The following is a 72089-nucleotide window of genomic DNA, read 5'->3' on the forward strand; positions in this document are numbered from 1 at the left end:
GGGGCTCTTTAGCTTGGAGGAGACTGAGGGGTGACCTCATTAATGTTTACAAACAAAAAAAGGACAAATGTCAGGAGGACGGAGCCAGACTGTTCTCAGTGATGTCCAGTGATAGGACAAGGGGCAATGTGTATAAGCTGAAATGGAAGAGGTTCCAAAGAAACATAAGGAAAAACTTTTTCTCTGTGAGGGTGATGGGGCACTGGAAGGGGCTGCTCAGATGGGTTGTGGAGTCTCCTTCTCTGGAGACATTCAAACGCATCTGGATGAGTTCCTGTGTGACCTACTCCAGGTGGTCCTGCTCTGGCAGGGGAATTGGAACTAGATGATCAAATTCTGTGATTCTGTGATTAAACATCTCACATGCAAGGTGATATCTATGCCAGGTGCTAGCATAGGCAAGTCAGGCTGCTCAGGCTTCCAACCTAGCAAGAGTCAGGTGCAAAATCCTTGGCCTTAGAGCCACAGGACTCCATGAGGCACCAAGGAAAGAGGCATCAGAGAAGTGTGAGGAAGACATACACAGCTCTCCCAGCCCTGCAGTTTTTGGCATGGGTGGATCCAAATGTATAAGGAGAAAAATGCCTAAATATGCATTATAAATCTTAAAACAGAGTTTTGGGTATCCAAAAAGAAAAAGTCTCTGATTTTCCAGATCACTTTACTAACTCTCTGCAGATTTTTAACAGGCAATATGAAAGATATAACTGCACCATCTGCAGCAGACTTTCCTTTAGAAAAGAAGCCTGAGCAGAAAATATTTTCTTATAGTCTTCCTGTTCTCTGCTCACAGGTCATCTGGTGGGGCCACAGGTCAGAGTAAGGGCTTCAGTGGAAGAAGAGTGACAGGGAAGGTCTTTCATCTTTCATACCCATTGCACACATGAACATTTCCTTTCTGTCAACAATTCCGACACCCAGTCAGAACAGTTATTTTCAAATTGTTTGTCATTGTCTGAGCAGGTTAGGTCTCTTTACAAAATGTGATTTTTCATATGTGTCACAAGCAGGACCAGACATTTGTGCAAGTGGTTGTGTTGCTGAGGGAAATTGTTTGAGCTCAGAAACATCTACTAGGACACAGTGCAAGCTCCTGTCATCTGGACATCTCTCTGTGACAGGTCAGTAGAATCATTCTGTTCAGCAATCTGTTAATATTATAGTCTAATAATACACTTGTGAAATTAAGTCATAGATTATTGAAAGGGTGGCTGAGCCATGCCAGTATAACATTGCTACATCACGACAGTCAGGTCTCAGGTGAAAAAATTCTTTGTTACTCATTGGCAAGCACTCAGACTGAAGAGAGACAAAGGATTTTCGAGGACGTATTTTCTGTGCAGTTTTTTGCCATCATCACACAGATATGAATAATAAGATCAGAGAAAAGAAATCTATAAGGGACATTAAGGTATCTGGCTGATTCATTTCCACCATGTTAGGGCATACAACTATATGACACCATTCCTGTCATTTGCTTCTAACCTGTTCTTGAGTACCTTTGACAATTTGGCCTCATAGTTTCTCACAGACTATCTATTTCAATATTTACTTTCATATTACAATGGGGAGAATATCCTTACTGTTCTGTTACTTAAGGTTATTCCTTGTTTAAATTACTTCCTTTTTATGCAAAAACAGTAGAGGAAAATAATACTTTTCATTCTTTTAGTCACTACTCTCATGTGTCCAAAGGCTATCGTCACAATTCCCTTTTATTCTTACACAGAAGAAACAATCTAAATGCCTTCAGCCATTACTTGGAAGATGTCATTTTGGACCTTGGACCACACTTGGTGTCCTCCTCTGATCTCCATCCATCACTTCTTTTTGGTGTGAAATTCCCTGGGTTTACCCACACTGAATAGAAAGAATACATCTTCATTTTCACAGATGATATCCCTCTGCAACTGCCTTCTCTATCCCTCTACAACTGACTCTGGGAATGGAAGGCAGAGACGAAGTGGGAATCTTTCACATTGTAACCACTTCTGTGATCATTAACCAATAAAGCCATTTTCATCTTAAAGTTCATTTATTTTCATGAACATTTTTTTGAATACTCATAGCAGGTGAATGCAACTGAAGAAACAAAGGCAGCTGTTACATGTTCAGACAAATATTTCTAAAATCATTGTAAATGTAATCTCATTCTGATTTAATTGAAATACCCTTCCTTAGGATAATCCAAGATGATATATTATTTTGCAAGTTTGACAAACATAATTGTAGATACTCATTAAACTGGTAATAGAAGCACATCATGCTATAGCTTTACTGTTTTAATAAAAAAGAGACAACACTTTTAAAGAAGATACAATATCTCTAATGCTCTAACTGGAAAAAAAAACAAAACAAAAAACCCCAACAAACAAATAAAAAAGCCCCAACAACAAACAAGCTCTCATCTACACAATCTGTCTTCAAGACATGCTTCTATCTTGGACCTGAAAAAGGGATTTTGACCCAAATGCTTGTATCTTTTTTCCAACTATATTAGTCAGCCTAATAAAAGAGACTACTTCTGTCCATAAATCATGTTTTTCTGGTGATTATCACTACAATATTTGCTGCCATAAGCCCCTAGGAATTCACAGATCAGTCTCTCTCTCAAAAAGACAAAAGAAAAAGGTCAGATGAAACCCTATCCCGCTGCAGGGCCATACTCCCCTGCAAAACAGTAGTGTCAGGGATTGACACTTTAGCTTTGAAAGAGCTGATGGGTTGGTGCAGCAGAATGCAGTGCCATGAAGAAATGCCACCCTTCATCCCAAAACAACATAGCCACCCAAATTGTCACTGCATTGGTATGGTTAAACCCGTGCTGGTTTGAAGGGGTCTCCCAGTGCTCCCCTTGCCCTGTTGCAAGCTATAGACACGTCCTAAACCCCTGGTGAGATTTCAGTTCCTTGGGTGCATGGTGGCTTTGGAAAAACACAGTCTCTATTCATAGGCAGAAGAAAATCACCAAGTGATTTGTTACAAATTATTTGCCATGCTCTAAGAATAACCAACTTATTTCATTTAAAAAGAGGGCAGAGAGGTTCTCTGCAAGCACGTGAGCATTTTTCCCCAAGGAAAATTTCATAATGGTTAATATAAGCAGGACTACAGTAGTGCATATGGTTAACAGCTGCTTCAACATGATACGGCGTAACAACTGTCTGGAAATCATTAGCCTAACTTTTCTGTAGTATTTGGATAATTAACCAACAGACAGAGCTATTTCAGCTTATCAGATAATACATAGATATGGGTTTTTTTCTGTATTATTTACAGTACATATAGTCCTGTTTCTCAAAGTAATATGTGAAACAATTGCTGAGTAGATGGGTGGGGGGGAATCCTAGCTCTCAATAGATATTTGACAGATTTTTAGATCTTTCCAAAACACTGAAATATTTCATGGGCTCCAATGAAGACTTTCCTTTAAGGAAATTAAAACATAAAACTCTATTACTGTTAAGGTTGTGTAGAGACTAACAAAACCTTGGAATATAACCATTTTATATGTATATATATATATATAAATTTTGTTAAATATATTAAGCCATAAAGCAGAGTTCTCAGGGACTTTGATAATGTAGATCACCTTTGGTGCAAAAATTTTGTAGCAGACCTTTATTGCTCTTCATAATTGCCGCCTTCTTCCTCTTTTCATAGAATCATAGAATCATAGAATGGAAGGGTTTGAAGAGACCTTTAGAGATCATCCAGTCCAATCCCCCTGCAGAAGCAGGTTCACCTAGATCAGGTCACATAGGAACATGTCCAGGTGGGTCTTGAAGACCTCCAAGGAAGGAGCCTCCACAACCCCTCTGGGCAGCCTGTGCCAGGGCTCCCTCACCTCACAGTGAAATAGTTTTTTCTTATGCTTAAATGGAACTTTTTGTGTTCCAGCTTCATCCCATGACCCCTTGTCCTGTTGCTACAATAGAAAAAAGTGCTGCCCCAACCTCCTGACACCCACCCTTTAGATATTTGTAAATATTAATGAGATTCTCCCTCAGTCTCCTCTTTCTAAACTAAACAGCCCCAGTTCCTGCAGCTTTTCCTCGTATGAAAGATCCACCTATAATAGTTTTTATCTACCTATAATAGTTTTGTTGGAAATATGACCATTTCTTATCTCTAACACTGATATCAGGAAAAGTTTTAACTGTTGTAGTACTAAGCAGTGCCAAAATTGAAGAGGAAAGTAGATCAGCACCACATATGAAGGGCAAAATGATCTTCCTGGATTTGTGTTACCTACAGAAAGCCAGAAGCCATTGCCTTGCATAAAAACATTTGTAAATACATACAGAGTCAAGCAATTATAGGAAGGCAGCTCAAAAAACAGGAGAGTTTAACCAGTCAATAACTCTGTCATTTGTTAAAATTCCTGTTCCAGAAGTCTTGTTGCATTTTCAAACTTCACTAATTCTGCAAAATATTTAGATTATAATAATGTCACTTCCAAAAGCTTCTTGAAGCAAATATGGTCAAATGGATGACTTAAAATTTAGACTGTACATATGCAACAGAGAGAAATACTTGATATTATAAAAGTTGAATTCTCATCAACTTCCCATGAGTTCAGGTAGCAAGGCAGAAAGGAATAGTGATTTACAGTTTTCCTTTCTGCTCCCCATGGTGTTCGCACATGTGTATTTGTTCACATGTCCTTCCTTGAGGACAGCTCAGAATTCATGTTTAATATCCATAGAAAGCTAAACCTGTCTCATGCAGGTGCATCCATGTTCTTCTGAATGGAGAAGTGAAATGCTCTTAATAGTTTGATTATAATGAAGCTTTAGGAGGACAGAGAGAGAAGGAACAGGACTAAATTGCAAATTGTCACTCAGCTGCCTAAGAAAGAGAGTAGTTTGACCCAACTGACTTTTCTTTTGCATATCACTAACTGCAACCTTCACTCTAGCTGCTCTACTGAACAGAGCTTATTTTCCCCTTTCAGACCTCACAAGCAGCAAAGTCTTTTTACAGCACACATCTGAAAACACAGTGATGAATGTTAATCCTGTAATGGACTGGGAAGCATAGGTGTGTTCTCACTTGATAAAGATATCTATCTTTTCAGTAGCCATTTAGTAAGAAATATGTGTAATGCATTGCTGCTTGAATCTGATATATTGTGATTCTGCCAATACACAATGTCATAGAAATCACAGACAAAAGACTTATTAAACATCAATATATTTTCCACAAACTCACCACTACTATTAATTAACTGCGTGTTAATAGAATCATAGAATCGTTTCAGCTGGAAGAGACTTTGAAGTGTGCTATGTTTTCTAAAGTCCAAATCTAGTGATTTGGATGGAGTTGAACAATAATTTCACCATACTGATTGGCTTTGACAAACTACCAAAATACCTGTTTGTAGTCTTCATGGGATGCTATGTTCAGTAAAGATACCTGATGGTATTTCCACATGTATGTGATTCCTATATGAGTCATGGCCCAACAGGAGTAATGACTGAAATTCTTGTAAGGTCAAGAATTTCATGGAGTAGATATGACTGGTAGATCACTCTTTATCTATGGAAGTTGTCATAAGATAGATCAAAAGCTCATTTACCTGAGAGCTAAATGCTGGGAGCAGGCACAACGTTGGATCTGCTCCTAGTTTTGGTTCCATGGGAGACAAATAAGTATAAAATTCACATTTCCTCAGAACTGTCATGAGTTGAGCTGTGTCTCCCACATGTCCATATAGCAGAGAATGCTTCTGGGATGACAGCCTTGCACAATATTTAATATATATCACTCAAATCTCAGAAGAACAGTTAATTGCATCTTGTCTTCCTCAAGATTGACACAGAATCCTGCTGAAGGCGGAAGAAAGCCACTCCATGGCTGATAGAGACTTTTTGAGGTGTAGGAGTGGAACTCTCACCATCTTCCAGCTGAACATTCCCTTCCTTGCAGAGTGCACCAGGATACTTTTGGCTTACCTACTACAAACTGTCATGTACAAGCACATTTTGACAACAGCACCTGAGCCAGATTCCCAGCCTCCCCGAGGAGTTTACAGGAGTGTGGTGTGCACTATGAATATGATGTTATTGCTACCATCTTTGTGCAAATGAAGGCATACAGCCTTTCATGTATGACAGGTCACTGGAATAAACAGCATGTAGGGGCCTTGTGAGCATGGATGAAAAGAGATTTTACCTCACTTGTCCTTTGTCACTCTTACAGGACAATAGCTAGAGTAAATCTGCACAACAATAGAGTCAGATTTTTAAGCACAAACTAATGTTTCCATTCTCAGCACATCAGATGAGGAAAAAAAATCTGTTCCCTTTCCCATTGTTGGCCTCCAACCAAGTTCCATGTGGGTCTAATACTGCAATCTTCATTCAAATAAGAAGAGATTTATCAAAGTGAGGATCAGGACTTTTGTCTATAAAATCAGCTGGTTCCTGTTAGAAGATTCATTCAATCATGATGACATTTGTGATATCTCCACCAAAATCAGCAGAACTCATTCCTTTTTGCTTTGCAAGATTCATCTCATTGTATCTTATCAAAGCTTTTTGTTACTCAGATCAGTGACTGTAAAGAATTATCAGGAAAAAATTTCTGGAACTGCTTAAGACTACTGATTTCATGAGAGAGATGGGATGAGTACATAGAAATACCCTTCCAAGATAATAGCATTTTAATCCCACAACAAATGTAACACAATAAAATTGTCTTCAATATTACAATAAATTTAATGAGCCTTAGAGCAATTCGGTCACAATAATAAAACAAGGAATGGTGCAAATAACACTAATAGTAACAGACAAACTCTAAGGAAAAGTATTGCATCTATCTGACAATAATAGTGGTAAGAAGATAGGAAATGAAATCAAATGAGAAATCAAACTTTAAATGGAAAGCTTGCTATCCAGGATTTTTATCATTTAAAATATGTCAAAAAAAAGAGGCAGGAATAAAATGTTAAATATTCTACCACATTATTCATTTTTTGTGGGGTTTTTTTCAGTTTTATGTCTTCCATCTTTGTTTTCAATATTAAGCAAAGCTTCTTGGGAATGCTTTCCATAGTCAGCTTCCTATTTATAATTTCTTTTCCATTATCAGGTCCTAGGAGGTAAGAAAGGAGATGAAAGGAAAAATGATAGGTCAGTGAAAGAAAAAGAAAGAAAAATTCCTCTGGCTTTAGTCCTATTTTATGTGATATTATAGGTACACTTCATGAAAAATAGGAAATCATATGTTGTAGTTCCTACATGCTGTTAAAGCCTGCATTTACCAGTCTACACTCAAAAAGTGCCAGCAACATTGTTGAAAGGAGTGTTGCCAAAGAACAAGTAATATCTACACTTCAAGAAACAGAATTTGTGTCCTAAAACTTACTCCAAGAAAAGGGAGAACATTACTCCTCATCTTTACGGGTTTCTGAAGACACATGTAATCCATGAGCTAACTGATTTATTTTGGCAGGAGAGCTGTCCTTTTCTCTTTTTCCCTTTTTTTTTTCTCTCCCTGTGAAGCAAGCAAGCTATAAGGATTGCTTTTTAAAATGTGAAGATCTGCTTAATAAACTCCTTGGAGAGTATTTGGGACACATATGTTTCTTATCATTATTAGTTATAGCTTAAGATAAAATGATGATGGGAAATTAGAAGCCTGAGTTTTATACTGTGTACCTATTAAATCTCTAGTAATGACCTTATCCAGCAGTATGCAACAAATGTATTACTGCAAGGCATGCATTAAATACACCACATGTATGTAGCCAGACAGGTGAGTGACGTATAAATAATGCAATTGCGCTCTTCTATGGCTGAAGCATTCACTTGTGTAATGTAGACCATTCCACCGTTTAATAGCCCAAAGTTCATCTGATATGATAGATGATGTTTCTCCTTTTTTTTCTTTTTTTTTTGATGGCAAATACATAAAACTTTCCCTGTGGCAGCTTTCCTGTGATGCATAGAATTCCTGTAAGGCCAAAACATTATGTCTGTTGCCCAGTCCTCTCGCTGTAGGAACAGGACAGCACTTGCTTGCTGTCAACCAGCACAACTTCCCATGTTAGGCCTTGCCCTTTGGAAGTGGGTCTTCAGCATTAGCCATCTTGCTAGCACTTAGAGATCTCAGGACTTGCCTTTGCTAGGCACCTCACACACGAAGAACAAATGTTTTGCATCCCTGAAGAGTTCATGGGCTCAACAAAGTAATTTTCTCCTCAGTCAGCCAGTGGTGGCTGGTGCAAGCTCCTCACCAAAGGCAAGCAGACGTCTCCCAGCTGTGAGTGAGAGCACACAGCCTTTGGTTCTCATCCAGGCTGTATTCTTAACTGCTGCCCACAAATAAGTCACATTTTCTCCATTTTTGCCATGTTAGAGCTCTGTTGCTGTTTCTCCCTGTTTTTCCTTTTTCTTTTCTTTTTTTTTCCTCCTTCTCTTCCAAACCCTTTGCTTTTCCCCCACAGAACTTTTTTAAGAGATTAGAGTTTTAAATTTAGCTCTAGCAGAAATCAGAGGGTAGGTTTCTGCATCCACCTCTGTAAATGTAAGGCTAACCTTGGGGTCTGCGCTTCCAGCTGGGCCTGGCGCTCAGCAGGAGACAGCTGAGAGTGCCCGTTTTCCCATGCCCTCAGATTTTGCCTGCTGAGCTGCCTGCAAAGCCTCTCTGGGCTGCCTGGTGGTAACGGCTGTAGTAAACAAAACAAGAATTTCAGCATAGTTGGTTCTTGTTTTATCTTTATCCATCCAGCCCGAGACAGGGTAACCCGGTCGATTGAAGCGGGGCTATGCCAGGTTATGTCACTGAAGACCTAGCTACTGGTCTCAGGAGCCTCTCTTGAAGTTCACCAGGATATTTTCAGCCAAAAAGCTTCAAGTTCCCTTTCCAATAGTGACTGCTTTTCCCAGTGCTATGAGAACTCCCAGAGTTCTCATAAAAATGTGTACTCTTGTTATTATTATTATGGGACGGTAACACTAATATTGTAGTAGTACCCAAAGGCCTGGAAAAAGGTCTCATCACATTCTATGTTGCCCAAACACAGCTGTGGGTTTTGGCAGAGGCATCAGCCCTGCCACAGCAGCAATCACTGCCATATGTGTCCACAGAGGTGCTGGAGGCACTGAGGAGGAGGAGAAGCCCCTGTCAAGTAGGCTGTCAAGTAGATGTGCACCAGCTGTGTCTATCTTCAAATATCCATTCTCTCAAGCCCTGAAGGTGGGTTTTCACCTTCTTTTCACAACCCAAAGAAAACTGACAAAAAGAAAATTTCTAAAACACAAGGTAAGGCAGAGGGTAAGATAGGAAGGTCATCCTGACTCTCGCAGAAGAAGTAAGAAAATATCTGATCTGTGTACCACCCTGGGTTTAAACAATTTGTTTTTCAAGAGAAACATTCCAGTCATGAGCTGATCATTCCAGAGAGGCTTCTAATGGCTTACGATAAACAATAACTTGCTTATGCTCCCTCCTGGGGTTCTGAGATCACCCTTTCACATCCAGAAGAGAGAGAAAAGATGAAAAAGGAGAAAAGCTCCCAGCTTCTGTCTCTGGGACGTGCCATTAAAAATTATACGGTGCCCTGCAAGCAGAAGGGTTGCAGGGGAGACGTCGTCAAACAGAACTTGTCAGAAGGAAGCTTTCCATGGTTCAGATATGATCTACTGGAGAGACACAAGAGCCCACAGTTTGTTTATGTCAAGGATTAAAAAAAAACGTAGATTTCATTAGCTTTAGCATATTTAGTTAATTAACTGTGTTAGCATGAGAAAACTTCAGTTACTGTCCCAGTTGGTTGACTGGAGAAGTAATTATTGATTGACACATGCTGCATATACTCTCTAAGAACTACATATTACCCAATGACAAGTTCCCCAAGCAAAATTTCAATCCTAGTACTGCTGTTTGCTCTCTGTCCTGGAGGCTGTCCCCACGTTCTGCCATTCTGCAAGGTGCTCTACAGATGCATGATGTTTTGCAGACCCTGTTCCAAAGACTTTTAAAGTAACGTTCATGGTTTCTGGATCGGATTCCCTGTTAGTTTAGCTTGGCAACCCTGCATTGACTTCAGTGGAAGTCTGGTAATTTACACCAACTGCGAATTTGGATCTTTATTTCTTCTTCTTTTTATTTCTGAGGACAGATTGGTTTATTTTAAAAGCTGGCTGCTGACTAGAAATGTGTAAAATAACTTTTTTTTTTTACTGCATAAATATTTTTAAACAGTATTTTCAAGGATTTTGCAATGAGCTACATGAAGCTGGCAAAGCCCTGGTACCCCCTTCATCTTGTGCAAACAGAATTATGTAAAGGACAGACCTTTGGGACATTAACATGTTCAAGCAAAAAGAGCATCAAAAAACAACTGTTTTTTTTTTTTTCCCAGAGACCCTTAACATTTTCCCATCTTGGCCCTTGGAGTGACATTCCACCATCGAGAGATGTTACCTGATTTATCCTGACCACCTCCACTAGATTCTTTTAATGCCCCAGATAGGACCAACTGGACAGTGTACTCCTTATGTTTGCCATCACTGCAATGAATAACTAATCTCATGCTGTGAGTCTCTTGGTCTATAAAGCCTATTCCAAATTCAATTAAATTTCTAAGTGTAGGCACAAGTCCACCTAAAAGGTTTTTTTTTCCCTTGAATTTAATAGGTTTTGGCCTACAAAGCTGGTCCTTTGGGCTGGTAGTTTCTCCCACATAAGGAAGGTCTTTCTCTTTCTTCATTATTCAGAATTACTCTGAGATCTTAGCAGTAAGCACTCACTTAGCCATATACCTCCCCAAAACATTTTAATGTGGTGAAGCCATTGAGTGTTTCTGAGTGTGGACATAAACCTTTGTGATCATACTGTAAATGGTTTCTGCACCCCTTTGAGCATTGTCTAAGGCCAAAACTCATAGAAAAGGAATCAAGTTTAAAACCTTGATGTGAAAATTAGGACTTGGAATGTAGTCTTCAAAGGCAGGGATGCTTTGTCTTTTCCAGAATTACCTCTCACTCAGCTCTCTGTACAAGTCTCAGCATCCTCTCTCCCATCCAAGATTTTCATTCCCATCTCACCAGTGTTTTGGGAAAGCCAGTCCTACTTTGTGCAACACCCAGTTTCTCTCCTGTTGGTAAAGCAATTTGCCTCTTCAGCTCTAACCATCCTAATTCCAGGCTCACGTTTAGTTGCACACTAGTATTACTGAAGTGTAAAGGTAATGATTTAGGCAACAGGAAGACACAGCCACCACCAGAGACATACATGTATGTGAGACATCTTCGATTCCTCCTTTGAGCTTGTACTCCTTTCACCTTCCCATCTCCAAAGGCTGCAGTGGCATCGTGGTGCAAGGCTGCATGTGGGTGGGTGAAAGCTGCTCAGTCTGCTCCAGTCCCAGTCCTGCCACAGAGAGCTGTTCCAGTCACAGAATCACACAATTACAGAAAGGCAGGGATTGAAAGAGATCCCTAGACATCATTCAGTCCAATCCCTTTCTAACCTCTACCACGGGGCACAGGAACATGCCCAGATGGGTTTAGAAAAACCTCCAGAGAAGGAGCCTCCACAACCTCTCTGGGCAGCCTGTGCCAGGGCTCCCTCACCTCAACACTGAAATAGATTTTCCTTGTGCTTAAGTGGAATTTTTTGTGTACCAATTTATTTCCATTACCCCTTGTCCTGTCACTGGTAGACTACAGAAAAAAATTGTCGCCCCGTCCTCCTGATATACATCCTTTAAGTATTTGGAAGTGTTAACAAGGTCCGCCCTTAGTCTTCTCCAGACTAAACAGCCCCAGTTCCCGCAGCCTTTCCTCATAAGGAAGATACTTCAGTCCCCTGATCATCTTGGTGGCCCTGTGCTGGCCTCTCTCCAGCACTTCCCTGTCCCTCTTGAGCTGGGGAGCCCAGAACTGGACACAGGACTCCAGATGAGGCCTCAGCAGGGCAGAGGAGAGGGGGAGCAGAACCTCTCTCAATATGTCCTTTGAGTCTTAGGGTGTGGTGGCTCTTCCTGACCTTTGATTCATTTGACATCCTTCCATCTGACAGCAATGGATGCTACTGTTTAATGCTTCCCACCCACTCTAGATCTGCCTCCACCTGCTTCTGCTGCTCAACTCTGTCTCATTTTGCACTCCCAGCTCCAAGGGGCTGCTTCCCTGGTTGCACACTGATTTCTTGCTCTTGCACTCCCATCACACACACACTTCTGCAGGGATTTCTGCAGCCCTCTGCCCACCCTCCTGCTCCCAGTTCCCTCGGTCTCAGCCTGGCAGCTAGGGATAGGCAGGAAGAGGGATACAGAAAGCCTGGAATGTGTATCCACCTGAACTGCTGCCTTCTCTGGGAAGTGGAGGGCAAGGCACAAGGGGCCAGGCAAGGAAGGCTTTCTCCCAGAGGCAGAGCAGAAATTTGTAAGAGGGCCAGAGTTCTGCCTTTAGATCTTTCCTGGCTTGGCTCCCAAGAAGAGCTGGCAGCACCACTGGCTCCCCCCAGCTCCTCAGGCCTGGATGACCTGCTCAGCACTCGGCTCTGCAGCTTCTGAATCGTGGCTGAGCTGCACATGGAGCTGGCCATCGCTCCCAGCTTTCACTCTACCCCTCCGTGCGCTGCTTCTATGAATCACAGGTGTTGTGCATTTCCCTCGAAGGACTGAAAGGAGTTTTCAAGAGCTCCAAAATCACTCAAAGTTAATGGGAGCTGGGAGCCCAAAGGGCCTCTAAGGAACTGTGCTGCCCCAGCACTGCTCAAGCCCTGATGTGCACTGGAACTGGGATTCCTAAGTCACAGGATGCTTTTAAAAACGTGTTTCACTCTCTCACACAAGTAGGAGCCAAGAGCTTGCGAGTTCTGGTCTTGTTTCTGCAATTAAGCTGTTGTGAGGCTTTTAGACAAGTCACAATCCTACAGAGCCTCTTTCACCATCTGTAAAATGGAGATAACAATATTTAACACCCTTCCAAAGTAAATGTTAATAAGACTTCATCAGCTTATGTCTGCATAGGGTCTCGAAGATACGAGGCGCTGGGAGAGCATTATGTGTTGTTGCTACTAATTGTGAATATCCTTTGCTTCAGTTTGTTGTCAATTATTATTAAAAGTGAGAATTTGTGATCCAATGTAACATTACTCTGAAAAGATTTAGTATCTTTCACAGCCTGTAAATAACTTGGTTGTATTTGTCTGATGCAGAGATGGTAATAGGAAACAGATTTCAAAAGTGGTGCAAAAAGGAATGTGTGGTTATTCTGACAATATAGTTTTCTTAAATTTAAACCTGATAAATTGGCTTTGGGCTCATATTTTCTCTGAGAATAATATTTTTAAGTGAGGCAACATAAATGAATTCCTTAATTGGAACATAAACATTTACACTATGTTTCTACTCTTCTGCTCATTCTAATGGATAAACAGGCACATGTCGGGGCTGTAAATGACATTTGGCAAGTCACTAGAAGGAATATGTTCACGAATTGCAGAAGGAATCTGATGGAAGTCTTCCCACTACCAACTTTGTGACCCCAACAAGTGAGATGTGACCCATGACTTGCAAGGCTAGACACATTGGTGTCACAGAGAGCATCATAATGTATCAACTGTTTACCAAAAGTGTTTGTCTTCATTACCATGAAATACCTATCTGGAACCATTTAAAGTTTGGCAAATAAAAGTTAATTGTGTTCCAGTAAAGATATTAGAACAATTGACCCCCTCACATGGGGAGTTACTCAGGCACAGGACAGCTCTGCTCAGTTTCCTTCATCTTATTCCTTGTTTGTTTTCTCCTCAGGAACTGTAGGACACTAGATGCATCCACTCAGGCTCTGAATCTCCAGCATGAATATTGTTTTTCATCTCCTCTCCTGCTCTTTTCTATGGATTCCCACTATCATGGGCTTCCCTCTAGTGGGGGCTAAACCTAAAAAATCAACCTTAAAGGGTGAAGTAGCTCTTGCTGTTGTTCTCTAAAGTCAGTTTAGGAAACGCAGAAGTTTTCTCAGGGATGGGGAATTGCTGGTTTGGGTTTCCATCCCCAGTTGATTGAATCTCCATGCCCTAATGCCAAAACTCTCCTAGTCCTTCTGGCTCATGGTACACCAGCTGAAGGATTGTTGATGTTGCTATTCCTCTCCTTTTTATAGGAGTAAGCACATGAGTATGGGACACTGATGTGAAGCAGCCAACTTGCCTGAAGAAAACAAAGTCTGGACTTTTTCTTCCATGGCTGAGGTTTCTTTTATGCTCTCAAGCCTCGTAAAGCCACTGTGTAGCTCCAGGTGTATGTATGGTTTTATCTGGTTTTAATGTAGTTTTTTAGATCCTTGAGATTAAAATTCATAATATTTTTCTAATGTAATAGCAGTTTTGGAAGGGGCAGTTCTAATGAGTTTTATTACAGTTGGTAGTGGCTCTTGGCATATATGGCTCTTAAATGGAATCTCAACTTCCATGGAGCTGAAGCAGATAGAAATTTCTCAAAAGAATAGGAAAGAGTGAGAATGCTAGTCTTTTCCATATTTCTAAGCAGCCAGTTATTTTGGAATCTATTGCAGATGTATCCTATTAACTGTCAAGTTACTTAGTAAACCCACCAAATTACTGCACACTCACTCAATAAAAGTGCTAGATACATAAAAGAGCAAGGAAGTTCTCAAGGTCTTTCTTAAACCTCACCAGGAAAAAAAAAGAGAAGAATTGTTTGTTCTTTCTTTTTGGGTTTTTTTTTTTTTCTTAAACAAGGAGTAGAGCCAGGGAAAATGAATGTTAAAAAACAAGCAGCACAAAATGAGGGCTTACATTTCCAAGCCTCGACATACCACATGTGCCTATAAAATACAGGAAATGGGTACAAATGTGAAGCTGCACACAGGATTAGAGGCACATGAACACATTTAAAGCAGGTGGAAATAATGTCAGCTGGAGCTGTAATGTTAGGTTTGTACCAGAGGGCAAGGAGTAGATGGGGCTATACTCCTATTGAAGTATTCTTGATACAATTTTCTGAAAAGAAATCATAAACACAATTTCTGGCATCCTTAAACAAACATACAGATGTTAGTTGCATCTCTTCCCATTGCTTTTAAAACAGGAAAGCCTCCAGGCCTTCAGCTCAACTGCAAAGCCTTCCAAATCCAGAGAGCTACTTTGTCAACAAAAGGAGCCTTGGGGAACATCACTAAAGGGACTTTTTTGTCAACTGGCATTACAATACCATGCAAAGTCAACACATGACATCAAATCTGTTGCTTGGTGCTAAGTTATCCTCGAATTAAGTGTCATGCAGTAAAGCAATGATGGGATGCACACGGGACAAGTAATAAGATGGCCTCTACTGCCCCCACAGACTCATCCCTGCAAGATCAGCATGGGCGGGCGTAATCCTTCGCATCTCTGTTTTCTCCTAACAGATCCCAGTTGGGACACTTGTGGGTATGGTGTATCAGGAAGAGCCTGGCAGCATCAATGTGAAGTCTACAGAGGAAACAAACTTTTAATCTCTTTTTGGATAATCATATGAGCAGTGAGTGCAAAAGCAACTTGTGTTTAGTTATGCCCAAGGCTACAATCTGCTCTCTGAAGATCCCAGGGGCAGCTGAAGCTGACAGCGTGGCAGCCAGGGGAAAGGGCTTAGAACTGGCACAGAAGCATGGCATGGGATGGTCCCAACCCTGTCTGCATCCTCTGGGATCTAACTTGCTCTGTGTGCACAGTTTGTAAAGTTTACTGCATCCTGTGCCTCTCCTGCCAAACTCTTGCTCACAGTGAGGATCCAAATCAAAGGCTCTCCTGCCTCTGCAGCCCTGCCTCCTCATAGCAGCTTAGATTACACATTTTCCACAGAGTACAGGAGCACCCATATCCTGCAGCTTAAAAGCAGAAACTAAAGAATTGCCTAGATCCAAAGAAATTTGTGTTTCCAAAAAAGACAAAATGTGAATTATTTCAGAGTTTGGAATCCCTTCAATCAACACCTTCCAAGAGCAACCCTAGACCTGCATCCAAAATTTACTGAGGGAGAGAAAACAAGCAAACCTTTCCCACTTCTGAAGACATGGCATACTTGCTTCAGTGCCCATTGAATGAGATAGTAAGTTTTCCTTTGCCAGGTCAAACTACAGATATTCCTTCCCATTCTCTTGTACTATCTTCCAGAGCACAAATAAAGCACCATCTGGCTCTTCATTAACTCTATTTTATTTCCTTTCATCTCATGTAAATGATGAGAAAAAGATCTAAGACTCTGTTCTCCTCTTTAGACATGTGCATAACTCACACCAGTGTCAATGGGAGTTAAACCCCACTACAGAGAGGAAGAAATAGAAACCACTGTGTGTTTCGCTGTAGCATCTTTGCATTTTCAAAATGGAAACAAAATGGTCCAAAAACTAATTCCCAGATCACATTTCTACAAGCCTGAAAGTGGATCTTAGAGAGGATGTAGAAATACCAGGATACTGTGACAGGACACAATAGAGTAGTTGATGTTCTTATTCATGAAGGAAACCATCTCTGTTGTCATGAATTCAAGTGTCTGTAGCTCAAAGGAAGAGCACAAGAATAAAATGTAAAATGTATTTTGAAGTTTTCCACACGTTACTTTATCTTCTCTTTATACACAAGACAAAAAATGTTGACAATTAAAACCTGAGGTTACAGAGCTTTACCAAACCCTTCTTTTACCTATCCCCTTCCCAAACAGCAGCATCATTCCTCAGCTGAAGTCCAGTGTTAGATGGTAATGTTTCTAAGGGTGTTCTATTTTGCGCTGGCAAAACAAGCAGTGAATCTGGCGAGCTGGCAGTTGCCAGTTAATACCTCACACATCCTAAGGCATGTGGGGAAGTTTGTGCCTATATAACAACACTGGTGATGAAGGTACATGCATCCCCGGGAGAACTATAGCCACTTAGGCAGTCACAGACAGGCTAAGGATGCTGCATACTCCCTCACATTCCCTGGAGTGGGATGCTTGGGGCAGATGCTGACTGAAGCCTTCACTATGTCCTTCACTGAGCCCTGTCAGGGAGATTCCTGCTCTGCCCTGCTGCCAGTAGGTTTCTTAGAGCCTGTCCAATCCCTCTGCATCCCCTGCTGCCCCTTTAGCAAAGCTTTTCGTGGATCAACGGATGGATTTAGGGCTACGTGAACATGGCGAGAGCTGCCCACAAGCCATCCTTATCTAATAGTTGAAGTCCTATATATCTATGTGTATATTTGTATGTACACACTTACACATATATATGTAAAAGGTCAGTTTTTGCGGTCCGTCCCACCCAGGTGTTCCCAACTTGAGCACTGGCCATACAGTCCAGGCACTACTGCAGAACGCGCCGTGCTCTTTGCTACCGTATCACGGCGAGAGAAAACTGCATGAGAGGGGTTGGGGAGCGAGGAGACTCCGCGGGAGCGCAGGTGGGCACGGCCCCAGCCAGCAGAGCTTCAAAGCTGTTTGGCAGCACGGCTGCGGGAGACTCATCCCGCCATCCGCGGGAAGCTCATCCCAGCGGGCACTGGGGAGGAGCGGGGACCCGAGGTGGAGAGCCGGGACTCCCCTGGACTGTCCGTTTCGTTTCCCGGGCGTTTAATTCGGGCTCTGCTCTAGTGTAATAATCAATAACCATCCCTCAGCCTTTGAACACCAGGGGGCTGAGAGGACTTTTCAAGACAAATTCCTCGGGTGATGATGTATACTTCACACTTACTGTGCACTTTCCACTGAGGAGAGAGAAAGAGAAAGAAAAGAGGAAAAGAAGAAAAAGAAAGGGAAAAAAAGGGGAAGGGGAAGAAGGGGGGGAAACGGGGGGGGGGGGGGGGGAAAACCACCTCAAAACTACAACGCAAAGGAAAGAGATGCATTTACCTACAGAGATCAACGAGTGACAGAATCCCGAGCGCAGGGCATGCCCATGCTTAATGCGAAGGCTTCAATCGATGTACATGTGTGTTCGTGCGTGTGTCTATGTATGTTTATACATCTATGGAGATTTTTATTGTTATATGTGTGCGTATGCATATGCACACATGCATTTGTTTATTTTCAGCAAGGCGCCAACGGGGCTTTAACATAGGCAAACCTTAAAGGAGGGTGACTTTAAAGCCCCGCTTTGCGACGCGGAGTTGGAGTCGCCACAAACGCCTCGCCCTCGCCCCGCTCCCCGGGTAATTACAAGCAGAATGCTCGCACAGTTTTTAATAACTGTCTCCCTTTCAGCACATCGAAAAAAGCAATATATTTAAAAGATATATTATGTATGCAGCGCTTGATAGCGAGCTCGGGGGAAATGATCTTCTGGATGTTACTCTGAAAGTATTTCGGTCTGGCTGATTGCATAGGAATTTAATTTCGACGAGCCAAATCCCTTCATCGTTTCAGGTGATGGAGGGACTGGGGCTGTGCTCAGGGGAGCGGCTGGCACCCTCGCTGCAGCCGGAGGGGCCGTGGTCGGCGTGGGGAGCCGGCGCGCGTGGGCTGAGCGACAGAGAAGCCTGTTTGATGGCTTCTTCAAAAATCACTGCCCAGATGGAGCTCAGCTTTCTCATCAGTAAATGCCTGTCGACCACCCCTAAAGCCTGTCCGCCTTTCTCCCACAGCTCCCCGCAAACCCTCTCTCCCGCCGCTGTGTCCCGGCCGGGGGCTGGGGCGAGATGGCCCCGTTCCCAAGAGCGAACGTCCCCAAACGGGAGCGGTGTTGGTGCCAGGCACAGCGGCGGGCCTGCGGCAGCCCCGGCGGCGGGCAGCCCACGGGGCGCGATGCCCCATCGCCGTCCCCCGGCTTGGGCCGCCGCCGCTCTCCTGGACTTCGGGGATGTTTATGGGGGGAAAGAAAAGGAAACAAAGCCCCCAAAAGTCAGCCCCGGGGCTGATCCGAAAATGGGGGCGTGAGGCTTCGAGGAGAAGCCTTCGGGCTCCTGGCCCCGCGTTCAGCTGCCGGGGTAAAAAACAGTCGGTGAAGGTGTGTTTCAGTCAGCGAGACGCTTCAATTCCCCTTGCGTATAAACACAGGAATGGCCTTTCAAGAAATTCAGACGACTTTGTAAAACACCATCTACTTACACGTTCACACCGAGAAGAGCAGTAAAAAGAGCATGAGTGTAGGGTCTGGATTTTATATTTTCCTGTCCTCTGGGGTCTGGTTTTAGACGGAGGGAATTGGGGGTTTATTTTAGGGATTTTTTCTTTTTTCCTTTTTCTGTGTGGGGAAAGAGAAACTTTTGGAGCTGAGAAATACAGGTGCTCCCAGGAATTCCGTGTCGGCCCCCCCCTACTCTCTCACATCTAGTCGAGAACCGCAGAGCTCTGTTCTGCGGGGCAGCGAACGGGAGATTTCCACGCTGAAAGTTAAAACAAAGGACTCTCGTATTTCCCGCTGAGCAGTACCGGGCTAGTCATGGCAGGGGAAAAGCCAAGTCCTTAGCAAGTGAGAGAAGAAGGAAGAAAGCCAGTTCAAGGCGGAGAGGCTGTGACTTTGGTTCAGAAATCGATTTGCGCTTGGAACAGGAAAAAATTACTCTTCCCTTCACATCTGTCCGATTATTACGGTTTATTTATAGCTAATGGGGAAATCTCATCTTTTCCTTCCCCTCCCTGGAAACGGGGGGAAAAAAAAGCACTAGTAGCTCTCTGCTACGGGCTAAGCTTTCCTGCGGCTGAGAAGAAGCGCTGCGTTGCGAGACCCTGCCGGGGCCGGTCGGGGCGTCCCCGCTCACCTCCCGCCCCGGGCTGCTCTCGCCACCGCCCGTCCCACAGCAGCGTCGGTCCTCTGCGTCTCCCGCCCGTATCGTTCCAACAAAGCTTTATATCCCTTTGCAGATCAGGGCAATGTTTCAGGGAAAACTCTGCGAGGGGCTGGAAGAGGAGGCCCGATCCTGCGGTCAGACTCGCGTAACGTTCAGGGGCAGTCTGAACAAAGCAAGGTCAGCTTCTAAAGCGGCCCACTGGGTTGTTTTGTGGCCACAAAGTCCTTAAATAACCTTGTATTAAAAAAGAAAAACCAAGAAGACAAAAAAAGAAGCTCCGAAAAAAGGCGCCTTCTTTGATATGGTTCAGTACCAAAACAATCGAAAAAGTTAAACGTCTCTCACTCCGGCGCAATTAGCTGCAAAATCCCCCTGTGAGTTAATGACCTAATTTGTGAGGTATAAATTTACGAACTGTCTTTGCTTTCTTCTCTTATTCTTTCTTTTTCTTTCTTCTCCGTCCTCTCTCCCCGTCCCCCGGACCTCCATGGAAATGTATTTATTTGTTTGTAATGGACCAAAACTATGACTGTGACACTTTGCTGCGCAGGATCCAGAGGAAGGGAAAATACTCACTTGGGTACCTTTGGCTTTGTAAATAACTACTTTGCCAATAGATGGCATAGTGTCCTTTCCATTGTGAGGAAGCTCCACTTCCCCGTTTATTTACCTTGCTTGTTTGTTTTGCTCTCAGCATTTTTATTTTGTTTTACGCATAAATGTCTCTTTGCATTTCCTTCCCCAGAGTACAGAAAACATAGGTATCTTTAAAAAGGTATATTGCAAAAATTAAAATTACAGATGTAATACATACTGTGAAACCTATAAAAATGCGTTTACAATGGTTACTTAAAAAAGAAATTTATAACTTTCATATGTACCTTACTCGTGCAATATGCAACTGCCATATGTTTCCTAGTTCCATAATTCAGTTTTTCCTGGACAGCTGGAGCAGGTAGTACTTCTTAAAGTACATTTCGTGTAATATGAGAACGAGCCCTGAGTAAAGACCGAGGGTTACCATAAAAAGATGCAAGCCTTGCTTAAAAAAATGTTGTTTAACTACACATCATTTCTTACAATGGTACGATATAAATGTGCCCTTAGACTCGCTTTATGATAAAACGGGGATACACGGTATCTTTTTTACCGCTCAAATTCCAACCTCTCAAACATAAATATTTCCATTTAGTGACTCTACCCTAAACTCTGGTGATTTAAGGCTGCCTAATTTTATTTAATTCCATACATGTTTTCATATTTTTACTGAGACAATAGTGAAAATATCAGTTAAATTTATAGGAAAGCAATAAAAAAGTAAAGCCAGAGGTTTCTTCAACCCTCATTTAGCGTTTGTAAATGTTGCTTTTCTGACTGCAGTAATGAAAAGGCTATTTTGAAAAATCGTTTGTCTGAAACGAACAATAAATGTAAGTGGGAGAGTCGTATTAAAAACTGGAGATTTCCTTTAAAATCATTCATATTCGTGGCTGCAAAATTCCGAATTAAGGTAATAATTTAGGCGCTATAAACCGCAGTCACTAGAATCTTTATAATTTTAACACGGGTGCCTTTAAAACCGTGTTTTCAATTCTTTAATGCAATTCCTCGGCATTTTCACCCGTCTGGAAAGCCGGACGGTTGGCTGCGCATTTATTTCCTTACGCTGATCTTATACTCCGCAGTGGGGAAGTGAGTATTTTTTTTCCGCAGTATTTGAAGGATACCTGAGGCTGCGGGGACACCGGCCAGTAAAGACGGCCGGGCCAAGGGACTCGGTGGAGTGCGCGGGGAAAGGCCGGCAGCAGCCCCGCGGGGAACGACGCGCTCCTGCCAGTGGAGCGGGCGCCCCGTCAGCGGGCACGGCAGGTCGCCCCCGACCCGTTCACCTCCTCGATATGCGGCCGCAGAGCTACGCGGTACTGAAGTGGGAACAAAACCGATGCCATGCAGCACCGATAACCCTTCCTCTAATTCTGCTCACGGCGGCTATTTGAGGGCCGCCGTCGCGCTGCCGTGGTCGTGCTCCTGGCAGGTTGGACTTAGCTTCGGGGCGACCCGCGACGGCTGCAGCGACGCTCCCTGTGGTCCAGGTTAATTGGGTCACTGCAGCCGACAAACAGCTCCGTGACCAGCGAGGGCGCGGAGGTTCCCCTCGCCGTCCCCGGCCCGGTTCACGTTTCTCGGCTCCTGAACTTGGAGCCCTAAGTGGGATGCTACAGCATTCTGGTGGTCCTGGAGGCCGAGGTCAGGTCGGCTTCACCGTCCCCTTCCAGTCCAGTTAGAACCCGGACAGCCTCAGGTGTCGGGGAAGCCGTCCCTGCTCCTTCCCGCCTCAGCCCGGCCGAGGAGTCGAGTCCGTCGGGCGGACGAAGGGGGTGGAATGTTCAAGCAGGCCGTGGGACGAGTACCGGGGGCTGAGCTCAGGGTCTCCGGGGCATCATGGGCCTGGGCCCGGCTCAGGGTGAGCCGAGGCCGCCTTCTCCCCTCGCTGCGAGCCGCGCTCGTTGCGCGCCAAGCGAGGGTAGGGGCCGGACCGCTCTCATCGAAAACCGAAGGAGAGCCGTTCTTTCTGGCTCCTCGATGACCCCTTCTCTGCCGGGCTGCAGAGCTGCAAGCAGCAAGAGCAGCCCGGACAGAGGGTCTCCGGTAGAGCTGGACTGGTGGACTGTAATAACCCGACGCGCTAAGGGGATTGAGGGGGCACTTTCGTGTCTCTTTTAAATTTAAACCACGCTTAATCTTCTCTCAAGCCTGTTCTGAGGGTGATCCGTATCTCGGAGACAGTAGCTACAGGCTTGCCGTGCCCCATGTTAGAGGAAAGGTGCGTGCTCGTTCGTCCCCAACATCCCCAGTGCGCCTGCTCAGCTGCAACCGTGGAGAGGCAGGGACGAAGGTGTACGTGGGATGTACAGAAACAGGGTTTGCATGAGATGTTCTCACCGGCGTCTATAATTTTACTCCGATTGATAATGTTTAACTGACTAGGTCCCGTCAGCTACCTGTTGTCAGTTTTAGACTCCATGTCTCCTTAGGGGGAAGTGATCATGCTCACTGGAGGGAAAAAGTGGATAATGATATAAATATGTTTTCCCTTAGTGACCGCTTCTACGGTCGCCTGCTGGGAAGTTGCAGAAAAGTTTGTCTTTAAAGAGAAAAAGACGCTGTAGATATTTCACTATCTGATGGCACCCAGCTTTAATGTTCGAACAGATTTGCAGAAATCACACTGTGAATGGCAATAACCATCCCCTAAATGTCACTCGAGATTTTAGAAGGCATTGGAGGAAAATACCTTTCTGGTGGAAAAATAGTTTATGTTTTGGGGCTTTTTTCCCCTCAGAAAGTCTAAAGATGAGGTTTTCCTATATCAAATCAGCAGCGCCTCACCCAACTGCCTAAAAACTCGGATTGCATTTTAAAGTTCGGGGGAAAAAAAATAACCCCCCAGAAAGATGTTTTGACTATATACATTATTCCGTTAGCAGACCACTATATATAGAGATTCTACTCTATTTCTTCATCCCATAAAACAATTAATCGACAGACACATGGATCACAGGTTGTTCGATAAATTTAAATCCACTCAGTTATATTAAAAAGTCAAGAAATGAAAGCAACATGCCACAGATCAACCTACAGAAATCTGGAAAGGGAAAAATAATAATCAACAACAACAATCAATAATCAAGCGCCCACCCTTCCTGGGAAAGAAAAAAAAGAGTTATCCAGGCGGTTTGTCCATCCGCCGTAGGACTCGGAGGCTGCGCGCACCCCGCGGAGCGGCGCGGAGCAAGAGGTCAGGGTCTCCTCTGCGGGAAAGCGCGGCGGTGGGCTCAGGGGGGAGGGAAAAGAATAAAAACTGGGCAGGACCAGAAACCTTCCGCCCGTGGGCTCGTCCGAGACCTCCGCGGCACCCCCGCCGCTCCGGCTCCGTCCCCGTCCCCTCATGCGCGCCCAAGCCGCGCTCGGCCGGGCAGCTCGCCCCCCGGCAGGTCCCGGCAGCCGCTCGGGGCCGGCCCGGCTCTCCCCGCCCGCGCCGCGCCGCGCTCCGCCAGACGCGCAGCCTGGGCCTAGAGCCGCGCCGCCGAGCAGCGCGCCCGCCTCCTCCCGCGCTCCTCCGCGCGCCCCCCCGCGCCGCTGCGGCGGGGGTCGGTACCTGCTCCCGCGGGCCCCGCCGAGTCCGTGGCCCCGGCGGCCGTGGCGGTGGCGGTGGCGCGGTCGGAGGGAGCACGGAGCGGGGCCGCGGAAGGTGCCGTCGGAGGTGGGCGGGCGGGCGGGAGGCTGCCGGAGAGCCCTCGGACAGATAACAGCCGTTTCCTTCCTTCCTTCCTCTCCCCATCGATCCCATCCCCACCGCGACGGCGTTTAAACTCTTGCAAGATCCCTCCAGCTTAGCACGTTTCGATCACTCTCGCACATCTGATTTCCTTCAGATTCAATCACGGCTGGAACAGGCAGAGCAGACAGACTTTAGACCACGGAACAGTTAATATGTCCCAGATTTAAAGGAAAGATAAACTAACTCTACAGCACGGTCCGTCGGTGACAGGCATTAGGCACTTTCTGCTCTCCTATCGATTCAGAGCAACAGCCACTACAGGGGATTTTTTTTTTTCATAGTGATGAATTTGTCTCAGACAAATTGCCATCCCTTCCAACGTGGAGAGAGCTAGTGCTCCTGCGGTGATTTCGGATGGTTTTTTGTTGGTGGTGGTGGATATTTTTCTTTCTTTCTTCTTCTTCTTTTTTCTCCTTTAACCGATTATCTCTATGTCACATACCTACATTTTCACGTCTGGAAAACACTTCTAACAATTTTAACGCTGATAACCTCATTTCAAGGGATAATTTATCTCTTGGGTATTTTTGATTGATCGTCGTCAGACTCTTGAACGAAGAGGCTACTGAAATTAGGGATAAAATTAGCATTTTAGAGACGAGTAAAATGCGTTTGTGCAAGTGCCTACATCTCCTAAATGGCAGCTATTTCCTTTTTTAGATTACGATGTGAAATCTCAGCGGTGCCACTCGACGGTCCGAACAGGACCTCGAGGCTGCAATAGACGAACTACAGCACGAATATCTCTCGTTGCCCAAAACAGGGAAGCGAAGCTGAGATCCTGATCCCCAAAGCCGTGAAATTTGCCCCGCGATTTTTTTTACAGTAGGAGGATTTCTATTCAATTTCCTTCATGTCACCCCATTTAGTTCCGCGGATAAAAATAAATAAATAAATAAACCTTCCAAATAACAGAAAAATGAAAACGAAAACACAACAAAAAGCTCATTAGCTTTTTCATTTCTCCGGGCATGCAAATAAAAGAATAGCTGGCTCCAAATCTTTACTAGTTCTGCTTGCTGGAAAGCTACGAAAGGCTTTTCCCTGTAACTGTTTTGTACACTTGAATATGAATATTTATACACTTGAATTATTAAAGTTGCTGAGGCTGGATGCATCGATGTTCCTACAAAGTTCGGTTTAATTCTCTTTTTATTGCAGCTTCAGCAGCTAATGGGTTGGGTTTAAAGGGGGCTACGGATGCCGTGCGGAAACCCCTCTGCAGACGGTGTTCGAAAAACAACGCGACGAGCTCAGCGACCTAGTAACACTCCTAATCACTAATCCTTAACAGCAAGAAAGGGCATAACATCGTTTTTCTTTAAGTTCGAACGGTTTTCCCAAGCCAAACGCAGCGGCCCGGGAGGAACCCCCCCTTCCTTCTGCCTTTCGGTGGGAACTGGGGCTACCGGCCAGCCCAGTCCCCACGGGGGGGGATGCGAAGAAAAAGGGGTGGGCGATATTCCCGTTAAAGTTTATTGTGGGGTTCATCTGTCGGGGGGCGCGGGGCGGCATGGCTGTCCTTGCCTACTTCCCCTCTCGCAAGACTCCCGTCCGTGGCGGCGGGGCCCCCTGGTAGGGCGGCGGGCCGGGGCGGCGGGGCCGGGCCCGGGGCGGCGGGGCCGCGTCGGCGCTGATTGGGCTGCGGGCGGCCGGGCCGTCTCAGCCCCCGCCCCGCGGCTCCGCCCTGCCCCCGCCGCCGCAGTGACACTAATGAGCGAGTTCTTCCCACCGGTCTCCTGCCTGGAAGTGCTGACAGATCAAGGCAACAAATTTCAATTACAAGCCCTAATTTGTGTCCGCAGAGCGTTTGTTACCCATGTCAGTCCTGCCTGGCCCATCAGACGGGGCAGAACGTGGAGGAGGAGGAGGAGGAGGGGGAGAGAAGGAGCGCATCTGCAGAAGGGAATAGATTTTTTTTTTCCTCTTAAAAAAACCCAACACCCCCCCCTCAAAAAAAAAAACTTGGCTGATAACTCGGATTTAAAAAGAAAGGCGAGGAAAAGCCCCAGCCCCTTGCCTGCGTGGTCGGGAGGACGGGAGGGCGGCCGGCGCGGCTGGCCGGGCGCGGGTGCCGGTGCCGGCGGCCGCGGCGCGCCTGGATGCGCGGGCTGTAAGGGGGGCGGGCATGGCCGACAAGCGGCGGTCCTCGCCCGGCACCACCATGAGCCTCAAGGCTCACGCCTTCTCCGTGGAGGCTCTCATCGGGGCCGAGAAGCAGCAGCAGCAGCAGCAGCAGCCGCCGCCGCGGCAACCCAAGCGGCGGAAGCTGGGCGGCGAGGACGAGGCGGCGGAGGACGAAGGGGGCAGCGGCTGCTGCACCAAAAGCTCCCCCGCCGCCGCCGCCGCTGCCGCCGGCAGGACCTGCGGCGACATGGAGCTGGGCTGCGCCGCCCGCGCCCCCGCCGGTGAGTGCCGCCCCGCGCCCCGCCGCTGCCCGCGCCCGCCTCCTGCCGTGCCCGCCGGGCAGGAGGCCCGCTCCTCCGGCACCCCCTCCCTTTCCCCAGCCGCTGCCGGCACTCTGGTTCCCCGTTATCCGTTCTGTCTTTCCACGCTGCATGGGCACTCCCGTCCCCCCAGCCGCCGGGGTTATAACCGGCCGCACTCCCCGCGGGCCCCCGGGGAGCGGGCCGGCTGCGTCGGGGTTGGCGGTGCGGAGCAACAGCTGGGGGCTTGTTTCCGAGGTGAAGGGAAAGCGTTTATACCGTACAGATGTCTACGTGCGCTGCTAGAAGTGCATCTCCAACCGCATGTGTGTACGTGTGTTTAGCACACACACATCTGTGCGTGCGGCTGTAGTTTACCGTGCATGGACGGGAGTGCGTTTTCATGCAGCGGGGGCCGAAGGCCGCGGCAGGCGGCGGTCAGGCTGAACGCGCCCAAACGAAACGCACCGCCGGCCCCGCACCACGGACCCGCCGCCGCCAGCTTCGGCACGGGCTCCACGTCGAGGAGCCCCTCTCGCAGCCCGGCCGTCCCAGTAGCCTCCCTTTCGGCGTGCAAGGCCGCGGCCCAGGCCCGGGAGCGGTGCAAGCCGTCCCCGCCGCCGCGCTGGAGAGGTGGCAGGGTCATCCTCGGGCTGAGGGAGCTTCCTCCGTCGGGAGGTCGGCGCTCTCCCAGCCCCTTTCGCTTCCTCCGCTCTCTCCGCAGGCGGCTGCGAGGAGGGCTTCCTGGCGGCCTCCCCACCCGCCTCCCCCGGCGGCTCCCCCAAAGGCTCGAGGCCCGGCTCGCCGCTGCCCACGCCGCAGGCTCCGCGGGTGGATCTGCAAGGCGCCGAGCTCTGGAAGCGCTTCCACGAGATCGGCACCGAGATGATCATCACCAAGGCGGGCAGGTAACGGGCACCGGCGGGGCCGCCACCCGGGCTCTCCTCCCGGGGCGGCCGGGCACATCAAAGCGGGCAAAAACCCGTGTGTGGCGGGGGAGGGTGGGTCGAGGGGAACCCCCGAGATTTACGAGGCAGGTAGATGGCGATAATTTTAGATGGGCACGGGAGCATGTGGCGTTTCGGGTTTCCTGTTCATTAGGGCGAGGTCTGGGAGAGCCGCGTCCTTCTGAAGGGAAACTTTTCCCCTTTCCAGTGGATACACATGGTAAAAACCTGGGTAGTATGAAAGTATCTGAACTTATTAGAAATTACAAAAACACATTTTATTGAGTCCATATGCTACCTTCTACATTTTCAGAGAGGCTTTCTTAATGATTGAAATGCAGCCTTAAACAGCACAAAGCAACATTTGTCTTTGAGTCCAGTCGGGGAATTTCTGTTTTATCTTACAGGTGCACTGAAATAACAGTGAACCCCCCCCACACCCTTACTTAACCACAGACAGGTTCTGCTTATTCAGAAATAACCGAGATAGGATTTTTCATTCCAGTAATGACTTTTAATTGATTTATATATATAATAATAGACATAATTATATATATATGGGTTTTTTTCAGAATAGCAGAAAATACTGAATAAACTGGAAAGGCTTTCAGGTTTATAAAATGTAAAACACTACTTTTCATTAGCTTGCAGTCAGCTCGTCACTAGGACATTTCTCTTTTTGGCTTGAAAAACTTTGTTGATCAAAGGCATGCAAAACGTGAGCTAAAAAGCACATTTTATTCTTAACGTTAAAACCATCGTATCAGTCGATTACTCCGTTTTCTCCCCGGAATGATCTAAATCGTGAACGTTTGTTTTTTGGTTTGGAGTGGGCTTTTTTCTTCTTCTTCTTGAGAAATTACCTCGTAGATTCGTTTCTGCTTTCAATAAAAAAGTTTTACTATATCTTTGAAAGCCGGAGTAGCTCTTGCACTTCACCTTTAGTAAGTTGCAGACAGGAAGTCCCGTCTCAATAAAGAGCACATTGTTGGGTTACAGCGTGGCACGTTGGCTTTTATAACTGCATCCTTGCGGTGTTGCAATTGTATCACCGTGGATTCAGCTTTCTGGTTTGCCGCGACAGAACTGCTACACCTTTTGCTGGTGTCAGTTGTAACTTCGGTGGCAATTTGCATTGCTGTTAAGTATTGATCTTCCTGGGTGGAGGTGATGTTTGCACATCTCCAGACATATATTTCTAGCTGATACCTCAAACGAGTACTCCTAAAATCGCAAACCCATGTGATTTACTGTCTAACAATAAAGTTGAAATGATGTGGTAATAGCTGTACTCCCAAAGCGTGTCCCGAAACATATGAAGCATTGTTCGAGTAAATGCACATTAGAAATCTGTTCTGACATATCGAATGAGCCATTTCATAGCTACGTAACTATAATCGGCCAGAAGGACTCTGTAGGCTAAAAGGAAGAACGAGAAAAACCCCACGAACCAGTTACTTTTCCTAAACAACCATTCCCTGGTCTGTTTCATATTAAACATGACCTCTCTCTTTCCATGTTCAGGCGGATGTTTCCTGCAATGAGAGTGAAGATCTCAGGTTTAGACCCACATCAGCAGTATTACATTGCTATGGATATTGTGCCAGTGGATAACAAAAGATACAGGTATGGTGACTTTAAGGCATAAAAAAATACATACAATGGGAGCCATAGGGAGCTTGGCTATTGGGAGAAAACGTTAACACTATCTAAATTAGCAGAAAGAAGGTCGTGTCTATCTCTCCTTCAGATTCCTGGTTTCATCCCCGTGCATTTAAAAATAAGTCGTGCCAAGTGTGCAAAACCAACTGAGATTTCTGTCGTGGCTCTTCACACGTGTGCCTTGTGTATGTACTGTGGGCAGATGCTCAGGTTTTGGCTTTCAGAGAGAGTGCAGTTTCAGTGCAGTCAGAAAATGTTACTTTATTTTATTGCTTATGCCACTGGCAGTTATTTCCAGTTAACAAATAAATACGAAAATGCACATTTTTTTTCTAGTGCTAAACGGTATTAACATTAATGAATAACATTAATAGTATCAGTGTCTGAGTTAACAGCATATAAGCTGTCTTGGTCTTGCTTCAAATTGGTTGTATGATTGAATTGAAAGGCTGTTTATCACTCGGGTGTTTGATTGCTTAGATTCACAGAGTGATGTTTCTAATTACTGTTTTTTAAAGAATTAATTACATTATATCCTGATGAATAACGTGAGGAGCAAAAGTACTTGTTCTTGAGCTGTTTAAGAGTATCAGTTATGGACTGGAACTCACTATTTTGGAAGGACAGTCACATTTTGAGGGATTTAGCTGGACTCTGCTGAAAAACCACAGCTCTTGTAGAAATGCTGGCAGGATTGGGCCCGCAGCAGTTGCTGTTGTGAGTTACAGACGTTTTGTAGGTCTTGCTTTACAGATGCTATCCCATACTCTGTAGTAGCCAGGAGGAGCCTGGCCAAGTAGCTCAGTAGAGGCAGAATCTGGTCCTTACCAATTGCTGGTTTGATTGTTTCAACCCTATACTTATAATATAGGGAAAGCCATGGCAGATATAATTGTAGAACTACGAATAGTTCAGAGTAAGCCTAAAATGTTGCTTCTGCAGGAATGGTGCCTTATTTCCTCAGCAAACACCACCCTGTGGTTTTTTTGTGTGCCCTTGCCTCATTGACAACAATTTTGCCCTTTTCTCTTGCGGTCTTTAAGACATTTCTTAGAACTGCTTTAGATTGTGTGTTTTTCAGCAAGGTGCAGATTCTGGTGCTGAGGATGTCCAGTACATACAGTTAGGGGAGGCTTTTCTGACTGTACCACAGAGGGGGAAAAAAAGCATTTTTTTTTGTCTTTGGACCAGTGCAGCTCAAATGAACCCCCTTTTCTTACTTTGTGTTGCACGTGTGCGTTTACTTAGCAATCTAAGCGTATAATTCCTAGCAGGTCTGAGCCATTCCTTAATTCATAGCAAAAGTGAGGCAATTATTCCAAATTGAATAAAACTGTTAAGATTAAAAATGAAAACCAGTTATATTGAATTGAGTTGTTGAGACCTCACTTCATGTAAAGTAAATACAGTCCTAGTGAGCTGCATCGCCTGCCCAGCGGTGCTCAGATAACCGAGGTAACTTAACCAAAGTCGAATGAAGGGCAGTGTTTTCTTAGTTGGCAAACTTAAATTTCTGTGATCATGTACTAGTATCATGCCTTTAATCTTCCTGCTAAATATTAACGTTCCACATATTTTACTTGATTCCACTTTTCATTCCTTGCTCTGCAATCTATGCTTTTTTTATTTCCCCTACTGACCGTTACCTAACTTTGGCTGTTTATGTGGCTTTACAAACTGTCTTGCAGACCTTTAGATTAGAAAGATAGAACAGCAGTCACATACGAAGCTTTCAGAGCTTGAAAGCTCTCAGAGCTGTCAGAGCAGGTAGCAAAATTAAATGGAAATGAAAAAAAATATAGCTAGGTTTAAATTTCTAGCAAAATTAGACCTGATTGTAAATATTGAGAAGCTGAAGCTCAAAATATTTTGTGTTTAAGAGTTTATTTAGTTTTGTAGAGAAAGCATGTATTTAATGTAAAACAACAAATACAAAATACATGGAAAATGTTACAACAGTTGACTCTGTGGGCTGGGGATGAGAAATTGTCTCCAGGAGGACATTTCAACACCAGTCTAGATCTTAGTTTTACATCTTGATACGAATTGTACAGAGCGGCGCATGTATTGGATCACTTTGTTTTCATTTCCAATTATGTTGTTTGTCTTTTTCTAATGGTGGACTGGATTGTACAAACAAATTACTTGATAAAGTGTCTCTTGTTTTTATGGAAAAAATATAGCTGTTACAGGAATTTTGTTCTACTAGAAAAGATACCTTGAAGTTTTTAATGGCTGCTTTTTAAATTGTCCTGTGAAGTGTTTGCCTTCGAAATCAGTTTTCTACCAAAGCAGGCACTATTTTTATTAGAAAATTACTTGGTCAGCGTTGGCCTATCAAATGAAATATGGGCTGTGTGTTTTTTTTCATTTTTAAGCCTTTCTGCAATACTATTCAAGAAAATTAATATGGTCTCACAGAAACAGCAAGAGCGTAGTTTGACATAAGTTTCATTATTTTTCCCAATTGTAGTGTTCTTTCTCTTCAATAACATTATTTATAGTCTCTTATATTAGACTCTACATGTTAAATCTTCCAAATATGGAATTACTACTCGATTTGATAAATGAAGGACCAGATTCTTCTGTGCTGATGCTTAGTCAGAGCAGAGCTGTAGCAATCAATGAACTGACACCAGCTTATAGCTCAGTGTGGAGCCTTGTGTTAAGGCTGTTATAGACTTCGGGAAGCCTTAAGGTCAGATCAGAGCTTGTCTTTTATCCTTACTTTTCCAGATACCACAGCTATGTTTTGAAACTGAAAAACACCCTCCTTCCGTTTATTATCCTTTCACGTTTTGTTATTTGGTTGGTTCCTGCTGTATGTATGGGCCCTAATCTATTAGTGCTGAATTGATCTGATAAATTGTTTGGTTAGAGGTATTTGTTTGCTTTTCCTAGGTATGTTTACCATAGCTCCAAGTGGATGGTGGCTGGTAATGCTGATTCCCCGGTACCGCCTCGTGTTTATATTCACCCCGATTCACCCGCCTCCGGGGAGACGTGGATGAGACAAGTGATCAGCTTCGACAAACTGAAGCTTACCAATAATGAGCTGGATGATCAAGGGCATGTGAGTACTTGCTCCTCTGCGGTATTATTATGTAGGCACATTGCTCAGCCCTAAAGTGTGGCTTCAGGGTGCCAGAAATAGGCTTGACTTTTCAAAGCTGCTTTGGAACTTTACCGTCCAGATCTACAGTCTGCTTACTTTCTGCTCCCGTAATTAACTGCTTATTAGAGCCTGCTGTTTTACTCCCCCCTCAAAACCAGAACTCCTTCTGCAAAGTAAGGCTTTACAAGGCTAAATTGCCTAATACGAAGGGGCAGAATTGCTGTCATGTTTTCCCACCGAGCATGTTACTTGCAACTCCTGCTCTGATCAAAAAGGATGCTTAAATTCACAAGTGGCTAGAAGAAACGTTAATAGTGTGTAATAACTTCATGTGAATAAAAATACGCTTAACTATTTTCTTAACCTAAACGTTTGTGTGAAATCCCATGAGGTGGTAATAATTGCAGTCAAAAACGAACAACATGGGAGCTGGGTTTGCTCCGATAATGATTTATTACATACCTTATGAAGCAAGACCCTTTCACAGCTGAGGCTCATTACTTCTGAAAAAACTGGCGAAGACGTATGCAGTATGAGTGTTCTGTTTGCAAGTTCTAAATTGTTTAGTTATGACATTATCTAATGTGACAAAATGTGTTATGTTAATATTTCCTTTTCTCTTCAAAACTGTTGAAACATGACAGATGTAAGCCAGTATCTTTCCAGCAATCCCTAAAATAGTTTTACTTGACACCTTAGGAAATAATTGAAGAAAGGGAATTGTTTTGAGTCGGGGTGAAGTCTTTAATTTTGCAAAATCCTGTAATAAATGGCAAATGTTGGCTTCCTGTCAGAAAGAGCATCGAGTTCCAAGTGGTAGAGTTTTAAGATGTTGGAAGCAAGTTTTGAGACAGGATGTGAATTCCATTGTCCTTAGCTTAGCCCAATTTATTAACCAGGATGCTTTCTCCTTTGTGGAAGAGAGTGAAAGAAAACTTACCTGGCACAGAGCACATTTATCCTACGTACATGGTTCAGTGAAGTTGTACCCCTCTAACGTTAAGCCAGGTATTTTATCAAGTCCAACTTTAAGGATGAAACTTTCCTTTTTTCCCCACCTTTGTGTTTACAAAGGAAATGAACGTGAAACTCGGGTCAAATTGTGCAGGAGCTACAGCTTTTATGTTACGGAGACAGGAATACAAGAAACTGACTGTATTGGGCTAGCAAATGTGGTGAGGAGGGTAATAAGCTTCTCCCTTTTGTGTACTACCACTCATAATGTTATTGCACTCCTTAAAAAAGAACATAGGGTTATTCACATCTCTTAAGTTAGCAGTACTTTCTTTTCTTTAGGTTTCTAAGTGAGATGGGGTTTCTCGCTTCTTTCTAGAACTACAGTTGTGGGGTCTCACATGGCAGTGGCCGTTCAAGTTCAGGTTGACACATACAGTTCCCTTGGTTTCCTCAGCATTTGTGTATTTGGGCCTCTTAAGTGGGAGTCACTTCCTCTGAGTCTATTGTGAGGTCTTTTTTAAAAGTCTCTTTTCCAATGGAGAGCTGATTTCTGCACTCCCTCCTTTCAGAGGGGCCAGATGTGGGTGCTGTGGTCCACCCGTGCACTTGCAGTCGCACGTTGCCCTGTGATGAAGTCTCAGCTCTATGGAGGACTACTGTGTTTTTCCATCCCAAATCCTAGCTTTGCTTTTATTCTGAACTAAAACCTGTGTAGTGTACACAGCACATAGTGTGTGGGGGGATATAAATTTTCTGGTCTATGGTGAAGTCTTTCGATTTGAAAACTGGTGAAGCAAAGCCGTAAGTACAGTGACTTGAGACACATTGAACTGATTCTGAACTAGAGCAGCGCCCCTCCTCCCCAAAATGGAAATTGAAGTATTAAAATAAAAGGACAAAAGAAGGATGACTGTAAAATAATTTCGTATTTCTCAAATCTGGGAAATTGCAAACATGTCATTCATAATTACCAGAAAAGGCAAAAGCAGAAAGCAGAAAAGTGTCTCTTCCAATGGGTACATTTTTTCTTTTAAAGCTATGGTAGTGTGGAATGCTGTATTGAAAAAGCTGTGTAGCCTCTGAATGCCTCCAGCAATAATGGAAAACGAATAATCATATTTTGTGATGAATATAAAAAACAATTGTTTTTCATAAGCAGGAAGGAACCATTTTTCTCAAGAGGGTAGCAGGGAGGGATGGGGGATTAGAAGAGCTAGAGGTCAAGGCTGTACTGTCCCGCAAGTACTTGTTTTTATATCAAGTGTTCACCTCTGTATGGGAGATTGGTTATTAGTCTATTAGAAAGCCGGGGCTTTCCCCCCCTCCTTAGGCAGAATGGCTCAGAGAACCCTCATTGGCAGTTCTCTGCTTTACCATCATTCCTCCAGTAGTTCAAGCAGTGTTAGACTTTAGCAGTTGTTCTTTGGATGTGCCTTCTGTGCTTTCCGATCCTGGGGCTTTAAATCATGTCAAAATCCTTCCTTTATTCTTCTCATGCTCCTCAGAGGTATAGGCTTTTGCAGAGTTTTTGTGTTCAAGTCCCGGGGCTGGGTTTTGATCTTGCAGATGTTGAGGTAGGGAGCTCGCATGAGATCATCCCAGAGCCTTTTTACCTGTTCCAGAGTATTAACTCAGAATCAGTGGGAGAAGTGACCCACGTCCATGGGAATGGGGACAGCATTTGCAGGCAGACATTAAGGCAGTACTCCTGGGGAGTATTTATACAGTGGTAGTTCCTGGTAGCCATCTCTCCTTTCGTTGCATTGGCTTATTAGCTTCTTGTGAAAGGAGATCGGCCATCTCTAAGACGACTTGCTTGGCTGCTTGAACGCTTTCCGGGCTCCTTGCTGCCTGCTGCTCTTTTCATCATTGTTCTGAGTGGGAGTTTGTGACGATGTAGTTTTATAGCGTTGTTCCGTGGAGAGATTTTGAAGTACATCTGCACGTAGGACACTCTTGATACGTGGGTTCCACTTGCAGGCTGAGGGGATGAGGTAGAATTTGGAAGGATGTGTTTTCCTCATGTGTTTATGATCTCAAAAGAGGATCCTAGCGTGAATTCCCTACTTTGGAAAGATTACGTGCTTACAGAGGCACTAAGGCCTGATGGCATCATTGAAATGTGATGTTTGTTTCTTTCATCTGAGTTGTGAGGATAAGGAAGAGTAAACCTGCATTTTGCAGTTGACGCTGAGAAGTGTGTGGTCTGGACACTGTGTGTTAATGCTTCTCATCCTTCTCTCATCTGTGGACTAAGTGCTGCATTGTAAAAGCATTCTCTCCCTCCGGCTGGTTAGAGCTGGCTGATTTTTCAGTTTTGATGCAGTTTTTAATCTGAATTTCAGTAGAGGGGAAAAGTCAATATTTTTAATGTTATTTTCCATGCTTTTTGACTCAGGGTTCCTTTATGCAGAGGAACATCTTTTAACTTTTAGTGCAAATGAGGCTGTTAGCGTGTTCTTGGTGATTAGTTTCCCCTCCCCCCACCCCCAATCTGAAAGTGGGGTGAGGCTGGAAGCAGAAGCGGACTGTTACTCTGCCCAGACTTGGCTCCAAGTAGCAAGCTCTGCTTACAGTCAATGGGCAGTTACATGTTCTTGTCACAATGAAGAGATGGGAAACATCAGCATTTGCACTTGCAGATTTTGTCTTTGTGAAGTGAGAATCCATACTCCTCGGCTTCCCTGATTGCAGAAAGCTTGGGCTTTGCAGGGAGGATAAAGGAGGGTTTTTGGTGAAAACACCATGGAGGACTGTGCCATAGGTGGGAAAGTGGCTGGATAGTCTGTGCATCACTGAGATACCAGAGAATTGTGCTGGTTGCCATGGCTTATGCAGCTTGGCACAGCAGCTTCTCTCAACAGCTGTATTGCAAAGGGATTCCCAAAGCTAATCCCAGAGGCAATCCCAGTTTTGTGTGTCTACAGGTGCCTTGGCTGCCTTTGTTCAGCCAGGCTGCTGCCTTGCCTTGCTGCCTACCTGCTGGCTTCCGCTGTGTTGCCTTCTGTCTGATAATGAGGACTTGACAGCTGCTGTGGTCAAAGTGTAATTTTACATTTGGCAGGAGAGGTTTTGGTCTTGCCCTGTGAGGGTTTTGTAGAGAATGGCAGATTCTTCCAGTTTGAGTCGAAAGCAATGCCAGTTTGTGCTTGGCATTTGCTGGGACTTGTTCTGTTTGGTTCTTTTTGTTGTTGTTGACTTTTAAGGGTATGAAGGGAAGGTTACTGCTTCTGCAGATAAACTGTCAGATCCCATTTCTGCTGTTAAGTGTGCAAGCACTGTGAAATGAAAAGCTGGGATCTCCTTTTCCGTAGCTTTTTCTTCATGGTAGCTTTAGCTGATGCTTAAAACAATAGAGCTAAGTGTTTTTGAAGAGGGTGTTGCACCTCTCTCTCCTTTTATGTCTTATCTTTGTAGCATTGGTCTTTAATTCACTAGGGGTCTACAGTTGTGTATTGTTTATTTATGATTCAGAGCCCAGATCTTTAACAAAGATCCCATTGTACAAGACATGGTGCACAGTCAAGAAAAAAAGATTTCTTACTATAGATTGAGGTGAGCCTACTTATCAGGGAGTTGGACTAGGTGACCTCTAGAGATCCCTTCCAGCCCCTACTGTTCTGTGATTCTATGATTTGCTAGTTGTCTAATAGCGTGTCAGCACAGGAAATTTCGGTATAGCACAGAGCCAAAACAAATTGCTCTTAAGACATGACAAGGATCAGTTTGGCTGTAGTAGCCACCCAGGTAAGGTGTGGGAGGTGTTCCTCTCTATGCTGCTGTGACTTCACTGGTTTTGATACATGAGCAGAGCTGCCTGGATTATCATTGTGTTGAAGTTATTGCATTGGATTGAAGTAGTCAGGGTGAGAGGAGAACATGGAACACTCAGTGGTACCCATGCAGATGGCAAGGCACAGAACAGCAGAGGCTTTGAAGAGTGGAACAGAGCTTTCCTCAGTCATTTTTTTCTTTTCCACCAGCACCTCCCTTGGAATCACCGTGTGTTCACAGGCAAACAGTATCGGGAGTGTGCAGTCCTCTCTACATTTTCGTTTTCTAGCTGTTTGCTAGGAGAGAACTGAAAGGAGTGCTGTAAAAGAGAATACACGTTTGCATGATAAAAATCTTACACTGTGCAAGATTTCAGAACCTGGGAAAAGGCTTCATATGAGAATAGCCATAAGGTGCTCACTCCCTGAGCAAATTGATTTGAGCTTGTGATGTCACTGTCAAAACTTTACTTACATGCTAATAAAACCCCAAATTATCCAGAAACTTGGCTTATCTAAAATGAGGTCATGTCATGTGCCCATGACCAGGTATATTAAACTAGGCAAACTCTGCTTTATCCAAATGAATGTAATGTCCTCTGTGTCATTTGGATGAATGAACTTCCACAGCATCTGGCATCGGGGCTCTTGTCAAGTGCCTGAGCACACGCACATTCTGAGGCTGTTCAAGGAGCAGGAAATTAAAAAGCTTCCACTGAATGTTGATTAGGGGTTTCATAGGCCAATAGCCATAGGACTACTTATTTATTGAGTTACTAATTTCTTAGGCCTTCCAACAATAATAGTTGAGCTTCCAATTATTTTTTTTTTTAAATCTGCTATTTTAGTAGTGGTTGGCTGAAGTGGAGTAAAATAGAGGGAAAATTCTTTGTTTTAAATCTCTAAAATTTGAGAGCAATACCAAAAAGATATTTCTGTGTTTAATTTTGTGCCCTCTGGGTTGATAAACATCTTGTTTATACTTGGTTCTTAATTGAGGTTTTGTATGCTGGGAGCGGTTTATGTGATGATACTATATGTGTATTAGAAATCTAAAGTTGTTAACAGTTGTGGATTTTGGTACTAAATTTTAGGTTTCTGCTCTTACAGAGTGTGAGAGTCTCAGCTTACGTTCAAAACAAGATATGTTTACAGCCTTCGGGATGTCAGGAAAAAAGTCGCTCCAAGCATATCCCAGAGGTTCCAAAAACAAAAGGCAAATGCTGCTGCTGCTGCTGTTAATCCTGTTAGATCAAATCCAGACTCCAGTGGAAAAAAAGTGTCAAAATTTTCTTAATTCCAGTGAGACCAGGACTTCAGTCCTGATTTTTTTTTCTTTTCTTTTTTGAGCCAGCCTCAATTGAGCCAGTCTCTGAATTTGGAGTTCCCAGGTCGTAATTTTTAAATGCTTAGGGTTGGCAATAACATAAATGCACAGGGATTAGACTACTGTAATAAGAACCTTCAGAGGTTAAAGAAAACATTTGATTTCCAGTAAGTCGCATGGTAAACACATACCATAATCTGTTCCAAAAAGCTATTAGTCCTGAAACAGCAGGGTGTCCTTTCTAATAAATGTTATCTTTTTCCTTTCCTGACTCGATAGATTATCCTTCACTCTATGCATAAATACCAACCTCGTGTCCACGTCATCCGAAAAGACTGTGGAGATGATCTGTCCCCTGTCAAGCCTATCCCTTCAGGAGAAGGGGTGAAAGCCTTCTCCTTCCCAGAGACGGTTTTTACTACTGTCACAGCCTACCAAAATCAACAGGTAACTCAGGCTTTCTGCTTAGCACTTTACAGGCTTTTCAGAGTAGACCAGGAAAGTAAGAGATAAAAGAAGAGCAGATACTTTTATTATAGCACTTACTAAAAAGCATTGTCTGAACCCTTTTCATATTACAAGTATTACTTTCACTAGTAGTATTGCAGCAGTGTCTGTAGGCTGTAGTTGAGACTTCAGGCCGTGGGGACTAGGTGCTGCATGTACAAAGTCATTCTTGTACAGAGATCATGTGCTCTAATTAGCATATTTAACGGTGTCTTAATGATAAATACAGCATTGAAGCATTAGGCAAAGGGGAGTCTAATTTTTAAAGGTGTGTTTGTACCTTTAAATATTGATACATGTCTGGGAAGACTTTTTAAAGCGCATTTCTCCCCGAATCTTGTGACTTCAGAACTCCCAGGACCTTAATGGAGAAGCTGAGGTCTGAAGAAAGTTAGAGGTGTTTTCATTAATTGCATTCAGCATGTATTATTAACTGCAATTTATCTGGGTCCACACAGACTGAAAGTCAGAAGTAAACTGCAGGTTGCGTGACTCAGTGTTTGGCACTTACCACAACTTGTTTAAGTATTTACATACATAATGACACCATAGTTAGTGTTGTGACATTTTATTAATTCCACATAAGTTATTACAGCTGTATGATTGGAAATTGTACGTGTCTTGCTCTCTTTACAAACAGAAGAGCAGAGAAACCATGCAAATACTGAAATACATTTCTTTGATGCCTATTGCATTTATTGCAAGTATTTGCAGGGAAGGAAAACTGTTGCCTTTTTTTTTGTATGGAAGATAATAGCCTAGATATAATCTCTCTTTTCGCATTTCCTTCTTGACCTGTACAGAAATAAAGTTCAATTTCAATTTTATTGCAGTCAGGCAGTGTACTCTTTTTAGGTGAAGAGTGACATTTGCCAGGAGATTTTTCCTAAGGTTTCCGACCTCCCATTTGGTAGCATTAAATACCTGTTATCTTCTCTGGGGATTTGCAAAAAGAATGATCAGAAGGTTGGCCATTATTTTGCAGTCATCTTAAACTATGCAAATGTGAAGGTGATTCTACACTGCTGTTGGCTTAATTTTGTCTGGAGAGGTGTTTTTGTGTGTTGCTGAGCTGAATTTGCAGGTGGTAATTTCTCTAATTGTATTCACAGATAACTCGTCTGAAGATTGATAGGAATCCATTCGCCAAAGGGTTCAGAGATTCAGGACGTAACAGGTAGGTGTTGGGGAAGGAGGTGGGCTTGTGACTGCTGACAGAATTGATTTGTGAGGGATGTGGTCAAGGGGAATACCTGTATTTACAGATAAATTAGTCTAAGGACTCAGACTCCTTGAAGGAGTACTTAGGTGTCCCAGTAGTGTTCTCCATGGTGGACTCCTGTTCCCACTGTTCTGATCATGTAAGTCAAGAGCTGGTTGGCCTCAGCTTGACTCATGTACTCAAGTTTCCCTTCTGTGGAAGTGGCAGCATACTGTGAAGGCTGCATGTGGAGTTAATCCATACTCAAATGTGTGATTTCAGGCTGCTCCCAAAATTGCCTCTTTCTCCTGGCTGAGGACACGAATTGCGCTATACTAGTGTCAAACTCTAAGCACAGGTTCTCTTGCATGTATGTGGCATTTAGTATAGATGAATGACCTGTTGTTTTCTGAGGAGAAAATAAGTCTCCTCACGCAGTTTGTTTAGTACACTTGCCTAGGAGGTGGGAGACCTTTGTTCAAGTGTCTTTTTGGCCTGAGGAGTTATAAATCCATTTCCTAGGTGAGTGCTTTTCCTACTAGGTTTTAGATGACCTTGAAATGAGCCTGTTTTCCACCTCTCTGTTGTGATTGGACTGATTAATTGCTTGTTCTCTGTTGATCCATGAAGCTTTCAAAATAGCAATGGAGAATCTGAGTAGTGCAAAGTGGAGACTTGGGTCTAGTCCCTGCTGCCAGTACTGACGACATATTTTATACAAAGACTGTTTAATGCAAAATACATAAGCCTTATGAATTGTATGTCAAACCATTTCAGCTAAAAAAAGCAGCATTTAATTGTGGTGCATATTATACATCAGTTCCAGTGACCACATTGTGTTTGGTGTCTACAGCTGCTATATTTATGACCTAGCCTTGCAGAGAAGGGAGCAGAATGTGTGCTGCTAGAAATGCTCAGAGGGTATCTTTCAGTAGCTGCTTTATTGAACTGCTCTCTTTTTTTGTAGCAAAGGCTACAGCATTAGATCCTGTTTTCCACTTTCACCAGAGCTACATAAAGGCCAATGAGAGTAGTTTTCACAAGACGTGCAGTTATAGAAGGGATGGGGTAGCTGTAAAGATTGACAGGAATTCACCGTGAGTGTCCTTTCCATTTGCACTCTGTATTTGCATCTGTTGGGGCAGCCCTTTTTTTGATGTCATCTAGCAACAGGAAAAGGGGGTAATGAGATGAAGCTGGAACACAGAAAGTTCCATTTAAATATAAGAAAAAACTATTTGACTGTGAGAGTGAGGGAGCCGTGGCACAGGCTGCCCAGGGAGGGTGTGGAGGCTCCTTCCTTGGAGGTCTTCAAGACCTGCCTGGACATGTTCCTATGTGACCTGATCTAGGTGAACCTGCTTCTGTAGGAGGGTTGGACTAGATGATCTCTAAAGGTCCCTTCCAACCCCTACCATTCTGTGCTTCTATGATGATTTGCTGATATCTAAGACTTTGGTCTTCTATCAAGAAACAATTGGCCACGCTCTGTCGCACTGGACAGATGCACTGGAGTTTTGTCCTCCTTTGTAGCACTCTAATTCAAAATGAACAGCAACTTCCAGATAAATGCAATGACTGAGGAAGCAAACATGCCATGTGTAGTTGGGGAAGAAAAGCATTGCCGTACGTGCCCTGTCTGAGAGCTCTCTGTAGGCAGTGTCTCTGCTGTGCGTGCTTATTGCAGAGCTCTAAAATAATTACTAAGGAGCCTCTGAAGAAGTGTGAAACCCCAACTTCTCTGAAACTACTGAATTTAAGTGGTAGAATTTCTTCTATGCTGTTATATGAAACAAGACAAGATGCCCTTAAAAACAGCGAGGGAAGAATCATTCAGAAACCAGTTTCAAACTGGATTTAACGTGATGGGACAGCCCGTGAATGATGTAGGTGCAGTAAGAGTACTGCAAATCCAGTTGTAGGGCTGTGGATAGCCAGGGAGGTTTGGTTTTTTTTTTTTAGTTTGACTGCTAGGAATTACAGGACTGGCCTCCTAATCCATTTCCATAAACTATAATGATCTTTCAATTAAAATATCCCGCTTTTTTTCTAATGCCCAAACCAAACTTATTCCTAGCAGAACAGCCAGCCTCTGTAAAATGTTTCGGAACTGGCTTTATATGTCTTTACCACTGAGGCATTTTAGTCTGCCACAAAAGTGTAAAAAAAATACTGTGGTACCATTATATCCAACTTTTCAATGTTGCTTTAATTATTGCAGCTATCTTACTCTGCACTGCCGCCTGCAATGGTTCTGTTTAATTAAAAATATTCCCTTTCAGGTTATTCCTGTTCGGTCCCACAGGCTATTTTGCAGAAATCAGTAGCTTCACCTTTTAAAAGCATTCCCTGTGCATTTGCAAAGTGCAACAGAATTTATGTGCTGAGAATAGTTTCATTCTTCGGTTAGGCCTTAAGTTTGACCCTATAAAAACTTTTACTCAGGAAAGGACCAGAATTTCTCCCTTTAAATACTTCAGGAAAAAACATAACTGTTTTGTTAAATAAACTTGGCCATTTGATAGCATAAATTAGGGTGGTGATAAAATGTGGAAACTGTTCGAAGGCATCTTGTATAAATTATCGCCTTGGCTACACTCCTCCAGGAGGTGGCTTTTATCTCCACTTTAACTAGAAATGAAAATTCACCATTACTGCAGAAAATGAAGGCTATCTTTTTAGTCCAGGTTCAGCTAATAAATACTTTATAAATGTTTCCTGCCCTACACTTGTGATCCTGCTGGAAGTGCAATGAGCAAGAAGCAGTATCAGAAAAACATGTCGGTAGCTTCAAATTGTGCTGTTTTGCATAATTCCAGTTTACAAGAGTGCTGCTGCTCAAAGGCAAGCACTTGTGTTTGGAGTGTACCTGATGCTGACAATTAACAGGCTTCTGTGGCCCAGCAGCCAAAAATAACAGCAAAGTTAACACCTCTGACAAGCATTATTCATACAATTATGTCAGGAAACAAATGAGCCTTTACCTTCAGGAAACAGACATTCTTCTAAATACTATCTGCCACAATATCTACAATTTCTGTTTTGTCATGACACTGTTGAAAGAAAATGACAGAAGATTTCTAATTTCTAAAGGCACTTTACATGGTAACCAAGACACAACATTGCTTTGTACATTTTAGTAGCAAAATATCACACATGACTTGCTCATGTTGTAAGCACGATTGCTAATCACTGGGAATTCTTTTTTAATAGAAGTTGTCAGTGGATCATCTTGGTTGTAGGCAGGAATAGAAGATCATCACTTTGGCAGGTAGAGCAATTGCTCTTAAGGAAATATCATATTATGAAAATATCTAATGTCATTTTAGCCAAGACTTCTCCCTCAAACAACCCTAGACTTTTGGAAATGGGAAACTCTTTGCATGCTGCCAGCCCAGTGGCTGCAAATCACAGTGGTCTCCTGGATAAGGACATGAAGGTCTTAAATGAACTTCATAATAATCTTAAAATGTTGCTAATTTTCACATGTTTCTGAGGTGAAGTATCCAGAGACAAGTGACAAAATACAGCTTTTTTTTCATGACACTGATGTTTCTGTCCTGAATAGAATGGGTCTGGAAGCTCTGGTAGAGTCTTATGCCTTCTGGAGACCTTCGCTGAGGACACTTACGTTTGAAGATATACCTGGGATACCCAAACAAGGTAACAGTCTTTTTGTGTTCTTTCAGAAGAAAAACACGTGAATATAAAGCTTTACTCATTATACTTTACAATAAAGTCTAGGTAAATTTGTCACTTGTAGAGAAAAAGACACCAACCAACCCCAGTGCAGTCCATCACGTCTCCACAGAGTTATTCTAAGTTGGAAAACTAATGCTAACTTGACCACTGTGGCAATAAGAATGTTAGGGTGCCAAGATAAATCAGATCACATGTGGAGGTGAATGCAAGTTAGTAAATGATGGAATAACCTGTTCCTTAGCTTTATGCTTAGGCTAGATTCAAAAGGTAAAGATCATTTTATAGATGAGTTGTGTTGTACACATGAAAACTTCAGTGCAGGAATTTGTGTTTAAGAGAGAAAAAAAGGAATGAAAGAGGGAATGTCCTTTTTAAGTAATCAGTAAATATTAGGAAGCTTATTAGTTTCTTCCACAGAAAGCTTTCTTGATTCTTAAAGACCTGAAAAACGTTCAGTGAAAGTCTCAACAAACTATCTGTATCCTGGGGCTTGAAAAAAACCCAAAAAAAGACCTCCTCTACATTTTGCTTTTTCCTGCTCCTCAGCCCATAACCTCTTGGTTTCCACTTTCCTCATGGTGCAGTTAGTGCTGTGAGGGAGAGATCCTTAAGTGGCCTTGTTTGGACAGAGCAGGGTGTCTCTGCACGCTTTTCTATGTTCCTTTATTTCTGAAGTACCTCAATGCATATGGAAAACCTCTTGGCCTTTTGCCAACTAAATCAGACATACTGCATGGGGTTCTTCACATTTCCTGCTACCCAGTTTACAAACGTCTTACTTTTCTCGATAATTCAGTGCAAAGTCATTATGTGTCTTCAGAAGAAAAAATCCAAAAGATGTGGAAAAACACAGAAAGCACTTATGTTATCTTACCCTTAGCACACTCCTTCCAGAAATCGTGACTATCAGTGCATGATATGGGCAATTAAAAAAGAGTTTTTCTGCCAAGTCCTAGACACGTTGCATGAGGGTTGGCAGAGTTTTGGGCAAAGCATGGGAATGAGGGACAGTCCTTGTAAAAAAAGACTCATAGTGAGAAGTCAGCATCAGACCTGAAATACCTTCTCAGAGTGTGCAAGGCTGAAAAGCAACTCCCTATGAAGTTAATCCATCTAGGAGACAGACCAGCTGTATGCCCTGTCTCAGTGTAGCAGCACTGAAGGTACAGGAGCTGCTGCCATTGACTTCCCACTTCCTTTTCTGTTGTTGCCTGAGGTTAAGGAGCTTGTTAAAGTTGATGTTCAGAGGATTGGAACTGGGGTCCTTGCAAGATCTGTAGTTTTCTGTACCTTGGACAGTAAGGTGGTTTAGAGACTTACCAAAAGATTCCATTAGAAATTTGTCCTAGTTGTTAATGATGGAGGTGCCCATCTTCAGGTAGTGGAGACATTAATGTAGGTTGGAAGAAAAATATATTATCTTAACCCCTTTGAGGCCCATACTGGGTGCCAGAAAGTCCAGTTGTGGTTCAAGCTGAGCTGACAGTGAAGCACCACACAGGCACTCGTGTCCCCGAAGGACAGGGAGGGCAGTGGGAAAAGAAAATCACAGCTCATGGGTTAAGATAAGAGCAAGTAAAATAACCACTCTAAACTAAAATATAGTAAAAGTACGAAGAATGAAGTACACTAATAGTAACTAAGAGAAACAAAACCCAAGAAAAAGACAAGTGATGCCCAATGCAATTGCTCACCATTTGCTGACCGATGCCTGAGCAGCGATCTGTCCCCTTGGCCAACTCCCCCAAGTTTATATACTGGGCAGATGTCCTGTAGTATGGAATAGCACTTTGGCTAGTTGGGGTCAGCTGTCCTGGCCATGCTTCCTCCCAACTTCTTGTCCACTTCAGCCCACTTTCTGCAAGTCAGGGTAAGAGGTACGAACGGCCTTGATGCTGCACAAGCACTGCTCAGCAATAACCAAAACATCCATGTGTGTTCATCATAAACCCAAAATATAGCCCTGTAGCAGCTATTAGGAAGAAAATTAACTCTATCCCAGCCAAAACCAGGACAGCTTTGCACCAGGATTTCTGGAATGTGGCGGTGTCTGTGGTGCTTTGAACTTGCGGTTTCCTGACAACAGAGCAGGAAGCAACAGGCAGATTTCACTAGTAGTGTGTTTTTCTTTTACTAGCTCACCTATCACCAAAACCTGGTAACTTATTGATAATGTTTATCTCTTTGAAGCATCAAGCTGTCTGATTGTCAATGTGATTCACAAACAGGAGAGTCTTCCTTGTTAAGTGCTCTCTGCCTGGGAAACTGTGAAAGGTTCAAATTAGTTTTTGTATGCTCGTTTTTCAGGGACGTGCAGTCTCTGAGAAAAAGAGAATGTTTCTTGACTGAGAAAAAGCTTTACCTGTAGCAAGCAGTGCATTTAAAGTCATGTAAAAAGTTCTGATGTCAGTAAATGAACAATTTGCTGCAAACCTAAACCTCCACCTACCCATTCAAGAAATGAAGCAGCCATGGGTAGTACTCAGCCTACACTTTTCCTGAACTCGTTCTGATGTTTTGTTCTCAGGTTTTTTTTAAGTTGGATGTTTTTTCTTCTGAAGTTTTGTTCTGAAAGTTTGTTCTGAAGTTGTGTACTTGCCTGAAGCTGTTGAACCGTGGGAGCCTCTGTCATTTGAGCTGAAGGGCCAGTTCAGTGACAAGCATAGAGTGCTTGAAATGTACTCAGGTGTGCACAGACAACACAAAATGTGTCATTTTGAAGAAGGTTTCCTGTGATGTGGTATTTACTTGGCTACATCTTATCTGCTGTGCAGTCTCCTTCCAGTGTCAAATAAAGAGTAGTTAATCTTCCAGGCAGGAGCTCTAAGTACTGAGTGATTACCTTCACTTTCTTCGTCAGGTTGCTTTTTAAAAATATGCATATTCCAGACACACACATCCCCCTGTACAGTGGTTTTTCAATGTATTTGTGTTGTGTTTCATGTCAAGGGTTATCATAAAAGGAAAAAAGGCAGAGGTCTTGGTCTGTCACCTAGGAAGTGAGCCTTTCCCAGCGTGCTTCTTACATTGTAATACTCTCTTCCAGGAAATGCAGGTTCCTCTACTTTGCTCCAGGGATCTGGCAGCGGAGTGCCATCTACCCACCCTCATCTTTTACCGGGTTCCCCTTGCTCATCTCCAGCCTTCCACCTCAGTCCCAACACTAGCCAGCTCTGTAGCCTTGCTCCAGCTGACTACACAGCTTGTGCCCGCTCAGGCTTGACCCTGAACAGATACAGCACTTCTCTGGCTGAAACCTACAACAGGCTCACAAACCAAACGAGTGAGACGTTCGCACCCCCGAGGACTCCCTCCTATGTCGGTGTGTCAAGTAGCACAACTGTGAATATGTCTATGAGTGGCAATGACGGGGATGCATTCAGCTGCCCGCAGACTGGCTTGTCCATGCAGATTTCAGGGATGTCTCCACAGCTCCAGTACATCATGCCGTCCCCATCCAGCAATGCCTTCACCACTAATCAAACCCACCAAGGCTCCTACAACACGTTTAGACTGCACAGTCCCTGTGCTCTCTATGGATATAACTTCTCCACATCCCCTAAACTGGCTGCCAGTCCTGAGAAAATCGTTTCTTCCCAAGGAAGTTTCTTGGGGTCCTCGCCAAGTGGGACCATGACGGATCGGCAGATGTTGCCCCCCGTGGAAGGAGTGCACTTACTTAGCAGTGGGGGGCAGCAGAATTTCTTTGACTCTAGGACCCTAGGAAGCTTAACACTCTCATCTTCTCAAGTGTCTGCACATATGGTTTGATGAAGCCTCTCAGTAAAAGTACAGTATGTTTGGTGTCTACAATGTATTTCTTTTGGGATACGTGAGGGACACTCGCTGTAGCTGGGGAAGTGTGTGTATATATAATATGAGAGGAAGTTTCACTGAGTTTTTTACTTGCTCTTGGCCAGATTATTCTCCTGTTTTGAGCTACACAGAGTTTTCTGCAGCTCAGACCGCTTTAGTCTTCTGGTATAATACACTTAGTTGTATAACACGTCGGGACATATGCAACAAATTAAGTAAGACTTCCTCCCCTTTCCCCCTCCTCTCCTCTAAACCCTTTAAAGAATGAAATGACACTCAGAGTATTAAGCAACACAAACAAGCCCACTTACATTTCCTATAGTACTAGTGAGTTTCTTCAAAACATTAATACCAAGACAAGTTGATGCACCAAAGGCCTTTTACAAGTTTCTTCTCTGTTATAAGGGAGATGAAGGGTATTTGTGCTTTCAAGTGTTAAGCACCAAGCGTCCAGCATAAAATAGAAGTTTAGCTAATGGATTATTTACAAAGTAAACAGAAAGATTTGTTTGCCTTCTCATGGTAGGCTGAGTTTAGCTTATCAACAGCACAGCATTCTCACTAGAATGATTTTTTTCAGCACTACTCTATAGACTTTTTTATTAGACATTCGAAGACAAATAATGCATATTCAGATTGTGGTGATAAGAGTAATTAACAACAGCAGAAGAAGTGGCATTCCTTGGGACAGAATAAACTTTGGAGTGCTCCACTTTTGTCAAAGGAAGGGCTTGATGCATTCTTTCATCCATAAATATTGCCTGTAAGACATTTACTGGACAGTAGGATATTCTAATGTAGCTTTGGTTTTGTATTTTTACTTTGTTAAAGGAAAATGCTGATTTGATTTAGGTGAAAGAAAAAAAAAGAAGCAAGCAGGATGAGAAATTCCATTATTGGTTTTACCCATTTAAGTGTGTGTTGTGTTTTGGGTTGTTTTTTTTTTTTCCAGTAAAGGCAAAAAGTCCTCCATACTCAGTATCCCTGAAATCTATCACCTGTGTCAGTTAGGCAGATGAGCCAGTTTGCCTGCACGTGTTTCTAGAAGCAGAAATTTTGGCATAGCTGCCTTCCTGCTGCTCTGTTTCTCAGTCAGTTTTTGCCCTGGAACTCGGGGGGTTCCCTTCCTTCCCAGCTCTGGCTTTGAGTGGGGCAGATCAGAACCTGCATCTGACTAGGCTTCTCCAGAGTGACAAGGACACAGTTTCTGCCCTAATCTGCACCTGTCGTGAAACTGCCTCTCAGCTACCTGCCTGTTGGAGCTGAACCATGGAGATTGGGAAACAGGTTATAGCACTTGAGAGAACGGGTCAACCTTCAGCAGTACTTAAGCTGCCTTTATATTGTGCAGGTGATGTAAAGGCATTATGAAGTAGGTACAAATGTAGTTGAAAATACTTTCTTGGTCAGCATTGAAGGAGAAGAAGGCCTTTCAGATTTTACAGTTTTCTATGTTAGATTTTTGGTGTGTGCAGGTGGATTGCTGTGTTTCTCAAGAGTTCCGGTGTCTCTTCTGGCAAACAGTGGGCTTTACTCCCCCTGTAAGGACTCATTGCAGCAAATACTTCTTCAGTGGGATAGAGATAATGCATACAGAAACACTCCTCTTTCTATCTCCTCTTATTATTTGGGAATAGAAGAGAAACCACAGCAATCTTTAAGCCTGTGCCTGGGGAAGGCTTTATTTCTGTTAGCTACATATTTATGTTAAAGAATACACATAGAAAGTTCTCATTCAAAGCTGGAAAAAAGACAAGAGGATGCAATTGAGGAGATGTGGGTTTGCTTCTTTGCTGTCTCAAACTTCCCAAGTGACCTTGGGCAATTCATTCAGCCTCTCTGTATCTATTTTTTTTTCTCTCTTTTGTAAAATGTGATAAAAAGCACTTCTCTGCCTCACAGGAAAGGGTGGCAGTACATTGAAGACAAAGATGTCTTTACATCAACTGTACTGTGGACAGTACATTACAGATGAATGGCTAGGTCATATATGACGATAACATAAAGAGCATTCTTGTACTTCAGGTCTGTTGCTGGTTTTGGCATTGCAGTGTCCTTTGAGGCAGACCTCCCAGCAAAGACCTGCAATGCTACAAACACTATTCAGAAACCTCAGACTGAGCGATTTGTGAAGTGGTTCTAAGATGTGTGCAACATGAGTAAATTTTCAGTTGTGGAGGTAGTCACAGCCCCATTGGTTTACATTCACAGGAAACTTGTGTGTAGAAATTCCTGTTCCAGCCAAAACTGTCGTGGTTGGACAAATCTTTCAATAGGAAGAAGAGTACAATTAATCTGTACTTGAAAAAGGATAGTCAACCATGTCATCTTAAGGGCTGTCGACTAGGTAGAAATGTGCAAGAGCTAACCATGCGTGTTCCTACAAGGGGAGGAGTTAAAAAAGGGTTGTTCATGGATGTTCATGGTGGCATTCCTGGCAAGAGTATGTACTTGATTGTCTGGGAATTTTTTAGAACTGGTTTCTTGTTTTTCCTCAAATTATTCTTTTCATATAACCACACAATATTGTTTGAAACATTTGTTCCTTAGAATTTGAATCATATTGTAAATACTTACTGGTGTGTCATTGTGAAAAGACTAGCTTTTTATCAATATAGTAAATGCTATATATGCATTATATCTATAATTATATATCTGTATTTTACAAAAATGCCACAGAAAAATATATTAAAGTGTGTATTCAAACACTTTTTACTACATTTGGAAAAATGAGGGGCTTGGGCTTTTTTATTCTCTACAACTCCATCAGGACCGGAGGAAGTGGCTCCAAGGTAAGCTCTAAAGTTCAAAGACTTAATATGACAAGCTGCAACGATCCAACTGGGGCACAATTCTTACATGGTTCAGTTTAACCATCTGCTCTTGAATCTCTCTGTTAGTGGTATGCAAAGGTCACGTCAGATGCTGAGGCTGATAGCAGAGCTGTGAGGTTTACATGTGGGAAGAAGGGGCCAAGCAGCTTGCTGGGCTCATGGGCTAATAACGGAGCTTTGCTGGTTCCTCATAGTGCAGCTCATCCCAGCTGTCACAAACAGTTCAGCTGCCCTATATCAGCCAGATCTGGGAAGTCAGTTCTCCCATGTGACCAGGTGCTTGAGCACGAGCTCCTCTGTAGTCTCTGTATTTTCTCTCTGTTCTTACTCTGGTCATTCCCTGTCCACTCTGTTTACTCTAAATGCAAAAATCCATCAGTTCCTAAGCACAGTTTATAACCTGTAGTCAATTGGGTATACTGTTACTCAGCAATGGGCAACGTTTCTCCCCCTCTGAAACAGAGTTATGTGTAGCAGCCTTATTTCCTATTGTACTGCAGTAAATGATTCCATGTGATGTAGGGCACAGGGCCTGAAAATCTGATTACTTTAGAGACTGGGGTTTCATAGTCACTTAACGCCAGCATTGTTGCAAATGACCAGAATTAGGGCAAGAGAAGTAGGCATGGAGTGCTTGATCATAAATATCAGGCCTCAAGAGAGAATGAAAAAGCTTCTGTTTTTAGTAAGAGCCTTTTTTTGGAATAGCACAATCAGACTCTCGAGAGGGCTCATTTCTGCTTCAGCAGAAGACAACAAGAGAAACTAACATTATGGACAGGATTGGCTTTAGTGCAATCGAATCTATGCTGTGGGCAGTTCAGGAGAAACTTTAGTCGTCATCATAAGTAACTCACAGGTTCTGTGGGTGTATTTTTCCTGTAAAGATAATGCATCTAGTTTGTGTGGATAGAAAGTGTGTTTTAAGAGGCTGAAGAGTAGCCATTTACAGGTTTACGGACCAGCTTCACATATGAAATTACTGCTGTAGCACTCTTCTGATTACCCTGTCAAACTCTCATGACATTTAAGTCTATTTTGAAGTCCAAGTTTTAATAAGTGCAATTTTTCATAATGAGGTAATGGTTAGTCTTTCTGGGCTGCCTCTTCGTCTGACAGAATATATTGACTTGTCAGTTGAGCTCTTCATTAATGTGATCTCACAAGGCTCAATATTTTGCCTTGTATTTAACACAAAGGTGTTGATATGTCAATTTAATACATGCAACATTTCAGGCAAATTAATGTTCTGCCTTATGTTCCACCATATTCCTCAGTTACCCAGTTAATTCAAAACACAGGCACTCCAAGACAACATGCACTTTTAAGAGGTGACGATTTGTTTCATTAAGAAGTAACATTTCTAGAGAATTCAACTTGCTTTAAATGCTTTTTGCCAGTGCTGTTAACGTTCACTCTCTGAGAGAGTGTTTGTTACCCAGGAAAGAAGTCCTATGCATTCACCACCAATTCTTGCAAAGCAGTGTGGAATTGGCCATAAAACTATCTCAGATAGCTTGGTGCCCAGAGCCTAGACAGAGTGGTGCCAGCAAATGAGAACCTGAAACTTCTGGATGTAAACGGAGAAAGATACATGCCTGAATTAGTGATCACTTTATCTGTTGTTTATGTTGAATCTAAATCCTCTTCATTTTAAAAGGCTAAAACTAAAGCTTTGTATAGGATTTTTCTAGGCCTTTCCTTGCCAAACATAACCTGCTTCAAGCTGGCCTTCTTGAAATACTGTCACTGTTCCAGTTGCTTCGCTGCTTTTGGCTCTCTGCTTCCAAAAGCACTGGACAAGTTTGCAGGGGAAGAGGTCCCTACTTGCTCCACTGATAGTACCCTAAAGTATCCTTCTACAGCAAAGACTCATTTCTCACAGTGAAGCAACTAATTCTGCTAAATATCAGCCATGATGTTTTTCTCAATCTTAGAATGTGAAGTCCATAAAGTAAATGTCTTTAGGAAGCATCAGTAAACAGAAGACCATTACTGCTATCAGGAAAACAGAAACACTGTGGGCAAACAGAAATGCTCTCCTGATGCTTTTTTGCCTGTCACTTCCTGTTTGGAGATTTATGACCTTAAATAGTTGATATCTCACATCTTCCACTCCACCTTGAATGAACATTAAGCTTCCAGGAGCTGGATACATTTCCAAATTTTTCCTTTGTGGCCTTTCTAAACATTGGAGATAACATCCAAGTTTTAAGACAAGCTCTTGGGCGCCGGTTTTGTGACACAGAATGGCAGGAGCACCGGAGGTGGCACAAGTGGACTTTGGAGTCCCACCATACACTTTCAACCTGTCACACGTACTAGGAAGGCACCCACAATGTATAGTACTGTCCAAATACATCTCAGTGCACCTCTCACAGGAGTCTGTAACCTAAAACAAGAACTGACATCCAAGGCTAGTCAAGAAGGACAAAGCATGGTGTGAAAGATGGGCTGTTGTAGTGAATGTTAAGTGTAGCCCCAGCACAGGCTTAACCTATGCCAGCACTGCAGCCACTTTGACTGTGCTGTGTTCATTTGCACACTCCTGGCTTTTATTTGGGTGCTGTAATATAGAACCAAGAGTAAATTTAGAGCATATTGGAAGGAACCTGGACTCTGCTGTGGCCAGTGGTAATGTTGCCACTGACTTGAGTTTTATGGATACCACATTTTCAGACCCTAAGCCATCTCTCTTTCTGGTGCTGAGCACTTTACCCATGCAGCAGCTGTAGTCACATAGTTTTCAGGGATGTTCTTCTGGCCCTTTGTGGTGTTTTTCAGGTGGATGGGCGGCTTTTTGTGTTTCATGTGCTCATATCTTGTTTTAAATTTGTGCTTCTCCAGTTTTTGAGCCACAGCCTGTGTCACACTGAAAGATGAGGCTGGAACTTGGTGTTCCTCCCTTAGAAGCCTTGCCAATGGATGGTGTATCCACTGCAGATAATGGACTATATTTTTCCCACAATGTTTTTATTATACAGAGAGAAGTAATAAAAATAGAGGCTGTATCACAATCAAAGCTGTATTTCTATTCCTCGGGCAATATTTTTTCACTAACCCAAAGGAAAACACCTCCCCACCCTTTCCTGGTTATTCTACCCAGTATATAGTTCCCAGTAAGAAGAAAACCAGATGCCCTATTTCAATGTAAGATGGCAGAAACCAGAAAACTGGAAAAAATGGGTCCCAACTCAGTGAAGTGTTCCGGGGTAGTCTTTATATTCTTTGAAGAGCAATATGTATGCTAATGTTTCCAGGGATATCTGAAAAGATCCTTTGATATGTCACCAAGTAGCTCTCTGTTATATTGACATAGTTTACCTGCCCCATCGTCAGCCAGAGCATTGCCAGTGCCACACAAAGACATGGGAGCAAATGCCATTTATGTGGTTCTGGTAATCCTACAGAGAAGTGTAGCCTCACAAGTGTTAAACAGATCCTAAAGCTATGTTAAGAGATCCGTTCTCAGAGAGAACTAGCTACGTGCCAAGCCCATGCAATGCAGTCATCCTCGTGGTAGTAATTAAATAGCATCTTACAATGAATATAAAAGCAATTAATCTAAGCAGGCATTTTGTTTCACTTTGCTATAGCTGAAAAGGATATATTAATTTTCTAAACACTTTGGGAGAGGAAGGGGGCCGGATGTCTGGGGACTGTAGTATTGAATGTTTCAACCCCATAGGAATTTGGGGTTTTTTGTGGAAAGAGGAGAGCCTTGGAAAACAAAATTTAAATAAAGGGAAGGCAAATGAAGGCTGATCTATGAGCAGGCAACCTTTAGATATCAAAATATACCATTGCAAATGTCTAAAAATGGTCTGTCTGGTGTCACATCCTTGCGTTCAGCAGAGGACAGAACTGTTACATTAAGGAGTGAAGTGATCCGTGATACCTTTAACTTACAAAGCGTCGGGTAGAATGAAGGCCTTTGTTTGCCAAGTTCAAGGCTGAACTACTTAAAATAATCTAAGGTTGAATATCTGCCACTTTAAGTCTTTAACAGACTGTTCTTTTTTGTGCTTTTTTTTTCTTTCTTTTTTGAAAGATACTACTAGTAAAGATGAGATGATGATTAAAAATTTCCAGCCAGATGTGCCTCCAAACTTTCCCAGAGATGAAGGATATTCAAATGTAGTTTGGATTCGTCCCATTATATAGATAAGTTTGTTTTACTGCTGGCCACAGCTGTGAAGTTTGGACTCAGATCTGTAACTCCCTTAAACTTTGAAGACTGTAGTCAAATCTGCGGTTTTGGATTTGAATCTCCAGTCCCTTGTTGCATCAGACTGTCATTCACATCTGTTATACCGACAGCTCAGTGCAAGGCTCTGGTACCAGTTCAGCCTCAGCAAGGCCTCTTCTCAAGCACACTGTTACATATGGGCCCCGACAGGAGCATATTGCAGGTCTGTAGGTTAACAGCTCTCTACGTGCCATCTAATGGCCATGGGTGACCCACCACGGAGTGCTGGCTGGTGGGTTACTGGTTGCTGGCTCCGGCCCTGCCAAGTGTGCTTTACATACTTCCTTCATATTATGTTTCCACGTAAACGAATGCTGTGGCCTTCCCACAGGGATATGACGTGATCCTGTGTGGAAGGAGAGAGGATTGGCCTAATTGCAAATGGGATGAAAAGCAGGCCTTGAGGCACTCTCTGAGGGCTTATCTACATGGAGTAGTTGCCGAGAAATAAAGTCACAGGTGAATTTACACCAGCCCAGCTCCACAGATGGGTAGAAGCTGGAACATAAGAGGTTCCAAAGAAATACAAGGAAGAATTTCTTCCTGTTCAGGTGAGGGAGCACTGGAGCAAGCTGCCCAGATGGGTTGTGCAGTCTCCTTCTCTGGAGATATTCAGAACCCACCTGGATGAGTTCCTGTGTGACCTACTCTGGGTGGTCCTGCTCTGGCAGGGGGATTGGACTAGAAGATCTTTTGAAGCCCCTTCAAGCCCTTGAGATTCTGTGATTCTCAACATGCACTAAGCAAGGGGAAGGTGCGCTGTGTGGGGAGAGAAAATGCTCCATGCAGCCATGTTCCTGGGAGGATACAGTGCTGTGAGGCTGAGGTCCCACAGTTTCCCCTCTCTCGTTTGCTCTACAGGCAGACCTTAAAACTTCAGCCGTGCTGTAAAAAATAACAACCCACAAACGTCTATCTGGGAGGGTGTCACTGGTTGTCACCATGGCCTAGGCGGCCTCACCAACTGCAGCGACGAAGCCACCCATGGTAAATGCTGGACAACTCTTCTGACCTGTTAATAGTTGGCAGACTATTTGATGACAGTTGCAAGAATCTGATGCACAGCAGTATCCTTTACAGCAGTTTAATCTTTGTCATCAAATCCCCCAGCAGCCATGATTAATAGCAGCACTTGAGCTTGTTTTGAAAGTTGTATATTTGGCAGCTATGAACTTTGATCTATGGTTTTGCTTTAAAGAATCGTTATGACACAAACTTTTCCTGTAATCCTTCCATCTAATTAAACCACACACACAAATACTATGTGGGGAAATATGATGCTATTGATATAAGCTGTGTGTTTATTACAATATTTTAGGCACTTTATTAAAGCGGATAGTTGTTCCCAGCAAGATAGTAGATAAGCTCCCCCAAAACAATAACATCACCCAGAAAGAATATATAACAGAATTTCCCAAGGCCAAATCCGATTAGGAACTTTCTTTGTTGATTGATACTGTGCCCTTGAACCCCTTAAGGGCTCAGATGCTTTAACCTGAGCTAAAATTACTAGGATTTAATGAATCCAGCCTATTAATGTGTACTTTTCCACCAAAACTTTGCCCTTGTTTCAAATAGTCAAAGGACTTCAAGGTCTAACATGATAGAGTCTGTCTTCCTGCGGTAGGTTGTTGGGTATTTGGGTACAATTTAATAGGGAAGCTTTCAAAGATCCTAGAAAAAAATATATTCATATAGATACTTAAAACCATGTACCATCCATCTTTTTGTAGCTGAATCCACTGAAAACCAGACATTTTGTGCTGGTCTCTGCTGTACACCATGAAATTCCCAGCAGGTAGATAAATCTCATGTTTTAAGCCTGGAATCTGAACTGTGGATCAGAGTCAGAGCAGTGGTTTTTTTCTAGGCCTGAGGTGCAGGGCTGCATAGTCCAGACTGAGTCAACTTGCTTGTGTTCTGCATCTTCACGCCTCTGCCATTCATAGAACCATAGAGTCATAGAATGGTAGGGGTTGGAAGGGACCTTTAGGGATCATCTAGTTCAACTCCCCTGCAGAAGCAGGCTCACCTAGATCAGGTAGCATAGGAACGTGTCCAGGCGGGTCTTGAAGACCGTTCGTATGGAAGAGGGTTCCCTCCTCTGGAGCAGACTACCCAGGTTGTCAGCAGCAGTTTTACAGAGCTGCTTGGAATCTCTGGAGTTTCTCCCAGTTGGCCTAAAGTGGGATCTGAGTGCCACAAAAATGAGAGATAATAGAGGTGTAAATCACCATTTTGAGAATTGTGTGGCTGCTGCATCCACCAGTGTTTATATTTGCTGATCATCATATTTTCCATATTTTCTGGGTAGATTTCCAGCCAGCTGGCTTTCGCCTAAAACATAACTCCTGTCAGTACTGGTTAAGCCCAGTGACCATGGTTTCTGAGTCAGTTGGAAGGCAGACAAAGTACCAGGCATAATAATTTTCCCAAATTGTCTCACAAATTTCCAGAGACTTCATATAAATGTATAACAGCTGAAGCAACATGAGTGATCCCTTAGGGAATTCACAGCTGAGCACCCTCAAGCACAGAGAATAGCTGCCCATCACCACTCTCTGAACTTGATCAGAAAGGAGTGAAACAGAACTGCTCTAATGCAATTCCACGTCCTCTTGTCAGGTTCTGCAGTCTTGGTATTAATCCCCTGTGACGAGCTGCGTCCAAGTCTACCACGAGACTCAGCAGAATTAGCAGGGACATTTGTCATGTGGCCGTGTGGCCAGAAATGGCCTTGACCTAACCTGCCCCTGAATAGCTGGACTCAAGTTACTTGACCTGTCATCCTCTTTTTAGTGTCTCTCTTCTGAAAATCAAAACTTGCTCAGGTATCCCTGGAAGCCTGGAATCCCTCTTACATTTGCACAACCAGGGCTTTGAGTGACAGTCACTGCTTGGGCTGGGTGGAGGTGTCGCATTATTCTCAACCAGCCACAAAGTTTTGTGGGTAGATATGAGGCCAAAATGTATTTCATAAACAACTGGAATAAAGTTTTGTATAAAGAGCTTATAAAACCTCACAAGGACTTTTTACTAGATCAAGGGCCGCCTCTTGTTCTTATTGAACTCAATGGGAATTTTGCTACTGACTTCAAAGGAAGTTGAAAGGAGCCACGAGGGGTTGATTTCCATTACTACATGTGTGCTTCTGCACACCAAATTTGCATCTGGAAGGACTGTGTTTCAGTTGTTTTTTGTTGCTGTACTTGTTGAGGTTTTTGCTACTTGAGAGTTTGTATGAGATCAAGATCTACTACGTGCAAATTGTCTATGTGCTTGAGCAAATAACTTATTTCTGTTGTGCAAAACTGGACACAGAGAGTTAAAAATAAAAAGATGCACTCAACTACCTTATTTGAGAGACATCACTCTCCCAGGAGATGAAAATCTCTGGTAGGTACATAATGGCTGACAAAGCAGGTTCTACACTTATTACTGTCAGCCACGTAGAAACAAAAAATAAACGTATCCTTTGCACGTCTTTTCTCAGACTGCAAAATTGAAAGCTTCAGATTCTGTTCTCTAAGCAGGCATAGGGCAGCCATAAGACTCCAAACAGCTGGAAAAATGGTTTGGAACTTACTTAAACCGCTTCTGAGTGTGTACTTTTCCATCCCTTCTCTGCAACAATTTGCAGAGGATGAGATTTATCAACTACACCCAAATACAATATGTCAGGCAAGAGGGCTTCTTACACAGGAGTATGAGTTAAAACTGTGATGGTTGAGAAACAGGCACGAAGTTTTTAGAATGGAGGCACAATTTAAAAAGCAGTGGTTTAGTATGAACAGCAGTTTGACCTTGCAAATCCCTCTCAGTTCTGTACAAACCTTGTGCACACTGGAGGCTCCTGGGAGCCTAACCAAAATGAGATTGAATGCATTTCTATATCAGGAATAACACACTCTGCCTGCTTTACAGTTGATTGACCTTTGCCACTGATAACTTTCTCTTTGGGATGATTTCATGAGCTGTGGATCTTCAAATTAGGAAGCACTCCCACATTATGTGCTTCAGTAATTACCATCCCAATCTTGATAGTTACACATTCTCTGTAAATTTAAATAATGCCACTACATCATAGATTTTTGTATACTTAGATATTAAAAAGCAATATCTTAGCCTTCCTCGGTGATCTTGTAGCTAAGACATAGGTATTTAATTCCTTCAATCTTCCCTTGTGAGAAAATGCCAGGGAGACCAGAATAAAAGTTCAGATGGCATCTGCATCTCTGAGTAAGGATATAACAGAATATAGAGCGCTTGGGCCCTCTCAGCCTCTCAAAAGAAATCTGCTCTGCCTTCTTGCATGACTCTTTCTGGATTACTCAAATCACAGGCACAGGGCAGAAGATGCTGAACCTTCATAGAAGATGACTTCTGCTAAATTGCAGAGAGTTCAAAGACCAAAATGATACTCATAGGAGGAGACTAGCTGTGTGGAGATAGAGAGTAGCAAGTAGGGAGGCATGGTGAAAGCCTACACAACCTTGGGGTAAAGAGTTTGGTTAGTCCCACAAAGCAACAGCACCTGGTTGCTGATGAGAACAAATCCAGTTTTCTAAGCTGACTGATGTTTCTTTCCTCTTCATGAAAAAATATGCACCTAAGATCTCACACTCTGAGGCTGACCCAGTCAGCTTTTCAGAATAGGTTTAATATATTTTGTTGTATTTGAGGTCAAAGGGCTTTGCTGCAGCTGCAGCTCAGCCAAATAATCTGGACCTGTTGTGGGAGTTACTACTCAGAGCTCTGATTTGTGTCAGGTGTAGGTTCAAACCAGATGTGACAGGGATACTTTCTGGTGTTGAAAGCTAGGGAAGGTGTCCCACACTTCCTGGGAGCTTAGCCTTGGGCAAGATACACCGAAGAAAATAGATTTAAAAGGCAGACAATAAAAAAGTGACATTGGAAACTGAGTTATTGTTCATCTAATAAAGAGAAACATCCTATACCATGGTTGTGGTTGTGCCTAGTGTTGATTTTTTTATGCTTTCTGTAAGTCTTGCTTTATGTCTAGGATTAGCTTTTCAACATCCAGGAGTGATAAGGGCTTTTGAAGGGATGTAGGTAGCTAGCCATAAGATAAAGGCCAGGAGCAGCTACTAGATTTCTTTTCATTAAAGCAAACATAGCTACTAAACGTGAGAAAGATGGTGTCCTGGAGACCGGCACTCACACAGAAACCCAGTTTGAAGATCCACATCTTTTAAAAGGTGGACTCTCGACTAAGAATCCTTTGGAGTTGAGAGAGAGTGAGTAGACTGAAGGGGTAGCTGCACATATGAATCATTGATACATGCAAATTGGAGCTCATGGTATCACAGCTGAGCTGGACTCGGCTGTCAGCTCTGGCAGCCCTCAGTGCAAAGTGGACAGGTAAAGGATGTAGCACAGATCGTCATTGCCAATTTTGACTTGATAGGCAGTTGTTTCATGCCATTTTGTCAGAGGGCTGATGCCCATAGGTACTGATGGGACCTCATAATCCTCACTTTGCATTGACAACAGTGTTTCAGCATAAAAGAATCAGTGATTGAGAATACTCTGATAGGCAGTTTCAGGAGTTAGTTAACAAGAATTTTCTCACGTTGATATGTTGGAGAGTTTTTTTCATCTGTTCAGGCCATTTGCTTTTCACTAAGAGTGCAGAACTTCACCCCGTTTCCCTAAATATCAGCAAAAAGGAGGAAGTGTGTGAAACACCTATATGTTACTGCCTGCTCCTTAGAAACCCAGAATCCATTCTGCATATGTAGAAGTGCAGCACAGCTCTCTTCAATAAGCAAAACGACAACATATGTATTTAAATATCAGAGCCTGAATGCAGTCTGCTTCTTTTCCCACACCTCTGTAAAATCAAAGTTTGAAACCCTGTAGGAGCTCTTTTAAAATATCCTGGCTTCCTTGCTGCAGACCATATGTTGTTTCAAAAAGCAGGACTGCAAACTCGAATAATTGCATGACTTGCATTCTATCACTGTAGACTGTGCTCCACTGGCTTCAACTGGCACGGTTTGGTAGCTGTTACAGATGCCACAATTCATTGCTTTGAAGTCTGCACATTAAAAAAAAAAGGGAGAAAAAAATAAAAAGAGGGGGAGGAGAGAGGAGGAAAAAAGAAAAAAAAGCTTTCAAAAGATCTGCTCGACTTTCTGTTATGAATAAGTCGACATTTCGCAACATCTGTCATGGTCTCTGCCACTTCAGCTTCCTTCCTCTGCTCAGGCTGATGTGTTTTGTGTTAATACTGGAGCAGCTGTGGATTCATGCTCTGAGTGAGGTGCAGCAGAGTGGTAAGGACAGGTAGCTGCTTTTTTGAGAGGATCAGGACACGAGGTGTTGTCTTGTTCCTGCTGACATGGGTGAGGAAGCAGAGTAATACGTGGGTATTGCAGTAATATCTGTCTGAGAGCAAATTGTCCTTACAGTGGTCTGCGATAGCCCATCCTCATGGAATAGGCTCAGATCATCCCTGAGGAGCCTAAAGGTACCCCAAACCACCTCCCAGCACTGCTCAGGCATTTACCTCTTCTCTACTGCTCTGAACCAGATACTATGGACAGTTGTGGCTTGGGTCTTGAATCACAGAATGGTAGGGGTTGGAAGGGACCTTTAGTGATCATCTAATCCAACCCCCTGCTGAAGCAGTGGTCCCAGGGTCGTTGGGGTGCAGCTAACTTTCTCCTTTTCTTGCTCAAGACAGGGAATCCGTGCTCTGCTCAGCTGCTCATCGTGACTAGCTCAAGTGTTACCATGAGAGGAAATAAGCTTTCTCTGTGCTGTTTCTTTGGTTATCGATTTTCATATTCCTAGACGCAATCTATATAACTCCATTCAGCTGTTAAAGGATAGGGCTCAGAGAGAAAAGCATATCCCAAGTGGACTCACTACCAGCTTGTTTTAATTAGTTTTTGAAAATAAATCTTGCCAACAGGACAAAGCAATGCTATCAGTGATGAGATTAAGCTATGAATATTAAAGTCCTCGGACAATAAGAAAAAGCCCATTTGCTTTGGCAGCTTCAGCTGCCTCCCCAGAGAATTTGCAAAGTGGTGTCATTTTGCATGCAGTACAATTTCCCCATTAAAAAAGTGATGCCAGCCCCTCCTTGGCATGTCACTGGCAGGCTTCCTCACATAGTGCTCATGCCCGAGAAGGTACCCTGGCTGTCTGCAGGGCCTTGGCTGTACTGAACCTTGGCCCTTTCATTCAGGCTCCACGTGGAATAATTCCACCTGGGTTGTTTTCAGGCTTGAGTTTGGGGGCTGGAATTCATCACCTTGGAGGCTGCTTCCCCTGATGCAGCGATGGGTTCAATCACAAGCATCTGTAATCCCTGTAATCCATTTCACCCCTCTTGCCTCTTGCATTGAAGATGGGAAGAGAAACGGTCCGACTCCATAAAAGCACGTCACACTGCCGGTGACCCTGCTTAAAAGCCAGAGGAAGGTGTCCTTGAAGCTATTAACAGGAACTATGTGACAGCTCTTTGCACTATTATTTTAAGTATCGGCTTCAGCTTCCTTATTCATTTCCACTGTATTTTTGTTTTGGTTTTATTTGGCAATAATACCTTGAGCACGGCACTCATCTGGTTTAGCTGAGGTGGTGCTACTGAGGTGTGGGGCTTTTTTTCTTTCTCCCCCTCTATACTGTTGGTCTGTTTTATAGAACATGGGAAAAGGGTCAGGGCAAACATAATTAAAATGCCAGCACATGAGCAGATTTTATCCACATGTTCTTAAGATCTTGTTGTTGTTGGGTTTGCTGTTTCTACACACCAGGTGTTAAGACCAAGTTATGCTAAAGGGGTTTCATATTAAAAAAGTATATTTGATGTGGTGTATTCTTAGCCAGCAGCAGTGCTGTCTTATCCTTGTGAGGTAAAGGGGGGCATTTTTGCATAGCACTGCACTTTGCAATCTTTTGCAATGCAAAGCATCCAGATCTTGGGAAAGTGAGTACGTTTCAGAAGATGCTGCTTTGTCTCTCCCCTGTCAGCCACGATTTGGGAGGGTTTCTAAATCTTTGCCACTTGAAATGTCATTGAGCTGAAACTTGCCCAAAAAACTGTCAGCCTTGTTGCTTTTTTTTCCCTTTAACATGCTGTTCATTACTTCCATATACCTTCTCCTGCAAATAAAAAGTGGCAAAAAAGAAAAAAGAAAACAAAGGACTTTAAAAAAAAACCCACCAAAAGACAGATTTCTAACTGTTGGTGATTTACATCCTTTGCAAACAACTAGGCTTCAGTGAACACAGAGATTTTTGTATTTCGACGATTAACATTGTTAAAGAAAAATTATTTTGAAGCCTTGAGATATCGATGTTTGAGCAAATTAATTAGAACCATGCTGGGTTTTTCATAAGGATGTGATTGTCTCTTGTGATGCTTTCAAAGCTTCACATTTAAAATTCAAAAACATTTATCCAGGATCCCATGTTTAACAAAGAATCAACACGAGAGGTGAGCATGAATGGAAAAGTAGGTAGAGGTAAAAGGGAACATTTTTCTCCTGTGAAATTCTTCAGCAGAAACCACCTTTGCTCCTGCTCCTGCCCTTTTTAGCTAACAAGATGCCTCGATTGGAGATCAAAGGGCCACAGAAAAATGGTTCTCTGGGCAACCAAGGTTAAGACTCAGCTTTACCACTTACATCACCTTTTCTGCACCTTCCAGGATACCTCCAGGAGTAGAATTATGGTGAGGGAGTATGAGATGTGTGGGCATTGGGGTAAGACAGGAATGAGGATGGAACAATGTAGAATTAGAGTGAAATGGGAATGTATTATGCCTGCATGAATCACAGAATCTCAAAGGCTGGAAGGGACCTCAAAAGATCATCTAGTCCAACCTCTCTGCCTGAACAGGCCACCTAGGGACACAGGAATTCATCCAGGTGGGTTTGGAATCTCCAGAGAAGCAGACTCCACAACCCATCTAGGTAGCCCATTCCAGTGCTCCCTCATCTGAACAGGGAGGTTTTTCCTTATGTTTCTTTGGAACCTCTTATGTTCCAGCTTGTACCCATTGCCCCTTGTCCTATCATTAGCCATCAATGAGAACAGCCTGGCTCCATCCTCCTGACATGCACCCTTTATCTATTTGTAAACATTAATGAGATCACCCCTCTTTTCCAAGCTGAAGAGCCCCAGCTCCCCAGCTTTTCATCATAAGGGAGACGCTCCACTCCCTTCATCTTCTTCATGGCCCTGTGCTGAACTCTCTCCATGTCTGGGGTCATGTCATTTTGTATGATGGAAGCTCTACCAGGAAGGCAGCCTGAAACCATGAACTGAGCAGCCATTGTTTGTCAAAGGCTGGAGCCTGTGAACGTATACAGGCTTTATATATACTCTTCATAGATATCTACAACACATGAACTGATTGTACAGTTACTACTTTATAACTCATGGCAGAAAATTGGAACTTCTGGGTTTCCATTCCTCTTTTTTCTTCAAAGAAGGCGTGTAAATCTGGCTTGATAAATTACTTTCTACCAGCACCACCAGCTCTCCTAGAAGTGCAAAAGGTACTTAGGGAGTCCAGCTCAGATGTAGCAAGATATCTGTAATTAAGTGGGATGAATCTTATCTAAAATCACTGTGCTAATGATTCTGACTTCCTCTGTATCTCCTTGCATTATGCACAAGCACCATGACCCACACACGGCAGCCCTTGTGCACTCTAACTGCTTGTTGTTTGCCCAAAATTTGCTCCTTCCAGCCCCACATTTCCTCTAGAAAATGAAATGCTTTTCTACTGATGCTTTGCAAGGTGTGATCCAGCAGACAGAGTGACAACTATACCTGGAGCAACACCCTCTGAATTTGGCTGGACTCAATGAACCCTTCGATTTCTCTTCCCAAAGTGACACTTGGAAACATTTTACACTTAGTGCTGGAGGTGCACAACTATCTGTTCAGAAATCAAAACCCTTGCTGTTTTGAACATCAGCTGAAGGCTGATTCTTCCGGCACTGTAAAATGATACTGGCCTTGACACTTGCTGGTATTCCATGCCTTTTTACAGGCCTGAGAGCAGAGGAGATCTGTAATTTCAGCAAAGGTAAAAATCCCTTTCCTGTGTCAAAGACCTCAAAGAGCCTTAGTAAAACTAAGACCTAGGTGTGGGACAATCTCTCTTCCTCTTTCTTGTTTTATTTATTTGTTTTAAATGAGCTATGCCTCCTGCCATACTGACACAAAGCTGTGTTGCTATCAACATCATGGCAGTTAAAGTAGATAGTTGTTATTTCCCTTGGTGTAACTCATTAGCAGTGAAACAGTTCTGTGTATTTACTTATCTATGCTGAAATAAGCACACAGCGGCAGTTGTGACTGTTATAGTTGTGGCTGAAGTGAAATTTCCCATTACAGCTCCCACTTTTATATCTAATTACAATGCTCTTAATCTCATACCAACTTTGCTTTGCTGAAACATTGTATTTGCACTCATTTGAGAAAAGCATTCAAGGCTTTATCAGTCATGAGTAATGTAGTAATTCCTATTTCATACCAGTATCCACACAATCTTGCCTTCATATTATATATATTATGTTTACATCTATAACTTGTTATTATTTTATAGGAGTACACATACATATTTGCACACATACACATACAAACTCATAAACTGATAAAAATATTTCAGCATTAGGCTTTCAAAGAATTATGAAGTTAGAACAGAGTGAAACCTTCACAATGAAACTTAAAACTTTACTGGTTATAAGGTTTCATTGCTAACACAACACTCAGTCCAACATTTAGCTCAGGCCAGGGTCAACTTATTTTTAGCAGGAGGGATGGTCCTGTAGTTAATATACAAGTGAGAGTAAGGTTTGATTTTCAACACAAAAGCTTCATATTGCTGAGTAGATCCTCAAGACAAAAAAGAAAGACTAAGGTCTGTTTAGTGGCAAGAATGAAACTTGCTATATTCCATGCAACAGCTTTGGATTTGCTTTGATAAGCTGTGTACATGGGAAGGAACTAGATGTTTGCTTCTTCGTGTTGTTTCTTCCACTGCAAATCTCCACTTTGTTCTTCTACTGACATTGCAAAGGAGAGGTGGGTGTGAAATAGCTCATCCATGCACTAGCAAGGAGTTTTTCTTTAGACAAAGATGTTGGCAAGATTAGATTCTGTACCCTCCCTCCTTTCCCTTGTCAGTGATTTCGTGACAGTGAGAAGGTTTCTGGAGAAGAAGGGGTGTTAATGCATGCACAGTTGCACCAAGTTCCTGATTAATCATTTTGGAAGGGACTCTGTGGTTTCAGGAGGCAGGAACGCTTCCTATTTTAGTCAGCTGCAGAGCCTGAGGTGTGAATGAAGAGAAAAAGGTTCTTGCAATAGTAGTCCCAGCACACAGTTAACATGAGCAAATCTCACAACCACTGTACATTTACACAGTCGTTTGCTGAAGGGATCAACTTCAAATAACAACTGCATTTCTAAACTTGTTTTCTAAGTGGCATGTAATTTCTATGTATCTAGAAACTCATAAAGACAAAAAGCAGAAAGAGGAAAAGCAGGTGGGTTTTCCCTTGTTAATTGCTTAACATTCTTCACTAAATGATTTATTTTTGTTAAAAAACATATCTTGAGCTAATACAACCACATAAAGGTCGATGATTTTGCTGATAGGTCTTATATGTGAGAACAGTTGAGAAGGGAGAATGAGTCAGTATCTCTGTCATGCAATAAAGTTTCAAAACATTCATCATCAGGCATTAGGTTCTTGTGTCTCTGAAGCCATTATACAAGTCTGTGACATTTTCCTCATAAGGATTTTGGAAAAAATATATACTTACATTGAAACTTTACACCTGCCATTGGTTCCCTCCCCTGCATCCTGGGGAAAACAGTACTTCACCAGCAGAGACATTTTAAAGACCTTTTATGGAAAGACCATTGTGCCCAGTGTTGTGCTAATATTTTCTTAATCTAAGCAGATGTTTAAACAAAGTTGTAAGGCTGCAGCGTCCCCGGCTGCTGGGAATTGCCCTGTTCCAAGGCAGAATCATGGACAGTTGCCATAAGGAATTATTCCTCCACTAAAATGAAGCATAGGTTTGGAGGTGACAGACTACCCCTGAGGAGAAACAAGGAACCCCTGGAGAACTTCTTTTCTTTGGCACTTGGCTTTATATGAGTTAGAAGCCCCCCTGGGTCTTCTGCAATTGTTCCAATGGGTGGGAAACGCAGTTAACATTTAGGAAAGGCAATCTTTGACTGCCAAAACTGCAATGTCTGACAGTTTTGCATCCAAGCAGAACTGATGAAAATCCAAATATTTGTGGATTTTGCTTCAGATGCAAATATTTTGTATAGCTTCAATCCCAAACTGAAGTCCCAGCGGAATTTTGATTAAAACTCCTGATACTCATACTTCAGTGTTGCCCTCATTTCAAATAATATCAAGCTGAATATTTCTTAATAACTTTCTGAGTAGATATACACATCAAAAATATTTTTGCCTTGTACATGTTTATAACGTGGTGTGTGTATTTTCAAAGCTGGCTTCAGTGAGGATTTTTATTGCAGGGTGTGTTTTACGGCCAAAATAACAAGCAGAAAAGACGATTGTTTGCCAGGAGGTATCATTCAAACAACCAAACCACACTTGTCTTGGCCTTCAGTCAATCGTTCTATCAATTGTCTTATACAAAATCAAACTCTGGAACAAAGAAAAGTCACAGCTTAAAACAACAGTCGAGCTTGTGATACCGTTTGGATTAGCAGAAAGGATATTGCTGAGGCTGAATGAGTATCACAGTCTTCTGTCAGCTCAGTAGGTACAGTAAACACTACAGATCTAATCACTGGAAGGAGAGTTACATGTAAAGAGATTTCAATTTTTAAAGAATATCTCTGTGTAATGTTTATTACAGTCAGTGCTTACAGATAAGAGCCTTCGAGTTAGTTCTTTGAAGCACACACATCAGGAGAGTTCAACTGTTTTGTTCTTCTTGAAAATCCAGAGAGCTTTCAGCAAGGTGTCCTCACCAATGCCTGCTAGAGAAACGAAGCCACCATGAGATGAGAACCAAAACTCTGACATGACCAAATTATTGATTAAAAGATAAGAAAGAAAAAGTTAGGAATGAAAGGTGGAGGGAAGTCATGAGTGAAATTCTGAAGGATCTGTGTTCTGGCCTGTGCTGTTCAACGTGTTCATAAGTGATATGGAAAAAGGAATGAATAATGAGGTGACGAGGCACACTGATGATAGTGAGTTATTTAGGGTGGTAAAGACAAGGGCCTCTTTGTGGTTGAAGAAGGACATGACAAGATTAAGTAACTGAGTAAATGAAATATATTTGATGTAAAATATAAAATAATGCATAAAAGTACAAACCATTCCTAGCTTTACCTATTCAGCAGTTGGTCCCAAGGTCTGCTGCCACTGTGTTTCATGAACGAGCTCTTTGCTTTACAACACTCACTTCCATGGATGCACAATCCTAATGTGCAGAATATAAAACTGAAGAAATAAATCAGATGTTAGACCCTGGTAGGAAACAGAGGACAAAAAGTACATATGATTATGCCACTATACAGCCTGTGACGGTGGTGTCTGGAACGGTGCATGTAGCTCTGGCTTCTGCCTCCACAAGGAGGTGACAGGGCTGGAAAAAGGTCTGTCAAAGAACAACGGTCAAAGTAGGGACCAGCTTCCTTGAGAAGTGGCTGAGGAGAGCCAGAGACACCTGATAAGAGATGTGGTACTGCTCTGTAAATGCTTCTCCTACAGAAAGCAAGTAGCAAATAGACACTCACCGTCTCTTACAATACAAAGCCAGTCAAACCAGAATGATGAGCTCTTCCTTAAAACTAACAAGTGTCAAGAGTGAAAGTAACACAGATGTTTCCTCTTTAAACCAATGGTAAAATGTGGAACAACTTAATACTGGACAATTTGGATCCTAACAGTTAACTGGATTGAAAAAACAAGTGGAGAAGAAATTAAATAAAACCCTACTAAAGGTACGTAAACAACAACAACAAAATCAATTCCAGACTTGAATACTCCCTAAACTACAAATAACTGGGAACTAAGGTTGTAATTTGGAGAAATGCTACTGCAGACTTTCCCTGTTCTTGCTGTCTTCCCTAGACATCTGCTACTGACACCCTTGGAGACAGGTCACTCAGCTAGATGGACCTCCAGTGTGGCCCACTGAAAGTACACTGAAATTCTATGTTAACTCGATTACAGCTCAGTGGTCAGGTGAACCTTTAATTAGGAAAAGTAAAAATGCTCCCCTCAATCCCCAAACCAATAAAAACCCAATAAGTGTTTCTCATATAATTCTTGTATAAGTTTAGCTGAATAATGATTTACAATCAGAAAACAATTTGATGGTCACAGAATCACAGAATCTTAAGGGTTGGAAGGGACCTTAAAAGATCATCCAATCCAATCTCCTTGCCTAGAGTAGGTCACACAGGAACTCATCCAGGTGGGGTTTGATGGTTGCAAATGTTTTCTTGAGCATTTGAATTTCACTAACTGAAAACAAGACTACTAGTGTGAATCCTTCCTTCTGTGATCAATAAACTCACCTTCATGTTTCTCTTCTGCATCAAATCGCTCCAGTGTTTTTGATCTTGCTTGTGGAAAATCCTTTGGAATGCTTTAATAGGCCATTGTAAAATCTTTTATTTCTCTCCATTTGCTGTTTTTTACTAAAATGAATTCATCTTATATGTCAAACTGTTTTGAGATACGCTGTTTAGTCACATCATGGAAAGTTACATTAAGGCATTAGTTGGGCAATATTCCTTATCCAATCTTTCTACAAGCCTCACCCCCGTATGAAAAGAACTTGACCTAGCAATCACTGAGCACATAGGAATGACTCAGTCCTGGAGAGTGTACAACAAACATGAATAGCAGCACTGCCATCAATCCTGACAAGAATAAGAAATTCAGAGCCGTTGAAATGATAGACATGAACACTGTTCTTGCAGAAGAGATAACAACGCTACCAACTAGAAAGAAGAGCAGCAAGAGCAACTGCTGCTAAACACAAGGAGATTTTTGACAGGCTGTGATGATAAGGAGTTCTCAGCTGGCAGGCAGACAGAATGCATCCCTGCAGAACATCTTGAAGTCAGGGGATGCCTGTTAGCCAAAGTGCATGCAAAGGAATAGTGTGATGCGAAACAGGAGTGAAAGATAGAACTCATGTGGCAGAAAGCACCATCAAGGATGAAAATTTTAAAAAGAAACACAGACTTGTGCTCTTCTGAAGTCTGTACTTGAACTTTTCCTAGCCAAAGTTGCCTGCTGCATCTCTTCCTGACGTTTCTGATGTTCAGTCTTTATGCTAACGGTCCTGCCAACCACAGAAAAACTCAGAAACTGTAAGGAAATCCAGGGTTTTGAAGCTTCACTCCACCAGTTCTAATTTCACTGTCATCAATGGGAGATATTTGCACTTACTCTTTTTTTAATCTGTAAATGCCTTTTATTGAAGTTAAACATAATCCAATATCATTTTCTTTGTACTGTTGCTTGGAGAAAATATAGGATATTTTGCTTTTTCCTTATGTCTTAAAATGAGAAAGTAATTAGAAGATCTTAGTATCTTTCAATATATGAAAGAGGGAAGGAAAAGGGTCAGCACTAACTACTTTCTCCTCAGTTCTATCAATAATTATTTAAGATCTAGAAAACATGTTAACTGTGAGATTCCTCTAGAGCTCTGTCTCTCTAGCTTGTCAGCACAAAATTACAGGGTCACTTATTTGCAATTTGTAAGGAATATAACTCTGGTGAGAGAAAGATGCAAATAGACAACATCCATCATAGAATCATAGAATGGCAGGGGTTGGAAGGGACCTTTAGAGATCATCTAGTTCAAACCTCTACAGAAGCAGGTCCACCTAGATCAGGTCACACAGGAACATATCCAGGAAGATCTTGAAGACTTCCAAGGAAGGAGGCTCCACACCCTCCCTGGGCAGCCTGTGCCAGGGCTCCTTCACCCAACAGCATCTGGTATTCTATTTCCAAGAACCTCTATTGTCTTCTGAAAGACCTGTTTTGCCCCATAGCAACACCAGAGGATAACATGCAATAGGTTTACAATTATAATAACTCCAAATTTTGCATTGCAAGACCAATTGGGGGGCAACAGTGGCTTATATACAGTCCTGAATTGTGTCTCTTTCCTTTGGTGGTCTATGCAAGATTAATTTCCTGAGGTATGGCCTGTTCTATATTGGAAAAACACCTGATTAGAATCAATTTCTACAGTTAGTTTTAGATATCTCTTCTCCTTGCCTCTCTGTAAGGAAGTCTTGAAGACAGCAAAACTGGGAACATATAGTGAAATTCTTGCCTTTAAAAACAAAACATTTAAAGTAAAATTGTGTGAAGAGGACACTGGGAGATGTTGCATAGCTCTTCTAATGCAAGCTTCTTGGATTCACAAACATTAACTCTTTTTACTTCAGCTGTTACCAGTGTCTGAATCCTTTATAACTCTTTGGAGTTGTTCACTCTTCCACTTCCCATCTGAAAAATAATTAAAACCCCAGAAAGTGTTCAGAAGGAGATCATGACACAAGCTTCCTACCATCACAGCTATGTGCTAGCTTTAGCAGGGCTGCTAGCTGTTGCGCCTGAAGCACGCTGACATTTGCTGGTGCCTCTGTGAACAACTGGCATGATTTGTGATCTGCTCTTTGGGCAGGTGAATGGCAGGCGAGTGCAGGCAGTGCACTTAGCTGGTCGGCGCCTGTCCTCGCAATCCGAATCCCTGGCTGATGCAAGAGAGGCAGCAAATAGCCAGTTCTGCTGTCTTGGCTGCTGCTACCATCACCTTCTTAGTTACTTATTTTTAGCTAGTACTGAAAGTGGTAAAGCAAGATTCACATATAGTTTGCATCCAGACTGTTTCTTGGAGTTTGTTGTGCTCAGTGTCATCTGTGGATTGCTATCTTGCAACATAAGAAATGAGGAAGAAACACAGAGGATATTAGAAGCAACACTGCCACAGATGACTTTTCAGGTTCAGGTTCTGATTTTCTGCATTGTTACACTAATGTAGAATAAGGTAAATAAAAGCAAAATGCATTTACATTTCACTCACATTCAGTATGCATGACTGGAGAATGTAGTCATTTGTTTTCAGCAAGATTATTTTGCATGCAATTGCCATCCTTGGCCAGAACTTTTCATGCATGGAAATCAAAACCTAAACCCAAAGAAAAACGGGAGAAAAAGAAAAGTGTGCCCTGGCAGGTTTCATCACTTGTGTTTTCTTTAGCACTCTTCAAGGTGAAGAGGAGATTTTGAGTCATGTTCCCGAGAATCTGCAAAATGATGTTATATTCACCGAATCTGGCTCGAATTTGGGGATTCTACGTGTCATGAAATGACTGAAGCTCACAAACATTGGTTCAGTTTCAGAGTTCCAGAGCATGAAATATAGAAGTATGTATGCCTAGTCATATCAGGAACAAGCTTTTAAGGACAAACTGAAACTAC

General features: G+C 43.0%; 1 protein-coding gene across 1 annotated transcript; it reads left to right on the plus strand.

Annotated features, from left to right (window-relative positions):
- Positions 1–26192: 26192 nt before the first annotated feature.
- Positions 26193–47571, plus strand: TBX18 (T-box transcription factor 18). Its single transcript, XM_061990344.1, has 8 exons — positions 26193–26472; positions 27215–27398; positions 28962–29063; positions 32001–32172; positions 38551–38718; positions 39891–39955; positions 43548–43642; positions 46728–47571. Exons 1-8 carry the CDS (start codon positions 26193–26195, stop codon positions 47450–47452), a joined length of 1791 nt encoding a protein of 596 aa, XP_061846328.1. The 3' UTR covers positions 47453–47571.
- The last annotated feature ends 24518 nt before the right edge of the window (positions 47572–72089 follow it).

The sequence above is a fragment of the Colius striatus genome, chromosome 2, assembly GCF_028858725.1.
Source record: "Colius striatus isolate bColStr4 chromosome 2, bColStr4.1.hap1, whole genome shotgun sequence".
Classification (NCBI taxonomy): Eukaryota; Metazoa; Chordata; class Aves; order Coliiformes; family Coliidae; genus Colius; species Colius striatus.

Coding starts and splice junctions, on each gene's coding strand:
- TBX18 (XM_061990344.1), top strand. CDS start 26,193: ATGGCCGACAAGCGGCGGTCCTCGCCCGGCACCACCATGAGCCTCAAG. Junction 29,064..32,000: donor GTGGATAACAAAAGATACAG/GTATGGTGACTT, acceptor TGCTTTTCCTAG/GTATGTTTACCATAGCTCCA. Junction 38,719..39,890: donor CAGCCTACCAAAATCAACAG/GTAACTCAGGCT, acceptor TTGTATTCACAG/ATAACTCGTCTGAAGATTGA.